At 39.6% G+C, this 72,089-nt stretch overlaps 1 protein-coding gene and 1 long non-coding RNA gene across 2 annotated transcripts; one reads left to right on the top strand and one right to left on the bottom strand.

Annotated features, from left to right (window-relative positions):
• The first annotated feature begins 23,905 nt into the window (after positions 1-23,905).
• LOC128532846 (uncharacterized) lies at positions 23,906-24,934 on the top strand. The gene is made up of 3 exons (XR_008361325.1): positions 23,906-23,970; positions 24,306-24,409; positions 24,832-24,934. It is a non-coding gene; the product is annotated as an uncharacterized LOC128532846 (long non-coding RNA).
• Positions 24,935-46,776: 21,842 nt separating this feature from the next.
• Positions 46,777-70,572, bottom strand: LOC128533044 (rho guanine nucleotide exchange factor TIAM1-like). Its single transcript, XM_053507246.1, has 13 exons — positions 70,487-70,572; positions 62,194-62,361; positions 61,116-61,184; positions 59,991-60,116; positions 58,927-59,035; positions 58,367-58,546; positions 57,465-57,583; positions 57,163-57,271; positions 55,343-55,401; positions 55,041-55,146; positions 54,391-54,478; positions 51,858-52,030; positions 46,777-51,774 (listed from the first exon to the last, which is right to left on the bottom strand). Exons 1-13 carry the CDS (start codon positions 70,553-70,555, stop codon positions 51,287-51,289), a joined length of 1,863 nt encoding a protein of 620 aa, XP_053363221.1. The 5' UTR covers positions 70,556-70,572; the 3' UTR covers positions 46,777-51,286.
• Positions 70,573-72,089: the final 1,517 nt, after the last annotated feature.

Raw genomic sequence — 72,089 nt, 5'->3', positions numbered from 1 at the left:
AGTCACTCTAAGAATCTTAGGCAATCATGTTGAGACTATCTCCTTTCTTATCATGGAGGACTTTCACGCCCCTATCGTCCTTGGCACCCCATGGTTGATCAGACATAACCCCAACATTGACCGTAGGCTTAATGTTATTACCATTAGGAACCGCTATCCCCTTCCCCTCATGTCTACTGCCTTCGAGCTCTTGCAAGGGGCGTGTGTTTTCACTAAGGACGTACATACATTTTTTTCATACATTGGACGTACGAAATGCATATCATCTGGTGAGGATAAGAGAGGGGGACGAATGGAAGACCGCCTTTAATACGCCAACGGGCCACTACGAGTACCTGGTAGTTCTTTTCTGGCTGACCAACGCCACTGCCGTTTTCCAGGCCCTAGTCAACGATGTCCTAAGAGGCTTTTTTAAATATCGTTTTTTATTTACCTAAATGACATCTTAATCTTCTCTCGTTCCTTGGAAGAGCACAAGCTACACGTCCAACAGGTCCTGCAAATAAAACTCAATTTGAAAATAAACTCTATGTAAGGGCGGGGAAGTGTAAATTTCACCGCAGCCTACAGATGGAGTCATCCAAGTTAACGGCCGTCACAGACTGTCCGACTCCCGACTCAAGATGAGACCTCCAAAGATTCCTGGGGTTTGCCAATTTCTACAGGCACTTTATCAGGAATTATAGTTCAGTGGCAGCTCCCCTCACCACACTAACTTCCACAAGGGTCCCCTTCCCCTGGAACAAACAGGCTGAAGATGCTTTCTTTGACCTTAAGCACCGATTCACTTCTCTGCCCATCCTAACCATCCCAGACCCTTCCCTTCAGTTTGTGGTGGAGGTGAACGCCTCCGATTCTGGAGTCAGAGCTATCCTGTCTCAATGATCATCCAAGGATGATTACTTCTCCTGCTGTCTCACCACTGCAGAGAGAAATTATGACACAGGAGATCGGGAGCTGTTGGTGGTAAAGCTTGCTCTAGAGGAATGGAGACACTGGTTGGAGGGAACTGCTTCCCCATTTTTATTCTGGATCGACCTCAAAAACTTAGAGTACCTCAAATCAGCCAAGGGCTCAACGCCCGTCAGGCAAGGTGGAGTCCATTCTTATCACGTTTTAACCTTACGCTCTCGTATCTCCCTGGCTCCAGACATGCCAAAACCTGACACCCTGTCTCGACAGTTCTCCTCACCTCAACAACCGACGATGATTGTGTCAATCCTGCCTTCTTGCTGCCTTGTAGCAGCTGTACTCCTTGATGTCAAGAGACAGGTTAAGAGGGCACTCAGTCAGAAACCAGGCCCTAGCGACGTTCTCCCGATCGTCTCTTCATCCCGGCCTCTGTGCGACCTGAAGTGTTGGAATGGGGACAAAGCTCTCGGGTTGCCTGCCATGCGGGAGGAGCCCGCACCCTATACCTACTCCAGCAACGATTCTGGTGGCCCTCTATGAAAGTTGATATCCTGTGGTTTGTGGCAGCCTGTGACACCTGTGCTAGGAGTAAGTCAAGTCATAAACCCCCTACCGGCCTCCTGAGATTCCTCCGTTCCCCGTCAGCCTTGGTCACATATTGCCCTGAATTTTGTTACTGGCCTTCCCAACTCTGAAGGCAACACTTGCATTCTGACCAAGGTAAATTGCCTCTCCAAGTCTGCCTATTTCACCCCATGGCCTAAGCTTCCATCAGCCAAAGAAATAGCTGAATTGATTATCCTCCACATTTTCCGCCTGCATGGCACTCTGACATTGTCTCTGGCCGTGGGCCCTAATTCTCAGCTGAGTTCTGGAAGGCTTTCTGCAAACTGATTTGAGCAACACCAGTCTATCTTCTGGCTATCACCCTCAGTCAAACAGAGGCGCTTCCCTGGATAGAGTATGCACACAACTCATTACCAGCCTCTTCCACAGGTTTTTCTCCCTTCCAGTGCAGCTTGGGCTATCAGCCACCACTGTTCCCAGCCCAAGAAAAGAAAGTAATGGTATCTTCAGCCATTTCTTTTGTACGCCGTGTAGGAGACGGCCAGGACTCGTCTCCTACACACCGTCAGCACCTTCAAACGGCAAGCTGACCGAGGCCTGCACAACAGCCCCCATGTACCGGGGATGTCAGAGAGTAAGGGGTAGGGGTAGCTCAGTGGTTAAGGCATTGGACCACGGTTCGGAAGATCCCAGGTTCAAACCCCACAACCACCAAGTTGCCACTGTTGGGCCCTTGAGCAAGGCCCTTAACCCTCAACTGCTCAGATGTATAATGAGATAAAAAATGTAAGTCGCTCTGGATAAGAGCGTCTGCTAAATGCCTAAATGTAATGTAATGTAATGTAATGCTATCCACCCGAGACATCGCCATTTAAACAACCTCCATCAAATTATTACCCAGATTCATCGGACCATTCACAATCACCAAGATAATCAATCCTGTCTCCATCAGGCTTTCCCTACCACTCACTATGCGCTGCATCAACCTGACCTTTCATGTCTTGCTGCCCATCCCTAACTGCATCTTGATTAAACTATATATTTTGCACATTTCGCACATTAAAATGATGTTGGCTAGATATTCATGTTCCATCTGGGAAATATTCAAAGCAAATTATCTCACCTACTAATTAGATGGTTTTAATTTTAAAAAGATACCCAAATCCCCTGAAAGTGTCTTGACGCATATCAAAAGTGCTAGTTAAGTCAGTTAGTGAATTAGACACCAGTCAGCCATACCATTAAAACCACAAGCGTTATTATTGCGTAGATCCCACTTCTGCCATCAAAACAGTTCCGACCTGTAGAGGCATGGACCCCTCGAGACCTTTGAAGGTGTGCTGTGGTATCTGGCACCAAGCCATTCACAGCAGATCCTTTAAATTCTGCAAGTTGCAAGGTGGGGGCTCAAGAGATCGTATTTGTTTGTCCATGACATCCCACAGCCGCTCCACCGAATCTGACTCTGTAGAAGTTGGCAGCAAAGTCAAAACTTCCTTCCCAACTCTTTGCCATGTTCTTCAAACCAATCTTGAACAATGATTGCAGTGTCTCAGGGTGCATTATCCTGTTTAAAGGCACAAATTATAAAAATGAAAAAGAAAAAAGAAAGCAAAAGAAAGAAAGAGAAAATGACCACCAAAAAAAACATCAACACTCAACTGATTTATTAATTTCATAGATGTTTTTTTTTTCAGGATGTAAATGATGAATTTGTTTGTTTAAATTTGTAGAGATTACATTAAAATGTTTACAAACATGCGTGCTTTAGTTTTCTAAACTGGATTCTTCTCCACCGGTAAGGTATGTTTTTTTCATTTTTGTACTGTTTTTGAAACACGATTGGTTCTTACTGTATACTGTACCTAGTTTTTGCTGTTTGGTAGTGTTGATTGCAGTGTGATTGAAGTAGGTCTAAAGCAATTTGATCTCAGGTAATTAATCAAGAGTAGTTTCAGGCTTCCTTAAGGTGTGAATTGTGGGCAGGGCTTAGCTACATATATTGAAGGTGTAAATAAGCATATCCTGCAACAAACTGAGACCTGGATATCTCCCCATCATTCCTCCCAGACCCAGACTCCTTCTCCTCTCTACCACTAGAGACTGCGACTAAAACTTTCCTCTCCTCTCTTTCCTCATCCATAGATCTTCTTAGCCCGCTGTCATCTAAACCAAGGAAGACGTCTTGTCTCGCTCCCAACCAAACTCCTACGGCAGAACCTCAGGCCCTTCCCTTCCCTCCCTTAGCAGAATTCTCCAACCTGTCATTTAATGAGATGCAGCAGATTATCTCATCATCTAACCCCATCACCTGTTCATTAGACCCAATCCCTTCCACAATGCTCCAGGCCATTTAACGAGACCTCCTTCCTTTCACCACAACCATCATCAACCATTCCATATCATCTGGTCATGTTCCTGCTGCTTTTAAGAAGGCAAGAATTATTCCCATCCTCAAAGAAAACCCTGCCTGGACCCATCAAAATTTAACAGTTATCGCCCGGTATCACTTTTCTCTTTTATTTCCAAAATTCTTGAAAGAACTGTTTATAACAAAATGTCTTTTTATCTCTCACAGAACAACCTTGATGATCCCAACCAATTTGGATTCAAAGTGGCACATTCTACAGAAACTGCCCTTCTGTCAGTCACTGAGAAGCTCCATGCTGCTAGATCTGCTAAACTGTCATCTGTCCTCATCCTTTTGGACCTGTCAGCTGCATTTGACATGGTGAACCACAAGATTCTATTATCTATTCTTACAAGCCTTGGAATTTGTGGAACACCGTGGCAATGGTTTGCTTCTTGCCTAAAAGATAGGTCATATGAGGTAACATGGAGGGGATCTACATCTGCCCCACATAGACTCTCTACTGGTGTCCCGCAGGGCTCAGTACTTGGTCCTCTTCTGTTCTCCCTTTATACCCGGTCTAACGACCCGGTAAGGTCATATCATCGCATGGATTTTCATACCATTGTTATGCAAATGACACCCAACTTACTCTCTTCTTTCCTTCCTCTGACACTCAGGTTTCCACTCGGATCTCAGCATGTCTGGCAGACATCTCATCCTGGATGGCTGCTCAGCAGCTGAAGCTCAATCTCAGTAAAACCGAACTGTTGTTTATCCCTTGTGACTCATCCCCATGTCAAGACGTTGTGATATCCCTAGACAACAACCAAATTACTCTTTCAACCACCGCCTGCAATCTTGGGGTAACCGTGGACAATCATCTCTCATTTTCCCCACACATCACTAACCTTACTCGCTCTTGTAGATTTCTTCTTTACAATATCAGAAGAATTCACCCATTTCTTTCTTCACAGGCTACTCAGGTGCTTGTTCAGTCCCTTGTTATTTCAAGACTGGACTACTGCAACTCACTCCTGGCAGGCCTGCCTCTGTCCACGATTCGTCCTCTGCAACTGATCCAGAATGCAGCAGCACGTCTCGTTTTTAACCTTTCCAAGTTCTCCCACACCACTCCTCCGCTCCCTGCACTGGCTTTCTGTAGCTGCCTGCATCAAATTAAAAACGCTGATGCTTGCCTACAAAGTTAAAAATGGCCCAGCACCCACTTACCTCTCTGCTATAATTACACCACGCACTGCACCACGTTCCCGCCGATTCTCCAGCACTGCTCGCCTCATCCCACCATCTCTCAGGGATCGAGGCGGCATTCATCCAATGGCACTTAACCTAGTTAACCCAGTGTAAGTATGTATCCAATGATGTAAACTTTAAAGCACATTTTGTAAGTCGCTCTGAATGCCTAAATGTAAATGTACAAATGAATCCACTGATACTAAACTCGTCTATCTTTTATCTATATCATGTTTACTTTAATTGCCCTCAGATTTATTACATTTAGTCTTAATTTCAGTTCCAGGTTATATGTGTGTAAATTTACACATAATTAAAACTGCATGAGTAAGCAACATCAAGTGTTTTCTAGAAGAGGAGGTGGAGTTAGGATCAGTATAAAGCTGCTCGTATATTCTTTCTGAGCCGTAGGTTCAATTAAGAGAGGCTCAAGTGCACACCCTTACTACTTCTATTTTTAACAGAAGAAGAGATGGTAAGTTACAGTGTGTGTTTGTGTGTGTGTGTGTGTGTGTGTGTGTGAGAGAGAGAGAGAGAAAGAGAGAGAGAGAGAGTGATACATACAGGATGCTGCAGGGGGCTGGTTTTAGACCAGAGATTATCCTTTGATGGGTTTTTGTTTTTTAATTTGTGTGAACATTTAAGATTTTCGCTAACTGTTCACTTAATACTGAAGGACACTCCAGCCTTATTTTATGTGGCTTGGTATTTCTATTTTATTACAGTGTAATGTGCATTTCTGTCAGGTCAAGGAATCTCTTAAGGAATATTTGGTGATGTTTGGGATTTGTTTTCTTTAGGTGTGTTCCAGAGCGTTGGGATTCGTCCTGCTCTTTCTGCTCCCTCTGGCTTTGGGAATTGACGACAACATTCTCAAGGAAATAATTAACAAACTTAATAGCACGTAAGATCTGCGCGTACACACATGCACAAAGAGCTAATTGTTAGTAACTAAGGTTAATGCAACCTTAAATTACAATCTAAAATCATTCCATAATACTTATTTAGGAGAAATTTTTATGTCTAATATTTTTCATTTCTTCTTTTTGTCACAAAAATATTGTAAATACAAACTGATACTCATATTCTGATACCTACTGCTGGACTGTCTGAAGCTTCACTATATGTAAGAGCATATAGGAATATTCTTATGGTCATTATACTTCAGGTTTTCATGAAGCTAAAAACCCTTAATTATCCAATCAGAAGTCTTGGAGAACCTTTTTTTTTTTTAGTAAAATATATGATACTTATAAAACTTTTTTCTCTCTTTCTCTTTTTAGCTATGGAAGTAGTGATAGTCAGTACGCTCTGGCCATTAATGTTCCTGCTAAATATTGTAAACAAAGGACCGAACTCGACGACAACTTCCTCTCTCCGGATAGTGAACAGAATGTGAAAAACGGCATGAATGGTCCAAATCGAATTTACACTGGTAATCAGCTGATTGCTGCCAAACCGAAAAAAATTGAGGGAACAGACAACAACTGCCACTCTGAGTACCTGCTGTTGGAAAACTCACACATGGAAAACCTCCTGAATAAAGATAAACAAGGCTGCACAGTTTTCTTCACCATGAACTCACCATGTGTGAAAACCTGCTCAACACCTAACACACGCTACAGCATAATACCAAAGCTCGATATATTCAAGAACCACAAAGGCCCCAAAGCTTTTGTTTTCAGACAGGTTTGGCATTTAGATACAACATGTCTTAATAATGAGAAATTGAAACAAAATATAAAGACCATAGACAAAAATCTTAATGTTTACAAATGCTCTGAAAATCAATGTGTCAGATGCGTTGAGAATAACAGTGTGAATAAAGAATGCACAGCCTAGTCCGACCAAAACAGGTCACCATTTATCAATAAAGATTGAAGCATTTAATTAGTTGTTTTTCTCTTTTTTTTAAAAACTGTAAACACTCTCTAACCAATGAGTCTTCACTTTACCTCGAAATATCTTGATTATTTTAAGTTTCAACTGTCTGTACAACTGAGGTTGATGTTTTTCTGAATAATTCTTAGGAAGGCCTGCTTCCATACTAATATATATATATAATGAAAACCATGAAATTCCAAAAGGTTCACACAAACACACACACACACACACACACTATGCTGTAAAAACGTATTATTGTCACATTTAAATAATTCAGATTAACAAACAAATTTTAATATAATAAAAGATAAACCAAGTACATACAAAATGCAATTTTAAAATGATTTCATTTTTTAAAAGAAAAAAAAATTGTCCACACCTACCTGGCCCGAAATTGATCTTTCCAAAACCTAATAACTGGTTGTATCACCCTTGGCAGCAACACCGGCAATCGAGTGTTTGTGATAATTGATGAGTCATTCACATTACTATGAAGGAATTTTAGTGCACTCTTCGCAGACTTGTTTTAATTCATTGGAGGGTTTTTTAAGCATGAGCATCCTGTTTAAGAATCTCAATGACTAGGCCAAAGACTAGATCTGTGTCCAGCTCCATAACCCAAATGTGCTTGAGCTTGAGGTCACAAGCTAATGGCTAATGGCATTCAGTTGCTGAAGGTACAAAGCAGCCCTAGACCATCACACTACCACCACCATGTCCGACTGTTTTTACAGTATGATGTTCCTTAAAAAAACAAAAAACTTTTACACCAGATGTAACTGTACATACATTTTCGAAAAATATAAGCTTTTGTCTCATCAGTTCAAAGAATATTTGTCCAGAAGTCGTGGGGTAATCAACGAGCATTAGTGCTCTTTTCAGTTAGCAGTGACTTTTGCCTTGGTACTCTGCCATGGATGCCATTTTTGCCCCCAGTCTCTTTCCTATTGTTGAATCATAAACACTGACCTTAACTGAGGTGAGTGAGCCCAGCAGGTCTTTAGATGTTGCTCGGGTTCTATGAGCTCCTGGATGAGTTGTTGTTGTGCTCATGGAGTAATAAGGTAGGCCGGCCACAGATGAGAAGCAAGGTTAATTACTTGTTTTTAAATTTCTTTAGATTGTGTTGCTTTTTAAAATCTTTTAGTGTGCTTTACTTTTACAGACAGGTTCGATTTAAGTAATTTTTTGACTCAAGACGTCTGACAGTAATCAGGCCTGGGGAATTTAACCTTGTGTAATATTACAATTTGTTTGATGATTTCAATCATTCAAGTGTGACAGATATGCAAAAATAAAAAAAAATCAGTGGGTGGGCAAATACATTTTTACAGCACTTATGCTGTATACCAGCTCACAAAGTCCTTAACCAGACCCGTCCCCCGTCCATTATTAATACACCCCACAATGGCAGTGTCATCTGTCATGTGGCATGACACTGAGTTGTATGTAAAGTCCGAGATGTATAGAGTGAAGAGGAAGGAGCCGAGAACACTCCCCTAAGGGGATTCCTGTGCTGCTGACTATAGTTTCTGAGATCCCTCGTCCCGACATACTATGGCCTTTTGGTCAGGTACAGTAGTCTATGATCCAGATCACCAGGTTTGAAACCACCTGCTCAAGTCAATCAGCTTGTTTTTTCAATAAGGGGGGGGCTGGTTGGAATCGCTAGAGATGTCAAAGAACATCTTCCTCACAACTGTAAAATAATTTATTTTATGCTTCAATTAAATATCATATGTATCTTAATCATTCACCATACAATCAGTGAAAAACTGGAAGTTGGGTGCAGAAGCATATGATTTAACCTGATAATTTTAACAAAGTGGTGGAGTGTCCAGTTGCACCAGTCTCACAGAGACCCAGGAGCTTATAAACAATTTGACAGCAAAATGAGACATTTTAACAGTATTGTGATTTATTTATTTATTTATTTCAAAAGATGCAAGACAATACTGCCAAAATGTATCATTGAGAAAACTAATGAATAGAAAATATTCTTTGCATTGTCTCTTGAGTCACAAGGGTGTTAAAATCATTCATCATTTAAAGTTATTCATATCAGTGTAAAGTTAGTATAATGTTGAAAGTGCTATAACTTCACCTGGCACAGTTTCATCTAGGGCTGGACAATGATTTGATATCAATATATATTGTGATAGAATTTTTTTAAATAACGGTGACATAATTTTTAAACACATTTCTGTACCAGGTTTTTTTCTGGTGGGCCAGCCCAGTCAGTATGCAAATATATAAAAAAATGACGAAAACCATAATATTGCATCCATTTCCTAATCATATGGATGAACGCGTCGATCGCACGGACGTCGTCGACAAAGAGCGTGTTGTTGCGGGAGAGGGAGGTTAATTTACGACAGCTGTTCACGGAAGTGTAGTCCAGTGTGGGAGATGCATTGTGGGTAATGCGGTCTGGAATGTTTCTTTTCAGTACTTTTTAATTGGATTTAAGTGCAGGATTTACCCGAAAGGTTGTACTATAACCTGACAATGCAGCAAATAAAAGAACGGGGGCATCGAGCAGTTTGTCCTTCTCATCAGTACACAAGCATGACTTGTTACGCTGCTGCGAGCAACATTAAAAAAAATACACTTTTGCCCATTCCTAGAAACCTCTAGAGCCTGTCATAGGGTATCATCAACACTCAATCTTCCGGCCAGAGCAATGTGTTTTTGTTGTCGCTCACTCTTTATTTATTTTATTATTTTTGTTTCCTCATCCTGGCTGAAGCAGTTTGTTTGTTGTTTCAATTTATATAAATAATTAGCCTGTTCGAGTTTAAATGGAAATATATTATATTGTATATTAAAAAAAAAAAAAAAAAATATATATATATATATATATATATATATATATATCATTTTAATAGGAGGAGGCTGGAGGTATTCTAGACTTTGCAAATTCAGTTTGCAGACATCCATTGTGTGTGTCCTCGGCAGTTTTTTCCTGAGGCTTTTTAATATTGATATCGGAATTATATCGTATCGACCAAAATTAAGAAATATATTGTGATATAAATTTTTGCCATATCGTCCAGCCCTAGTTTCATCCCAGGGGAACAATCTGACTGCAGTGGGAGCCACCTCAAACAGCCACCTGGAGCATGACAGGTCCATGACAGGACCATGCTCGATCCGTGCACGGAATGTGATCCACCGCGATGACGCAGTTAACAATGCTCCTCCCCCATGCGCTTCCTAAAAAGATGGTTGCAATGCTGTATAATCCCGCCACATGGAGCATTGACTGCTTTAGTTAACTGCAGTGTCCAAGCAGCCGGTTACCATAATAGATAACTTACGTCAACATAGTTTCATAAATAGATGTGGTAAAAAAGAGGTAAAAAACGATTAATAAAACAGATTTAAATCACTCAATACACAACCCATGATGCTTATGCTATTTTTAATTATTGCAATATTTTTCACGACATCCTTAATAATCCTTAAAGACACGGTAACATTTGTAATTTATCTATACTGGTCGTTGTAGGCACGGAATACAAATGCGGGCTACAGTATGTACAGTATTTTACATTACGGTGTATTTTTAAATTACATTACAGTATTTTACATTATGGTGTTTATCTATTTCCGTTTAATACACTGGTAGATAATATTTTTGCTGCAAAGTAAAGCTTAAAATGTATCTTCTGCTTGGGTTTGTTTTCGTTATATTTTTGATGTTTTCGCTGATGGTCAAAAATTGGCATAACAAATCGATTAATGGCACATAATATCTGGAACAAATATCTGTCCAGATTATACTATTTTGCCATAGTTTTATTTGGTTTTACGCAATTTCATGTGTTATTTGTGTGTGTGCGAGAGAGAGAGAGCGCGTGCACGAGAGAGGGCTTATATTGTGATTTATCCAAGGTTACTAAAGGCTGGCTTACTACTACTAATAAAATTTATTTCAATGTAACCCATGGGTCTCAATCACAAAATCAGCCAACGCTGTAAATAGATGACACGACAAATTATATACTCGAAACGTTCATTTAAACATTTAAAAACATATATAAAAAAACAAATATAAAAACAATCGACTATTATTGTCAGGGTCAAGTTTACGGGGCTTCCCAGTCTTTCGTTAATTTTGCTTCTAACTCTAAACCAATGTGGCTTATTAAAGATGCACTGTTTTATTGGACATGGCTGTTTTGTAATGTTCTGCAAAATGCTGTCTACGATTCGAATATACTGTGAACACCTCAAAGTCACGTCTCTTCAGATCCTTCTGCACTAATGTTATCGTGTAAATTATTAACGTATTGATGTATTTCACTTGAGGACAAAATAGACCACATCTAGTAACGAAAGTAATGAATTTGTCACTACTCTTCTCTTATGATGGGCGGCTAAAAAGATAATAAAAATTACACCAATCCTGCCATGATGCTCCCCTGCCCCTAACCAACACTGGCTGGGAAGATTAACTTAGACTTTCCAAAACTTACTATTATTTCTTCAGATGGAATTAATCTAGGATGAAGAGAACAGAAATGAACTCCTCTTTGTGCAATATCTAAGTAGAGTGTAACCTGTCTAAATCTGATTAGGAAAAGCTCACAGACACCATACCTGCAGCACTTAGGTGTCATTTTTATTATCTTTTTAGCCGTGTTGCATAAGAGAAGAGTAGTGACAAATTCGTTACTTTAAATAATGTGGCGGGACACCTAGGGTTTAAAGAAGTGCTACCTAACGATTACACCACCCTGGAATTTCACCAGGGAATATTAGAGAATATTTGTTCTTAGAAACACCACAGGTTTGTTCTCAGTGAGGCGGCAGGAGACAGATATAAAAAAAATGAAATTTTATTACAAGACATAAAACTTTACCATAGAACATGCAAGCACATCATAAACATCATACAGGAAAGACAGAGATATCCCAAAATGAAACTGAGCTCAGAATACAACAGCTGAGGCGTGACAGCAGGCGACAAGGGGCACAACTAGGCCTCTACAGCACCTCACCAATTCTTACACCTGTGTAGAGACACTCACATGCACACACACACGTGAAACGGAGACCTCCACCAGGACTACACACCGCCTCAGGCACTTCTGTAACCACAAGAGTATGTTATACAGTTCTTTCAGTGTTAGCACAGACACCCTGACATCAGTTTAACACTTCACACGTAAACAAGGAGAAAGCTCAACTAATAAAGGGAGGGGGAAAAAAAAAAAAAAAAAAAAACACAAGAAAACAACCCAAGACACTTAAAACAAACTATGAGAAAACGAAGAAAACAATTTACAAAACCCAATGTTGTAGTCAAACAATAAACAACAAAAAGAAAAGAAATCAAAATCACAACTAACAGGTACACACGTACACCACAAAACAGGAGTTCAACACAAATGCACAACTAAAATATATGTTTTAAAGGAGAAAAGCAAAAAGAATGTTTATAAAACCAAAGCGGTTATCTCCTTTTTAATAGTAGCAGTTAGCTTCCAAGCAAAGCAGCTAGCTCACAGGCAAAGCAGCAGTTAGCTCCCAGGCAAAGCAGCTAGGTCCCGGCTAACAGCAGTTAACTCCCAGGCAAAGCAACTCCCTCTGCACAAAAAATAGTTACACATAGAATATGGCTGACCGGTCTGTGACCAAATTACAATCTAGGCCGCTCAGCCTACACTTCATGCTTACCAAACAAAATAAAATACATGCCATGCGAGTAGAATCTCTTAGAACCCAATCAAGCAAGCCAACAACTTGCCAGAGAACAGAACTTACTATCTGGGAAACAACTGCACTACCAAGAGGACTCTGAACCTGAATAAACAGAAAAACACAGCTAAACATTTGAGCAAATATAAGAACTACGGTATGTACAACAAACTCTTACCTGTAGAGGAATAACCTCGGACCACTGCCAGCAATGGCACTTCATTGAATGTCACACTAATGGAGAAACACCCTACCATGAGCTACAGTCTACCACAAGCAACCCAACCAGCTTTACTCCACCTACCTGAGTGATGCAGGGATGACACAAAGGCAGGAACGGGACCTATAACCAAGGCAACCCTGCCACCAAACCAATATATCTTTCCCCTGCCCCCCCATTGGACAACTAACAACTAAGTAGCCAATTAAGTGCCAGTAGGTGGAAACTCAACCTGCCACAATCACATGATGTTTGATTGGATGTTATATCATTTCCAAGTTTGATAGTGTCGATTTTAGAGTAATGCAACCACGGGGGGGCGCAATCCAGTGCCTTCTTGTGCCAGTCCCAAGTCTGGATAAATGCAGAGGGTTGTGTCAGGAAGGGCATCCGACGTAAAACATTTGCCAAATCAACGATGCGAATCAAGAATATAATTCCCATACCGGATCGGTCGTGGCCCGGGTTAACAACGACCGCCACTGGTGCCGTTGACCTACAGGGTGCTGGTGGAAATTGGGCTACTGTTGGTCGAAGAAGGAGAGGAGGAAGGCGTGTTCGTAAGCAGAGAGAGAAGAGGAAAGGCAGGAGTTTAGGAGTGATGGTAGGGACTTTGAATGTTGGGACCATGACAGGGAAGGGAAGAGAGTTAGTTGATATGATGCAGAGAAGGAAGGTGGATATACTGTGTGTCCAGGAGACCAGGTGGAAAGGTAGCAAGGCTAGAAGCTTAGGATCAGGGTTCAAATTGTTTTACCATGGTGTGGATAGGAAAAGAAATGGAGTAGGAGTTATCCTAAAAGAGGAGTTTGTAAGGCATGTTCTAGAGGTGAAGAGAGTATCAGATAGGGTGATGAGTCTGAAGCTGGAAATTGAAGGGATAATGTTCAATGTTGTTAGTGGTTATGCCCCACAGGTAGGATGTGAGTTAAAAGAGAAGGAGAAATTCTGGATTGAGTTAGATGAAGTAATGCAGAGCATCCCCAGAGGTGAGAGAGTGGTGATTGGTGCAGACTTCAATGGACATGTTGGGGAAGGGAACAGAGGTGATGAAAATGTGATGGGCAGGTTTGGTCTTCAGGACAGGAATGTAGAAGGACAGATGGTGGTGGACTTTGCAAAGAGGATGGAAATGGCAGTAGTAAATACTTTCTTCCAGAAGAGGCAGGAACATAGGGTGACATATAAGAGTGGAGGCAGAAGCACTCAGGTCGACTACATCTTGTGTCGACGTTGTAACCTGAAAGAGATCAGTGACTGCAAAGTGTTGGTAGGGGAGAGCGTAGCCAGACAACACAGAATGGTGTTGTGTAAAATAACCCTGGTGGTGAGGAAGGCGAAGAGGACAAAGGCAGAGCAGAGGACAAAGTGGTGGAAGCTGAGAAAGGAAGAATATTGTGAAGTCTTTAGGGAGGAGTTGAGACAGGCTATGGGTGGTCAGGAGGTGCTTTCAGTTGACTGGACAACTACAGCCAATGTGATCAGGGAGACAGGTAGGAGGGTACTTGGTGTATCATCAGGTAAGGGGAAAGTGGACAAGGAGACTTGGTGGTGGAATGAGGAAGTCCAGGAGTGTATACAGGGAAAGAGGCTAGCTAAGAAGAAGTGGGACACTGAGAGGACTGAAGAGAGTAGACAGAAGTACAGGGAGATGCAGAGTAAGGTGAAGGTAGAGGTGGCAAAGGCCAAACAAAGAGCATACGAGGACTTGTATGCTAGGCTTGACAGTAAGGAGGGAGAGGTGGATCTGTACAGGTTGGCAAGGCAGAGAGATAGAGATGGGAAGGATGTGCAGCAGGTTAGAGTGATTAAAGATAGAGATGGAAATGTACTGACAGATGCCAGGAGGGTGATGGGAAGATGGAAGGAGTACTTTAAGGAGTTGATGAATGAGGAAAACGAAAGAGAACAAAGAGTAGAAGAGGTGACTGTTGTGGAACAGGAAGTAGCAAATATTGGTAGAAGTGAGGTGAGAAGGGCGTTGAAGAGGATGAAGAGTGGAAAGGTTGTTGGTCCTGATGACATACCTGTGGAGGTATGGAAGTGCTTAGGAGAGGTGGCAGTAGAGTTTTTGACAAGTTTGTTTAACAAGATCTTGGAGAGTGAGAGGATTCCAGAGGAATGGAGGAGAAGTGTATTGGTGCCAATTTTTAAGAACAAGGGAGATGTGCAAAGCTGTGGCAATTATAGAGGTATAAAGCTAATGAGCCAGACAATGAAGCTGTGGGAAAGAGTAGTGGAAGCTAGGTTAAGGGCAGAGGTGAGCATTTGTGAGCAGCAATATGGTTTTATGCCTAGAAAGAGTACATCAGATGCAGTATTTGCTTTGAGGATACTGGCGGAGAAGTACAGAGAAGGTAACAGGGAGTTGCATTGTGTCTTTTTAGATTTAGAGAAAGCGTATGACAGGGTGCCAAGAGAGGAGCTGTGGTATTGTATGAGGAAGTCTGGAGTGGCAGAGAAGTATGTTAGAGTGGTGCAGGACATGTATGAGAGCTGTAAGACAGTGGTAAGATGTGCTGTAGGTGTGACAGAAGAGTTTAAGGTGGAGGTGGGTCTGCATCAAGGATCGGCTCTAAGCCCCTTTTTGTTTGCTCTGGTGATGGACAGGATGACAGATGAGGTAAGACAGGAGTCCCCATGGACTATGATGTTTGCAGATGACATTGTGCTCTGTAGCGAGAGCAGGGAACAGGTGGAGGAAAATTTGGAGAGGTGGAGGTATGCTCTGGAAAGCAGAGGAATGAAGGTTAGCCGCAGCAAGACGGAATACATGTGTGTAAATGAGAGGGACCCAGGAGGATCGGTGAGGCTACAGGGAGCAGAGGTAAAGAAGGTGCAGGATTTTAAGTACTTAGGGTCAACGGTCCAGAGCAACGGAGAGTGTGAAAAGGAGGTGAAGAGGCGGGTACAGGCAGGTTGGAATGGGTGGAGAAAAGTGTCAGGTGTGTTGTGCGATAAAAGAATATCAGCGAGAATGAAAGGAAAGGTGTACAGGACAGTGGTGAGACCAGCGATGCTCTACGGCTTAGAGACAGTGGCGCTGAAGAAAAGACAGGAGGCAGAGTTGGAGGTAGCAGAGCTAAAGATGTTGAGGTTCTCTTTGGGAGTGACAAGGATGGATAGGATTAAAAATGAGTTTATCAGAGGGACAACCAACGTTAGATGTTTTGGAGATAAAGTCAGAGAGGCCAGATTGAGCTGGTTTGGGCATGTTCAGAGGAGAGAGTGTGAATATATTGGTAGAAGGATGCTGAGGTTGGAACTGCCAGGCAGGAGGTCTAGAGGAAGACCAAAGAGGAGATTTATGGATGCAGTGAGAGAGGACATGAAGTTAGTTGGTGTGAGAGAAGAGGATGCAGAGGATAGGGTTAGATGGAGGCAGATGATTCGCTGTGGCGACCCCTGAAAGGGAACAGCCGAAAGACAAAGAAGAAGATTTTAGAGTGCATTATACGAGCGATGCGGAATAGAAGTAAATAAACACGTAGCAATGCAAAGAGGACAGAGCTGCGAAATATTTAAGCAATATAAAATCAACAAAGTGTGATCATAATGGTTCTTATTGCTGCTGTTTAGGTAAATGGTTTCATCGTGTTACTGAACGCAACTGTGTTCACAAAACTGAGCGTAGGGAAAGAAAAACACTCGCTAACGCGTTTGAATGAAAAGGGGCAGCGGCTTCTCTTTGAAGATAGCGATTGCGTAATGGGGGGGCAATCCGTGGCAGGGGGGCGGCTTGTGCAAGCGTGAATATTGTTGATGCCGCAAAAAAAAATTTTGCGTATGGCTCATCCACACCACTTCCACTGAAAGGAAGATTTCAAGCCAAATTCAGCTCTAACAACCAAGACACAATTACCACATTCTACATAATCAATGGTCATTCCGGTTCTCTGCTGAGCTACAACACCGCTACAGAACTCTGTAAATAGTCAGCGCAACATTCAACCAACCAGCTGAAATTCCCACTGTCAACCAACTCCTAGAAGAGTACAAAGATCTTTTTCAAGGCATTGGAAAGCTAAAAGATCTTCAAGTGATCTACATATACTGTAGATGAGTCTGTAAAACCAGTCACGCAACTACACAGACGAATTCCATTCCATATCAGAAAGAAAGTGGAACAGGAGCTTGAGAAACTTGAAAAACAAGGCATCATTGAAAAAGTCAGTGCTCCGACACCCTGGGTTTCACCCGTAGTTGTGACCCCGAAACCCAAAAATCCTGACAGTGTGCATATATGCATGAGAATATAAAGAGAATGTTATATTACTCTTGACATGTATCAGATCATTAATTGACAGTGGATGATCTGATACATGATTTAAATGGATCTGTATGTTTTACAAAACTGGATCTGAATGCTGGATATCATCAGCTTGAACTACATCCAGACTCCAGGTATATAACGACATTTACAACTCATGCAGAGTTCTGGAGGTACACTCATTTGAATTTTGGAATTAGCTCAGCTGCAGAGGTTTTCCAAAATACGATTCAGCAAGTCCTTCATGGCATCCCAAATGTCAGTAACATGAGTGATGATATCATAGTCTATGGGAAAACACGAGAAGAACACAACACCACTCTGCAAGCTGTATTCAAAAGACTCAGAGAGAAAAACCTCACCCTCAACGAAGATATGTGTGAGTACAGCAAGAAGAAACTAGACTTCTTTGGATATGTGTTTTTAGACAAAGGAACTTCTGCCGATCCGAAAAAGATCATAGCCATCAAGAACCTTTCAGCCCCACAGAATGTGTCCGAAGTACGCAGTGAAGACTAAACAGTTGATAAGAGAAAAGGTATAGTTCCCCGGTATAGATGCAGAAGTGAAAAAAGCTGTGCAAGGATGTATTCCATGTCAAGCAGCCACAGTCCAACATCATACAGAGCCCCTTAAGATGTCCGATCATCCAGCAGAGCCATGGGTGGAAGTCTCAGTGGATTTTACTGGTCCCTTTCCATCTGCAGACTACCTGCTGGTAGTAGTTGATGATTATTCCAGGTATCCAGAAGTGGAGATAGTCAAGTCCACAGCAGCCAGTGCTGTGGTTCCCTAGCTGGATAAAATATTCTCATCCTTTGGCATACCTGCAATAGTCAAAACTGACAATGGCCCACCCTTCAACAGTTACTGCTTTGCGGATTTCAGTGCATATCTTGGCTTCAAACACAGAAAAGTAACGCCATATTGGCCCAAAGCGAACAGAGAAGTTGAACGATTCATGCGAACACTCAAGACAATCATGACCACGAATGTGGAAGGCAAACCATATAAGCAGTGTCTGTGTAGTTTCTTAAGAAACTACAGAGCAACGCCACATGGAACCACACAAAAGTCACCAGCAGAATTAATATTCGGGAGAAAGCTCAGTACCACACTACCATTAAATCCACAGGACAGGAGGAAAACTGACCTCAGTGATACAGACCAAATTGCAAAACAACGAATGAAGAGATACGCAGATCTTCGAAATAGAGCGAAAGAATATAGGTTCAAAGCAGGTGACGCTGCTAGTTTAGACAATATAACATGAGAAATGTCTAAGCAGAAATTCACAAAATATGTTTGAAAATTGTTTAAACATGATTTAAGTAGATATAAGCAACCATATTGTTCTTCAGACATACTTCCACAAAGGAAAGCATACTTGACATGTAATGTTAACACTGTTTCATTCTCCTTACAATTGCTTTTTCTCCCCAATTAATTAATTTTGTTGTTCCATTTAAAATTTTGCAAAAGAAGAAATGAGCGAAAATAGAAAGTTACTGTTTTTTTTTTTTTGTTTAGTTTTTTTTAACCTGATCAATACTAAGTTATTTTCTGGTTTTAATGTTAGGCCTTGTTCAACGGGCGTTAAGATTTTGGATGAATGAACGTGCTTTGAACGTCCTAGACGTTTACGTTGCGTTTTGTAGTGGCGCTTAATTGACTTCTACACTGGCGTTCGTTTGTCTCTGTCTAACGTCAGACTGCAGCCCCAACTGTAGTTTGTGTGTTAACCTGTGGGGGCAGTGTCGGGAACTGGATATGAAAGCCCGCCGCTACTGGGTTCACTCTCTGACTGCACAACATCGGATTAAAGGAAGGTTTTTTTGTGATTTAAAAAACATGCGAAAATTTCTGCGTAAGTTTTTTAACAATTATTTTATTTTATTTTGCCCTTTTCCGCATTTCCCTATGTATAGCATGTAGGATCATGGGATATATCCGGTCCTCCGAAGCGTAAAATGAACGCGCAGAAAACGAACTAGAAGCAGTTTCCTTGCGTTCGTTGGGTTTTGAACGCCAAGAAAAAGCTGCATGCAACGTTTTTTTAATGCCGTATAAACGTGCAGCCGGACAAACGCACGTCACCAAAGTCCGTGTGAACACTCTCATTGACTCCTATGTGTAGAAAACACTCTGCGCTTGATCCACTCTCACCGGACGCTACGAACGGGAAAAAAAACGCTCGATTTTAACGCCCGTGTGAACAAGGCCTTACTCACAAAGTTCACACAAGTCATGAAAATTTGTTAAATGTCTTGCATGAGGGCAACAGACTGGCACTTCAGCATCAACACCTCACAGGTCCAGAATGTCCAGTACTTGAGAGTAAGCTTGGCTTACTATCTGTGTGATAATTTACCTGTACTCCCCTATAGTAACTCTCAACATGATGCTACCACCACAATGCTTCATTCTGAAAAAGGTGGGCTTTTTTTCGTACTGTAAGGAACATTGAGTTACCCCCAGGCAACATGATGTGTTGCATGATGACCTGTGATTCACTGGTGTACCAAGCAGGGTGTATTCCTACTTCATACCTTGTGTGTCAGCGCTGCACCACCAAGACCCTGACCATTTTTATAGTTTCCATAGTACACATGAATAGAGATATACAATTTTAGAGCTTTCTGCAGGAGTTCTTGGTTCTATACTTGTTTTCAGGGCTTGTTTTCCCCTCCTTTAAGCATTTTAGGTCAGATTGACAGTGCCTTTCAAAAGTATTCACACCCTTTGAACTTTTGCACATTTTGTCATGTTACAGTACAACCACAAACTTAAATGTATTTTTTGGGGAGTTTATGTGATGTGAAGTGGACGGAAAATGATTAAGGGTTGTCACAAAAAGACACAGGTGGACTCGATTTACTAATAAGGTAACTTTTGAAGGCATTTGGTTCTAATGTACAGTGGTGTGAAAAACTATTTGCCCCCTTCCTGATTTCTTATTCTTTTGCATGTTTGTCACACAAAATGTTTATGATCATCAAACACATTTAACTATTAGTCAAAGATAACACAAGTAAACACAAAATGCAGTTTTTAAATGATGGTTTTTATTATTTAGGGAGAAAAAAAATCCAAACTTACATGGCCCTGTGTGAAAAAGTAATTGCCCCCTGAACCTAATAACTGGTTGTGCCACCCTTAGCAGCAATAACTGCAATCAAGTGTTTGCGATAACTTGCAACGAGTCTTTTACAGAGCTCTGGAGGAATTTTGGCCCACTTATCTTTGCAGAATTGTTGTAATTCAGCTTTATTTGAGAGTTTTCTAGCATGAACCGCCTTTTTAAGGTCATGCCACAACATCTCAATAGGATTCAGGTCAGGACTTTGACTGGGCCACTCCAAAGTCTTCATTTTGTTTTTCTTCAGCCATTCAGAGGTGGATTTGCTGGTGTGTTTTGGGTCATTGTCCTGCTGCAGCACCCAAGATCGCTTCAGCTTGAGTTGACGAACAGATGGCCGGACATTCTCCTTCAGGATTTTTTGGTAGACAGTAGAATTCATGGTTCCATCTATCACAGCAAGCCATCCAGGTCCTGAAGCAGCAAAACAACCCCAGACCATCACACTACCACCCCCATATTTTACTGTTGGTATGGTGTTCTTTTTCTGAAATGCTGTGTTACTTTTACGCCAGATGTAACGGGACACGCACCTTCCAAAAAGTTCAACTTTTGTCTCGTCGGTCCACAAGGTATTTTCCCAAAAGTCTTGGCAATTATTGAGATGTTTTTTAGCAAAATTGAGACGAGCCTTGATGTTCTTTTTGCTTAAGTGGTTTGCGCCTTGGAAATCTGCCATGCAGGCCGTTTTTGCCCAGTCTCTTTCTTTTGGTGGAGTCATGAACACTGACCTTAATTGAGGCAAGTGAGGCCTGCAGTTCTTTAGTTGTTGTCCTGGGGTCTTTTGTGGCCTCTCGGATGAGTTGTCTCTGCGCTCTTGGGGTAATTTTGGTCGGCCGGCCACTCCTGGGAAGGTTCACCACTGTTCCATGTTTTTGCCATTTGTGGATGATGGCTCTCACTGTGGTTCGCTGGAGTCCCAAGGCTTTGGAAATGGCTTTATAACCTTTACCAGCCTGATAGATCTCAATTACTTTTGTTCTCATTTTTTTCTGAATTTCTTTGGAACTTGGCATAATGTCTAGCTTTTGAGGTGCTTTTGGTCTACTTCTCTGTGTCAGGTAGCTCCTATTTAAGTGATTTTTTGATTGAAACAGGTGTGGCAGTAATCAGGCCTGGGGGTGACTACAGAAATTGAACTTTTAACTGTGATAAACCACAGTTAAGTTATTTTTTAACAAGGGGGGGCAATTACTTTTTCACACAGGGCCATGTAGATTTGGAGTTTTTTTTCTCCCTTAATAACATAATCTTCATTTAAAAACTGCATTTTGTGTTCAATTATGTTATCTTTGACTAATAGTTAACGGTTTTTGATGAGCAGAAACATTTAAGTGTGACAAACATGCAAAAGAATAAGAAATCAGGAAGGGGGCAAATAGTTTTTCACACCACTGTATTTTAGTTAGGGGTATCAGAGTAGGAGGCTGAATACAAATGCACGCCCCACACTTTTCAGATTTTTATTTGTAAAAAAAACCTTAAAAAAACATTCATAATTTTCCTTTCACTTTACAATTATGTGGAATTAAATATTCTACATTTGTAGAATGTTTGTTTTATTGTGGATTGGTGAACACCAGGGGGTTTCTTAAAAGTTTTCATTTCAGTAAGCCTGATTAATGTTTGTCTTTTCTCAGCAAAACCTGCTTGCTTGTTTGGAAAAAGGAAGCTAATCTTGAAATGAGAATATGCTTAACGCAATGCAGTTTTAACAGCAACGTCTACTTTTAATGCTTTAAGTGAAAAGGATCAATGGATTAAAATGGCATAAGAAATCTAACACCAACTTTTAGTCTTTTTTTCTTTGCAAATCTTTTAAAAATCGTTCTTGCTCTTCAACTCACCATGTGACCCTAAGGGGCCTGATATGGATAATAAAACAAGTGCTTTATCTTACAGCTCAAATTTCTGTTTCCAACTTCCTGTTACATCCTTCATCCCTTTACCATCTGGAATATTGTCTGATGCAGATTCTCCTGTCTTTATTGTCCTCAGGTCGCTGCTTGTTGGGTCTTTCTGCCCTCAGTTTTGTCTTCAGTAAGTGAAAAGCTGCTCAGTGTGGTGAGGTCAGGTGCCTGACTTGGACCTTTAAGAACATTTGTGAATAAATATTAAGAACTTGGAAAAAGATTGGGGTTATGTATTATGTAAACACAGTGTGTGTGTGTGTGTGTGTGTGTGTGTGTGTGTGTGTGTGTGTGTGTGTAAATAAACAAATTCACTGGAACTCTATCCAGGAACTGAAATGACCTTTATTGGGATTATATAACATGAATCTACAAACAATGGCCCATAATACAGAAGTCAGACCCGGATATTTGCTGAGTCTCCAATACACCTTCTGGCCTTTTCCAAATAGGTTTGCTACTGATTAATAAAGCCTTGTTTTGTGGATTATTCAGGATAGAGCTGCCGGTGAACAGTTGCTTCCAGCACATTTAATGGTTCTTTATTATATTATTCTATATACTATATTATTATATATAAACCTTAAATAATATATTCCCAGATCCATGTCTTAGTCATTAGGGTCCTGTTGGTTTCGGTATCTTTTCTAACATAAAGAACCAGGTGTATTTATACAAGGGGTGTTCAAGTCAGACCGTAACTTTTGATTGTGTACAATAACATAACACAATTCTAAAAGTAAAAACTACCTTTCTTTCTCTATATAATAACATGCAACACTTATGCACTCATCCAAGTGGACCCATGATTGGACTGCCTGTCTGATTCACGTCTTTTACAGGTCATTTAATGGAAATTAGTGCCTGTTTAATTTGAACGCTCCTCGTATTTTATATTGGGAAAACTCAACTGCATTTGATCTCGGTAGCAATTATAAGTAATGCAATGAAAAATATAACATTTTAAGTTCCTGAACAGGAACTTTGCAAAAACCACAAAAAGACACAAAAATTATGAAAATTACGGAGAAAAAAGAAATCAAAGAAAGAAAGATAAAATTATCACAAAGTCATCAATAATCACTGATTTAATAATTTCATAGTGTTTTTTTTTATAGTTCACTGTTTAAGTGTGTTCTTTATATAGTTGAGCTGATTGAGACATGTCACATTGATAACACCAGTTAATCTGAAAGAATTTGTTCCATAATGACAAACTTATTTAGGTCTAGACTTTTTTGTGTTTATTCAAGTCTCTTTCCAGGTACAAGTGTAACTCTTTTTGCACCTATCTTTAAAGTTTTAATAAAGATTGTAGAAAACTTATACTCTCTCATAAGGTCACATCCATAACGCTGATAAAAATCTAGATATTTTCAGGATGTAAATGATTATATGAATTTTAAGGATTTGTTTGTTTTTAGTTGTAGAGATTACATTAAAATATTTACAAATTAATTCACTGACACTAAACTCGTCCATTATCTTTTATCTATATCATGTTTACTTTAATCATCCATAGGTTTATTACATTTAGTTTTAATTTCAGTTCCAGGTTATACAGTATGTATGTAAATTTACACATAATTAAAACTGCATGAGTACGCAACATCGCATGTTTTTTTTTAAAAGAGGAGGCGGAGTCAGGATCAGTATAAAGCTGCTCGTATATTCTTTCTGAGCCGTAGGTTCGGTTAAGAGAGACTCAAGTGCACATCTTTACTCTTACTTCTTCTATTCTGAACAGGAGACGAGATGGTGAGTTACAGTATGTAAGTTGTGTGTGTGTGTGTGTGTGTGTGTGTGTGTGTGTCTGTGTCTGTGTGTCTGTGTGTGTGTTACATACAGGATGCTGCAGGGGGCTGGTTTTGGACCAGAGTAATTATCCTCCAAAGGGTTTTTGTTTTACATTTTGTAACTGTTCACTTAACACTGAAGTACACTGCAGTCCCTGGACTTATTCCTCTTCCATATCGTATTTAAATTTTGTGTGGTTTGTTATTTAAATTTTATTACAGTATAATGTATATTTCTGTCAGGTCCAGGAGTTTACCAAAGAATATTTGGTGATGTTTGGGGTGTGTTTTTTTTAGGTGTGTACTAGAGCGCTGGGATTCGTCCTGCTCTTTCTGCTCCCTCTGGCTTTGGGAAATGACATTGGAAATCTCAAGGAAATAATTAACAAACTTCATGAAATGTAAGAATGAAGAGATTAAAGAGTTTATTTAATAAAATTGAGGTTAATGCAACCTTAAATGGCAAACCAAAATTAATCCACAATTCTTAAGTAAGGAAAGTCTAATGTCTATTTTTACATTCATTATATAAAATATTGTTAAAAAAATACTGTAAAATTGTTTATAAACCAAAATGCTAATAATATTCTGACACCTACTGCTACACTGTCAAATGCTTTAATATATGTAAGGAGTATTGTTATAGTTATTATAAGTGTTATTGATTAGGAAAGTGTTGCTAAATCATTTTTTTTTTTTTAAGTTTTATCTTATAAAAACCTTATTTATCCATTCACCCATTATAGAAACGTTGGAGAACCTTTTTTTAGCGATACATAACATACTTATGAGGAATTTATTGTTTCTCTTTTTCTCTTTTTAGCTCTGGAATTGAAAATAATCAGTACGCTATGGCAATTAATGTCCCAGCTGAATACTGTAAAGGAGGTGACAAACTCGACCAGAACTTCCTGTCTCAGGATAGTAAACAGAACGTGAAAAATTCCCTAAATGATGAAAATAAAATTTACATTGGTACTCAGCTGATTGCTGCCAAACCGAAAGAAATAGGTAAAACTGAAAATTATGCAATTGTCCACCACTCTGAGTACAGGTTGCTGATGAACCCTGATGCCACCAAGCCATCACACATGGCAGACCTCCTGAATAAAGATAAAGATGGCTGCACAGTTTTCTTCACCTTGAACTCACCCTGTGGGAAGTTTTGTTTAAATCCTGACTTTGACAGAAAAATCATCCCAGGCTTTGACCAATTCAAGAACCACAACGGCCCCAAAGCTTTTGTTTTCAGACAGGTTTGGCGTGAGGATAAGAAAGGTAAAAATAAGGAGGAATTGGAAAAACATATTAAAAATATAGACAAGATAATTCATGTCTACAAATGCTCTGAAAATCAATGTGTCAGATGTGTGAAAAATGACAATAATGTGAATGAAGAATGCACAACTTAGTCTGACCAAAACAGGTCCCCATAATGGCAAATTAATTATTTTTTAAATTATGTTTAAATTTAAAAGATCAATTACTTTGGAAAATAATGAATGGGACTATTGATCTACTTCTTTGATTCGGAACATTTTTCCTGCATTTATCAATAAAGATTGAAACATTAAATCAGTTGTTGCTGTCTTTGATTGTAAACACTCTGTAAGCATTGAACCTTCACTTTTCCTTGAAATATCTTAATATTCAATATTATTACAGAACATTACAGTGCATAAAATTAAGAAATAAATAATATAAACTTAAATGTATTTAGGAAAGTATGTATACTGTACACGGCTCTATTTTAAAAATAAAGAATTGTTTTATAGTATCTAAACATGGAAAAAGCATTTGGAAATGGAAAGTAGGTTTAGTCATTACATTCCAGCCCCCTCCCCAAAAAGCAAGAGTTTAATAAGTGCTAAACACACACCTAAGTAAGCGCTTGTTTATGGAGTGTGGTTGATATAAAATATAAGTGTTAACTGGTAATAATTGTGTGTGTTACAGTTTTATATATATACTGTTTATATATATATATATATATATATATATATATATATATATATATATATATATGAAAGTTTTTGTAATTATAGATAAATAAGGAACTTGCAAAAACATTTAATTTAACAAAACGTTATTTCCTGATTTCAGGGTTTCTCACACAGGTTATGTGTTGTAAAATTACTCACCCAACCTTTTAATACAGTGTGTGTAAATAAATGAATACACTGGAACCCTAACCAGGATCTAAAATAATGTGATGAGAACTCACAGGATTGGAACTAAACAACTTTGTTTGCATAAGAAAACCACTTATTAGTAAGACTCATCAGAAAAAGGTCATGTGACCTGATGAGTCCAGATTGATCCTATTCCAGAGTGATGGGCGTGTCAGGGTGGGAAGGGAAGCACATGAAGCGATGCTCCCATCATGCATAGTGTTCACTGTACAAGCCTCTGGAGACAGTGTTATGATCTGGGGTTGCTTCAGTCGCTCAGGTCTGACGTTATGTGGCAATAAAATTAAGTCAGCTGACGACTGAATCACTAGGTTATCACATCTATTCAGGAAGCACAACGGCCCCAAAGCTTTTGTTTTCAGTGGGTGGTATAAGTGGGTTTGGCGTGACGATAAGACAGGTGAAAATAAGGAGGAATTGGAAAAACATATTAAAAATATAGACAAGATAATTCATGTCTACAAATGCTCTGAAAATCAATGTGGAAAATGTGTGGAAAATTAGAATAATGTGAATGAAGAATGCACAACTTAGTCTGACCAATTATGAAATATACTGTAATCGAGTTTAAGAATTTTATTTTATTTGATATCAGAACTAATAGAGCGACTTTTAATTAGCCTCGTTCATAATGAGATTAATGCTTTAAAATTGCCAATCACTTTTAATATTCCACAGGTGGCAAACAATTTGGCTCTAAGTCTAAGAACGCATAAAGAAGTAATCATGGTGGCGTCCAGGAAGCAACAGATATGGCAGCGATACAGCGTGTTCTTGTGCTAAACCAAAGACGGCGCTGTCTGCGGAGCCGTGTGGTGCATGTAAATTATTCATATTTTGATTCTAGAAGATTCTAGGACTTCTTGACCTGCTCGGACCTGCGCTTGCCAAGCCAACGCGTCGCTCTTACGCTTTATTTCCAGCTGCTTGCAGCGCTAAGATTTTATGCTACCGGGAGCTTCACACTTAAGCGGGACACTCGTTAACACTCGTGGGAGAAGGCTATGGCCTCAGCAAACCCTCCGTGTGGAGGTGCGTCCTTGCTGTTACTAACGGCCTTCTGCGCCATGCTGGGGATTGAATCCAACTGCGAGCAACACGCCAGGAGGTCTGGGAGGTGCACCATGGCTACCATGCCTTTGCTGGCATTCCTAGAGTCCTAGGTTTAGTGGATGAAACACTAATCCCAATCTCCACTCCATCAGTGCTTGATCAGCATACATGTCGCGAAAGGGCAATAAACGTCCAGGTAGTGGTGGACCACAGGGGTCTAATCAATGACCTGGTGCCGAAGTGGCCTGGCATGACAGTTTTGTCTGGGCCAATTTTGCTGTGGGTGAGCAAGCAGAAAGAGGTGAATTTGGTCAGAGCGTGTTCCTCGGGGACAGTGGATACCCTCTAAGAACGTAATGAACTTCAATGTTGCACACATTCACACTCGCAACATCGTCGAGCGTGCGATTGGACTCTGGAAGCTGCGCTTTCGGTGTGTGCACAAGTCTGCAGGAGGATTGCGCATGAAGCCTCACAGGTGTTGCGCAGTTACGGTGGCAACAGCCATGCTCCATAACATGGCTCTGCGTGGAAACGCACCTTTACTAGAGGGGGAGGAGGAGGAGGAGGAGGAGGAGGCCAATGAGGAGGAAGATGCAGAGGTGGACGTTGAGGTCTTTAATCCTCCACAGAGGGCTGCACTGCATGCTGACGGGGTTGAGGCAAGGCAGCAGTTGATTGAAAATATTTTTGTTTAAAATATGTTTTATTTCTTATTAGCAATTATCCATGACTGGATGGATTTTTTTGACACATTTTATTTTATGATGAAATTTGATTTAGTTAAATAAGAAAATAAACTTGAAAGTTGCCAACCACGGATCCATTCATTTTTCGGTGTGATTGAAATGCTTAGAATCTCTACTGTCATCTCATTGTATTCATTACATATGAGCGCTATACAACCCCAACGACTGACATGCTTTTCCTAAAGTTGTATACCCCTAAACATTAGAATATCTCTGTCAAAAGTTAAAATGTCAAATACATGATTAATCTTGATTTATTTAATGGGTAGTGTACTCGGGTCGCAAGATTGGAAGACAGCTTCTCTCGCTGCTCAGGCACAGCAAACCCTTTTCAAACACTCATCATCTCCATTTCAGACTATTGTCGGTACTCTGCTACTACAAAATAAACGTCCACCTAAAACATGCTTTAATTTCCTTGTGGATAAATAGAGCAACATTTTACACGTACTGTAGGTTTCATTGCAATAGGGAATCAGTTTTTCTCCAGACACATGAAGGCTGACAAATAATGTCTTGTCTTTGTGCCACATGATTACTTAGTCTTAAAGAAGACACACACTTGAGAATGGAGAGCTTTGATCATCCTCGACATTTTATTAACAGCAACATATAAAAAAAATTTTAAGAAATAGGTGCATACACTACAAATGACATACAAAAACTATTTACACAGACCACACACACACACGGTCACTGGTGTGACTGTTGCTCAGCATCTATAAAAGAAACAAAAACAGACTTCAGTTTAGCAACTGTGAGCAACGATGGCTTACCTTCAGATGGCAGCAAGATTGGTACTGAGATTAAAGGCCTATTGAACTGCGCCTCTGCCAGGGCATGCTGTTGTTTGGCCAGCTTCAGCTTGGCCCTCTTAAGCTCCAATGAATGGTGTGCGAGGTCGTTTCCTTCCGTCAGCCGACGCTCAATGTTATCCAACTTTTGCTCAATGTTATGCAACACCACCAACCTTTCGCGTTAGAGATATACGAGTTTCTCACTACAACGGCATAGTGACAGTTTGTGTGCTGTGCTGTAGCGACGTCATCCTGGCAAGGACACGCATTCCGGAGGCGGTGGAGTAGTGCCCTCTTCAGGCTCGCTGCTACCAGGTGAGGAGGGTGCTGCAGGTTTCTGAGTAACCGGGGAGCATGGTGTACTGTTCAATTTAATTCAATTTAATTTTATTTGTATAGCGCTTTTAGCAATTTTCATTGCCGCAAAGCAGCTTTACACAATCAAAAGAATTATTTAAGTTTGTATGAAATGTGAATTTGTATGAATCAAAATGGTCAGTTTGTCCCTGGTGAGCAAGCCGAGGTCGACAGTGGCAAGGAAAAAACTCCCTAAGATGGTAATAGGAAGAAACCTTGAGAGGAACCAGACTCAACAGGGAACCCATTCTCATTTGGGTGAAACAGTAAATGATCTGCATTTATACAGTGTGTAGGGTGGGAGGCAGTTCAGCTATAATAGCTGATGTTAATTGATGTTAATATGGAGTCCAGGTAGTTATTGAAGACCCAGGTAGACTTGTAAGAAGTTCCAGTCCTGAACTATCGAACTGTCAAGTCCCCAGAGAAACAGTTGCCAACACCAGTCAAGGCCAGAACCATTTTCTAGGTAGAGAGAATCATCCCCAGACACCAGACGCATCCCAGAGAGACACACGGGGCATCCATGTGACGAGATCTTCAGCCAGAAGCGGGGCACCAGGATGGGTCAGACAGGTCCGGAGGGCAGAGGGAGTCTGGATCACTGGCAGCTCAGGAACGACATGTGTAGCTCGACAGAGAGAGAGAGAAAGAGTGAAAGGGGGGGACAGGAGGAGAGAGGAAAAAGAAAGAGGGGGGGGGGGGAAGAGAAGAAGAGGAGAGATGGCAGTTAGGTATGGTCACAGTCACACAATGTATAATGTGAATGTATATTAACTGTAGAGTGCAAGCAGAGACTCCGGCAGGACTAACTATGACAGCATAACTAAAAGGGAGAGCCAGAAGGAAACACAAACATGAGGGCTTCCTGACATGTAAAGCAAACAATCACCTCACCGTCAGCAAACCTGAGTGATCAATGAGAGTGAGGAAGACAGCATCCAAACATACCAGTTCACCATAATACTCTACGTCCATGAGTCCCCCAGATCTGCTCCTTTACCTATGGCAAATCTATTTATAAAAATGCTTGGCTAAATAAATAGGTTTTTAGCCTGGACTTAAACACTGAGACTGTGTCTGAGTCCCGAATACTATTTGGAAGACTATTCCATAACTTTGGGGCTTTGTAAGAAAAAGCTCTGCCCCCAGCTGTATTTTTCATAATACGCGGTACTGACAAGCAGCCTGCATTCTTTGATCAAAGTAGGCGTGGCGGATCGTAAGACACTAGCAGTTCGCTCAGGTACTGCGGCGCGAGACCATTTAATGCTTTATATGTCAAGAGTAGTATTTTAAAATCAATGCGAAATTTCACAGGGAGCCAATGGAGTGAAGATAAGATAGGGGTGATGTGCTCATATCTTCTGGTTCTGGTGAGGACTCTCGCTGCTGCATTCTGGACTAGCTGAAGCTTATTTATGCATCTAGCTGAACAACCAGACAGTAAGGCATTACAATAGTCCAACCTAGAGGTGATAAAAGCATGAACTAGTTTTTCTGCGTCGTTTAGCGACAATAAATTTCTTATTCTGGCAATATTTCTGAGGTGAAAGAATGCTATCCTGGTAATATTATCTACATGTGCTTCAAATGAAAGGCTGGAATCAATAATCACACCAAGGTCTTTCACTGTTGCATTTGATGGAACAGAAAGGCCATCTAAAGTTACGGTGTGATCTAAAATTTTTCTCCTAGCTGTATGCGGTCCTATGACTAGAACTTCTGTCTTATCCGGATTTAGCAGAAGGAAGTTAATTAGCATCCAATTTCTTATGTCCTGCACACATTGCTCAATTTTAGTAAGCTGTTTTTTCTCATCAGGTTTTGCTGAGACATATAACTGTGTATCGTCAGCATAACAATGAAAACTAATACCATGCTTACGGATTATGTTGCCCAGAGGAAGCATGTAAAGGGAAAAAAGCAGTGGACCCTAAACTGAACCCTGCGGAACACCAAACTCCACTAGAGAACATGCAGAATAATCACTATTTAAGTCTACATACTGATAACGATGGGTCAGATAGGATCCGAGCCAGGAAAGGGCTGTATCCTTAATTCCTACTACATTTTCCTATCTGTGAAGAAGAATAGCGTGATCAACGGTGTCAAAAGCTGCACTGAGGTCGAGTAATACAAGCATAGTTACACAACCCTGATCAGAGGCCAATAGGATGTCATTTACTACTTTAACGAGTGCTGTCTCTGTACTGTGATGAGGCCTAAATCCTGACTGAGTTCATGTATGCCATTTCTTTGTAGATATGAGCATAGCTGCTCCGCTACTATCTTTTCCAGAATCTTAGAGATAAAGGGGAGGTTTGATATTGGCCTGTAACTGGACAGCTGACAGGGGTCGAGGTCAGGTTTCTTAATTTCTTTATTGGGAGGTGGCGATGGTCTGGCCTGTGAGCATGAGGCATGCTCGGCATCACCCCTACTTACATTAATCCCCCCAGGGATTCCATAAGAGGCTGATTCTCCCAATACTGTCAGTGCCTTCTCCTCTACTGGTGTTAGTGGCGACACTGAACTGGACCCAACACCTGTTCTTGCCCGGTCTCTTCGGACTGCAGCACCTCTCACCTTGGCAATGCTTAAAAAATCGTGCCATTTTTTCCTGACATCCTGCCAGTCTCTAGGTGCACCTGAACTGGAGGCAGCCACCTTACTCGCAATCTCACTCCAGACTTCTTTTTTTGTGCTGTTGCACACGTTGTTTCTAAAGCTGGCGTAGAGTGTTGCCTTGTGGGTGAACACCTCGTCCAGCAAAATTTCTAGCTCATCTGATTTGAAACTTGGTGCCCTTTGCTTTCGTTGCCTCTTCTCTGCCATCTTATCCCTCTCTCTGTTTAGTGTAGGTAGATTGCTTTTATTGAAGGTTTCAACCAATGTCAATTAAGAGTGCGTTGCACATAAGTGACCGCAGCTGTTTGTGAATCAACTATGATTCGGGTATATAATCTTAGTTAATTGAAGAACAGCTGCAACACAGTGTTCGTTTTACCGTCACTACAGGTTACATGTAAATATTAACGAGAGTTTGGTGATTTAATTTATATATTTGTCTATTATGGCATGCTATTGATAAGTTGACCCATGTCGAAATAAACGCTATTAAAAGAATTTAGTGCAATGTTTAATTTGCATAGAAAGTGCCATCTTTCTTAACGCTGTCATGCTCATTTCTGAGCAACCGACGTCAGCTAATTCAGGACCTTCACTGTAGACAGCGCCTTGTAACATCAGACGTACAGTAGGAGGCAGCGACTTAAGAAGACTCCTAAGGGACAGTTAAAAAAATACTCTTAGAAAAGTTATCACTTTACGTAAGATATATCTTAAAGGGGTCATACAGGCCTACATGCTTTTTTTTTTAAAGCTGTTTGGACTGAACTGTTAGTGTTAGGAGTGTGCGTACACAACCACTCTACGATGATAAAGAGCCGCCCAGTGGTTTTCTTTTCATTTATTACAATAACATCCCCCTTCTAAAATCAGGCCAATCGCAAATGCCTGTCACTGTGATGCCACACCACAAGAGGCCGCTCCTACACTAGTTGATTGACACTGGTGTTTTAGCAAAGACCCGCCCCGAGTGAGAAGAAGCTGTCGGCCATTGTTTTTCGCCGCTGGAGCAAAATGGCGCTTAAGCGAGTGTGGTGTACAGTTGTTGGGTGTAATAGCGAACACAGCAGTCGTCATTCACTACCGACATCTGAGCTGCTGAGGACGCAGTGGCTGAATTTAGTTTTTAAAGCTAACGTCCCCGCCGATTTACCTAAATGCGTTCATGTTTGCGATAATTATTTTTTACCAGACTGCTTTATAAACGCGGGTCAATATAAAGCAGGTTTTACTAGGAAGCTGCTCCTAAAAAAATGGATCTGTACTAACTTCGTGTTCCTGCTTCATCTTCACCAGGCTCAGTGAGTAATTTATTTTTCTATGACTCTTTGTAGATCGCCTTTTCTAATAATCACGATGAATGCGGAGTGTAAGTTAACTTACACTCTCATAGAACATGGTTATGGCTTCTTCTCTATGTACAGCCATCTCTATATAATCCCTAATCGCCTGTTTATAATAAACAATGCATTAAGGTGATTGTCTAGTTGCAAACTGTGTACGTAGTCGGAAAACTATATTATGCTTACCTTTATAACGTTAGATGGTTTATAACGATGTCTGTCGAAGATTAAGAAGTCATGTAAACACATCAGTAAACATATCGCGTTCGTATCTCTCTCAGTAAGCTTCTCCGCTTTATGTTGTTGCTCGCGGCAGCGTAACAGCCCGTTAATTCATGCCCATGCAGTGATGAGAAAGACAAATCGAGTCGATGCATGTCCATTCTTTTAATTTCTGCGTTGTCAGGCGATATTACAAACTTCCGCGTAGGTTCCATACTTAAATCAAACCAAAAACTACTTAAGAAAACAGGCTCAGGCTCTATATTCCAGCGTTTTCCAGTTTGGACTGCATTATCCACAAAGCACTGCGTTGTGGGCAATGCTTTGTGGGTAATGCAGTCCAAAGCATTGCCCGCACTGGACTACACTCCCGTGGCTATACCCCACGTGTGTTGTAAAGACACGCCCCACAAAACTGGGGGGGCGGGCTCAGCAGAGATCATAAGCATTTAAAGGAACATGCACTGAAATAGGTTGCTGAGAACAGAGCTAGTTTTTACCAGGTAAAAGTAGTGTTTTTTTTACACAACCATTGAGAATTTTTAATTAAATATATTACAAACTTTTCATTAGGACCCTAAAGATCATATTAACATTTACTGAAACATGTTTCTGGATGATCCCTTTAAGAGTCTTCTTAACGCGCAAATAGTTTGCGTTATCGAGAAACCGGGCCCTGTTCCTTTCTTTCCCCATACGTTTCTTTTTCCATCATCCCATCATAATTTTGCTTTGCTAATTTTTACAAAGTTTTTTGTTTAATCTCGCATTTCTGCACTTGAGTGTCACCAGTGATTTGCACCTTGTTGTAAAGCTTCTATATTTACTTCATAAAGCCAGGCCTTGACTGTAGACTTTGACAATAACACGCCGACTTGGCTAGATTTTGTCAAAGGGAAAGAAATCACATTCTATAAGGTTGAGTATCTTATGCCTTGTTTACACTAAGTTGACCTACTTTGGTGGTCAGACAAATACACTCCCTGTTCGGTAATCGGAGAGTGAACCACAGATGAGAAATGGAAAAAGTAGATGGGATAAAGATGAAGTTTTGTCTTAAAACCACTCCAGCGTGTTAAAATTCACTTATACCACTTCAGCGCTGTTATTTCAGCCAAAGTGAAAATATGAACTAATCTCAGTAAAAATATTCACTTTATCTTTTCTAATTAATATCTATTGGTGCAGGTGTTTGTTTACATTGAGCAAGTAGATTATTAGTAGATTATTTTAAAGTAGATTATTTAATCTGGCGCATAACTGTTTATAACATCGCTTTACCTCAACATTTTGACTTTACTTATGGTGCAGGTTAAACTTAAGGCAAAGATCTAAGTGCTGCACAAGTTTTAATAAATTCTGTTTAGCCAGTTTTGGTAAAACAACTATGTTGTAATATATATTTTTATAGTGATTATGTCAAATCAAATCAAATATGTAGGGGGACAATCCATACACTGCGCTCTCATTTCTAGTATTTTACAAACCTTCACCTCAGACTGGCGTGGATATGTTTGCCCTAACGACCTGTGATTTGTCTCATAGTGGTGCCGTTTCAGAAAATATGAGACAGATTTTAAACTTCCCGAAGGAAGAATAAAAATACATTGATCTGCCCAAGATTCAGTTTTCATAGTGTACTTTCCTTTTCTTAGAGTAGGCCATGCGGTGTCATGCCTTCAATTCTGTTTTATGAGGATTTTGTAATTTCTGTGTCTTCCGCATACTCTGTCTATACATGGTAAATTATCCTGCTGATTGGCTCTGTTAAGTAACGCCTGTAGTTACAGCCACCTTGAGAGGAAAAGTGCAAAATTAGAAAAAGAAAAGCGGACTACTCTTACTTTTGTGAAGACAAAAGAGTGAGTGACCATTTGCCATATATTTTCTGCTATATTCTATCTTTCTTCTTTGTCTTTCGGCTGTTTCCTTTCAGGGGTCGCCACAGCGAATCATTTGCCTCCATCTAACCCTATCCTCTGCATCCTCTTCTCTCACACCAACTAACTTCATGTCCTCTCTCACTGCATCCATAAATCTCCTCTTTGGTCTTCCTCTAGACCTCCTGCCTGGCAGTTCCAACCTCAGCATTCTTATACCGATATATTCACAATCTCTCCTCTGAACATGTCCAAACCACCTCAATCTGGCCTCTCTGACTTTATCTCCAAAACATCTAACGTAGGTTGTCCCTCTGATGAACTCATTCTTAATCCTATCCATCCTTGTCACTCCCAAAGAGAACCTCAACATCTTCAGCTCTGCTACCTCCAACTCTGCCTTCTGTCTTTTCTTCAGCGCCACTGTCTCTAAGCCGTAGAGCATCGCTGGTCTCACCACTGTCCTGTACACCTTTCCTTTCATTCTCGCTGATACTCTTTTATCGCACAACACACCTGAAACTTTTCTCCACCCATTCCAACCTGCCTGTACCCGCCTCATAACCTCCTTTGAACACTCTCCGTTGCTCTGGACCGTTGACCTTAAGTACCTGAAGTCCTGCACCTTCTTTACCTCTGCTTCCTGTATCCTCACCGCTCCTCTTGGGTTCCTCTCATTCATACACATGTATTCCATCTTACTGCGGCTAACCTTCATTCCTCTGCTTTCCAGAGCGTACCTCACCTCTCCAAATTTTCCTCCACCTGCTACAAAGCACAATGTCATCTGCAAACATCATAGTCCATGGAGACTCCTGTCTAATTCTATATTTAATAAAACTGTATTAAAACAATATTGTGTATTTTTTCTTATTTAATATTTAATAATGCTTCCGGAACATTGTTGTCCATACATTTTATGTATATGGAAAACAGTGAAACCTAAACACAAACAGAAAGGACGAATTAAGGTATGTACAAAACATTAACACCTTTACCGTGTTTAAATGAATGAGTTACTGCAATATGTTTCACGATATCCTTAATTTACATTTTCTTCTAATTATATGTCCACAAATACTTTGACAACATACACTTATCAACTTATCAACGTACACTTGTCAACAATTATCAAGAATTGCATTTCATACTGTATGAATGTCACATATGAGACGCGCGCACAAACACATACTTATATAATATATTTACATACAAACACATATACACATATAAACACATTATATATTCAGGAAATTTGTGAATTACACTCAAAGTAATTGTGAAGTCTGATTTAATTGGTACCATTAAATATTTTATTTCTATATATTCTATAGCTGGCGAAATACATTTTAGGCAGAGACGTCTGCTCGGTCTTGTTAATTCATTTTAAACCCCTCAATTCTGCCAATTCCCCCATCCGTGAAACCAGTTTGATAACTTCACACCTACATCAAAGGTGAGAAGAGAGGGATTACAGTAACTGAGCGAGCTGTCGCATTGTATATACTGTACAACACGCGTTTATCATCCTTTTGATCAAAACGCTGCCTTTTGAAAGTGAAAGTACGAGCCGCGGGCGACAAACAGCTTTATTTCAGTCATAAATTCACAATAACATTCCAGCTATTATTTCCAGCCGTGGTAAAATAATGGATGAAATAATTATTCAATGCTGGAAACAAACAGCAAAAAACATGATGATTATTATTATAAAAACCCAGAAGCACTTCATAAAAGAATATTTATTATAATATCGTTCATAAAAGAATATTTACTTACTATGATAAAATTATACATACATACATACATGAACTATATATATATATATATATATATTAGTGCTGTCAATCGATTAAAAAAAATTAACTAATTAATCGCGATTAATCACAATTAAAAGACTGAAACTTTTTGGATATGTAAATGTAAATAATTAATGTAAACTCAAGACAATGAAACTATTTAAATTCAAATATGATTGTTTATTGGAATTTTTGTTTAACTTGTAACACAGATTTTCTCATGTAAACAACATACCTGCAATAAACCATCAATATTCTCCAAATTAACTGTTGGCTTGAAAGCCATATTCATTACAGAAATAAAAACACAGGTATGTGCCATTTGTGTCATTTGAATTTCAAAACAATCAATGCAATTTACATTGGCGAGGCCCTGTAAAGATTGTTTCTGTGGGGTGTTTTGCTTTTAAGTGATATGTCAAAGACGAATTACTTCTCTGGTATTTAAATTCGGCTTTGCAAAATGTACAGATTACTTTTGTTTTATCCACAGAACCATCCGGCAGAGTTTTATACTGAAACTTTCCGTCTAAAAGTCCTTCCTTGGTCTTATCCATACTTCTTTGCACGTTGAACACACGTCGGCCACAACAGGAAATAAAAAAAACTGCAACCGCGTTAATTGCGTAATTTCTTTTTTAAATGCGTTAAATATTTCAAATTAATCGCATGCGTTAACGCACTAATTTTGACAGCACTAATATATATATATATATATATATATATATATATATATATATATATATATATATATATATATAACTAATATATATATATATATATATATATATATATATATATATATATATATATATAGTTCATTCATTCATGTCTTCTGATGATGTCGACACATTTTTTCTACATTTTTTAAATAAGATATATTGGCATATTCATGAATCAGGACGTTCGCATAATTAACACTATCACATAGCCTACTATCAGGAAATTTAATTAATTTTAATACCATTTAAACCGGGGCATTGCCATGTCTTTCATTGTTTTGTCCCTAACATTACAAAAACTATATAAGAAACGTGAATAAATTTCAAAGCATTGAGACAAATGAAACCAAAATGAAAATAATATGAAGCACATACAGTATACATAAAGTCCTTCCATGCGCCATCTAGCGGATATTCAGTGAAGCACAACACATTTATTTAAATTCCCGAATGTTGCCTGTGGCAAGTCGCCGCATTTTTAATGGCCACATCTGTAGGCCCACATGTATAGAGTAAATCAAACCATCACTTTTAGTTCTGCAGTAGTAGTAGTAGTTACTAGAAAAGACCTTATTCATATTTAAAAATTCTTTTAACTCTTTAGCCACTACACAAATTAGCCATAACTTTATGACCACCGCCTAATATTTAGTAGGCTCCTCTTTTGCCTCCAGAACATGCCCAATCTGTCGAAGGAAGGACTCTACTAGACCTCTTTTTTTTTGCTGTTTTTTGCTGTAGAAGTTTTGCTGGGGATCTGGCACCAATCCATCATTAGCAGATTCTACTCAATGTCAGTGGTTTTAAGAGATGTCAATTGTGAGGTGGGGCAAACATGGATCAGATTGTTTGTCCAGCACTTCCTACAAATGCTGGATTGAGATCTGAAGAATTTGGAGGCAAAGTCATCACCACAAACTCCTTGTTGGACCATTTTTGCAGTGTGTCATGAAGCATTATCCTGATAAACGAGGCCTCTGCCATCAGTTTCCATGACAAATTTTAATTGGTCATCAACAATTTCTAGGGGGGTGGTACTGTATGTGTCAAAGTAACATCCACATAAACGGCAGGACCCAAAGTTTCTCAGCAGAACATTACCCAAAGCATCACCCTGTCTCCACCCTCTCACCTTCTTCTCACAGTGCATCCTGGTGCCATCTCTTCCAAAGGAGAAATCAGGTCAGCATGGGCAGCCTGACTGGTCTACAGCTACGCAGCCTCATAAACAACAAACCGTGATGTGCTGTGTGACTCCTTTCCACTGGAACCAGCATTAACCTTTTAAGCAATTTGAGAAACAGTAGCTCTTCTACTGGATCAGACTACATGGGCCAGCCTTCACTCCCCATGTGCATCCAGTGAGTCTTGGCCGCTCCTGACCCTGTCATTGGTTCACTAGTTGTCCTTCCTTGGACCACTTTTTGTGGGTCACCCTGGAACAGCCCACAAGAGCTACAGTTTTTAAATTTGCTCTGACTCTAGTCATGTAGCCATTACAATTTGTCAACTTGGCCCTTGTCAAAGTCACTTAAATCCTTAAGCTTGTCCATTTTCTATGCTTCTAACACATCAACTTCAGTAGTAGTAGTAGTAGTAACTAGAAAAGACAAGTGGCTAAGTTAAAATTCTACTACACAAATCACTCTTAACCTTATGACCACTTGCTGCCTAATACAGTACCGGTCAAAAGTTTGGACACAAGTTTGGATTTATTTTCTAGATTCCAGAACAATACTGGAGAATTCAAAACTTTTCTTACACAACTTCTTAGAGGAACCCATGGTTGTTGAGTGTCCGCAAGTGTGTGCACAAGGTTTGAAGAGTCAAAGTATTTGCAAAGCTTTGGAATTGGCATTTACTAATGACAGCTGTTGCCATGAATCAGATCTAACGAGCTTATTAGGGTCTAAAAACCTTGTAAAAAGTATCTGAGACTCTGAAACTCTTAGGGTGCCCTGACACAGTGCCATAATATATATTTTTTTATTTATGGCATAAGAAGTAACTATGCATCAATGTTTGCTGAAAATATTGTACATTTTTTCACATATATATATACAGTATATATATATATTTTTTTTTTTTAATTATTATTATTATTTTGTATGTGAGCAAAAATGTGATTATCTGAAGCTCGAAACACAAACAAGGATCTTTACCTTGACAGGTAGGAACAAGATGAGAGACAAAGTAAATTACTTTGTTTCTCATCTGGTCTTGACTTTCTTTAGATTGTGTTGCTTTTTTAAAAAAAAAAAAAGCTTTACTTTTTCAGACAGGTTATAATTAAGTTATTTTTTTGACTCAAGATATCTGACAGTAATCAGGCCTGGGGAATTTAACCTTGCATAATATTAAAATTTGTTTGATAATCTCAATCATTTAAGTGTGACAAATGCAAAAATAAAAATACTTTTTCACAGCACTTATGCTGTATACCAGCTCACAGAGTCCTTAACAAGACTTTTGCACTCGCCCCCCGTCCATCCTTAATACACCCCACAATGGCAGTGTCATGTGGCATGACGCCGAGTTGTATGTAAAGTTCCAGATGTATGCAGTGAAGAGGAAGGGGGCGAGGACACACCCTTGAGGTGCTCCTGTGCTGCTGACTATAGTTTCTGAGATCCCTCGTCCCGACGTACTGTGGCCTTCTGGTGACGTAGTCTATAATCCAGATCACCAGGTTTGAAACCACCAGCTTGAGCGGGCTGGACTTTATTGAGATTGCTGGAACAGTCCAAGAACATGTTCCTCTCAGAAAATTATATTATGCTTCAATTATATATCATATGTGTTTTAATCATTTGACATACAATAAGTGAAAAACTGGAAGTTGGGTGCAGAAGCATGTAGAAGGATATGATTTAACCTGATAATCTTAACATACACTAAAACTAGTTATTTACTACCTTAATTAATAACATTAAGTAATTACTTACAGTGTACCATTATATGATGGTATTAGCTGATAAGTAAATATAGTGTAATATTGTAAATTTAAGTAAGAAAAAACAAACACACATTTGAGACATTGTTCTGACAGAAAGAGGACGTGAATTTAGGCAGTGAGCATAAGAGGAAAGAATGACTCTATATAAAAACACATTTTGGCAACCAAAGCAAATTCTCCCTAACTTCAGACTAAAACATCTTCTCAGAACTGCTGAACCTTGCACAAAACAGGAAAAGGTTCACAGATGGATAAACTTCCTCCTTTTTAGAAAGTGCCTGTGGTGCTGTAACCACAGCAAACAAATTATTATTCAATCAATCATCAGTAATGTGTATGTTATTATAATCACAGGTGTGGTGGGATTAAAGCCGATGGGGCTCATCAGGATCAGTAAAATAAGTAGGGCTGGTAAGACCGTCCACATGAGCTGTAGATGTAGAAGAGTCCTCATCGAAAAGAGTCAGTTTGAGCACCAAAAGAGACATGAGCAAAGGAAAGACAAGATAAGCTGCTTAATAGACTTATAGTTACACTACAGTAATCCATAGAGCATAAAAGGCCAATAAGAGGGAAAACAGAGTACGGCACTGGAGTACTTATACATTGCTGTAGAAGATTAAAAGAAAGATTGGAGTGACGTGAAGTGCTCTAGTACACTCAAAAAAATAACTCGTTAAATGAACAATTAAATTATGGAAAGAATTTCCACCTGATTTAATGGCTTTCTTTCAGCATTAAGCAATTTTGTTGGCCCAACTTAATGTTCTTAGGTTCAGTCAAATTAATTTTATTAGGTTCATTTAACTTATTTACCACAGCTGCGTCCAACATAATTGAATACTGTTAACATAAATGAATAGCGTTGGTACAACAAATTTTTAAGTTGTAAATTAAGTTGATCCAACTCAAGTAAACCTAAATTTCAAGCCCTGGTCAACAGAATTCTGTGAAGGAAAGAAGCATAAGACAAACAGGATAAAACAGAGATTTTTATTTTATATTTAATAAAAACTCTGTTTTACACCAGCAGCAACTTACAAATGAGGTCTCAATTTGAAAAGATGTACAAAACATAAAACACCACAAATAAGTATTAATCATAGAAGAAAAAAATAAACACCAACAGAAATGTTTTGTACTTTTACATTGTGACTTTTAAATATGACCGTCAGTGTTGCCAACTTAGCGATATATTTAGCGACTTTTCAAATCCCTCTAGCGACAATTTTTTTAAAAAGCGACTAGCGACAAATTTGGCGACTTTTTCTTGTGTTACTGGAGACTTTTGGAGACTCTGATGTGTCTGTACTGACTCTTCTCAACTTGCCACAGCAGCTGCCGCCGCCCGCCCCTCTCCCGTCCCAAAGCACTCACAGACAGGCCTGTCCTCTCGCAGGAGTCTCCCAAACCCCCCCAGTGTTAACTAGTGTTAATGTTGAGGGGGGTCTGGAAAAAACAAAAACAAAAAAATTTGGACTACTCTGTTAAACTGTTAATGTAGATGGTATTTAAAAAATGTTACAATGTTATGGTTAGACTGTTCATGTTTTAAGGTTCTAAGTGGATTATAAGATTATAAAGATAAAAAAAAACAAGCAAAAAAAAAAAAAAAAACAGAAAAAAAAAAACTCCGCCAAAGTGTCTCATTTGGGTCACTTTTGCCGGTCCCAAGCCCGGGTAAAGGAGGAGGGTAAGAATTGTAACATTAAAAAAACTAAACTAATGTTAACCAGTAACACTAGCTTTCCTGTTCTTTTTGTTTACTATATTTTTTATTTTATTTAGGCTATTATATATATATTAAAAAAATAAAAACAGAGGCCTACCATAAGCATGTATTATTCTTTTCCTATTCTATCATCAGCATTTGCTACAGTAAATGCACTGTGTATAAGCTAACTGAGACATGGCATAGCATTTGCATGTCTTTGCTCTTTTGTTGATTTTAATTTCTTTAAATGTCCTCATTTATAAGTCCCTTTGGATAAAAACATCTGCTAAATATGAAAAAAATGGTGATATATATAGTAATATATATTTATATATCTATGTATAAAAACTACGACGGTACGATGGAGCTTTAGTGCCACGTTAAAAATAAAAAAATATGTAAATCTACAAGAATAAACTCAATGTTATGAGATAAAAGTCGAAATGTTACAAATGGGTTTGTCAGATACAAATACACATTCTTACCATATTTCAAGCTTCAAATAAGTGTCACGTAACTTTATGAAAGCCATATGACAGAATTGTCTCTTACTTTCGGTTTCTGAATTTGCAAATCACTTGCATGTGCAGCGTGCATTATGCAAATTACGTGATGACGTCATCTAGCGACTTCTAGTGACTTCTACGACACCCAATAGCAACTTTCCTTACTGACGAGTTGGCAACACTGATGACCGTTGGAGACGGTTGGTCAGGTAACTCCTGAAGTCAGATGCAGACAGGACACTTTTCACTCACAAACTCTTGTGAAAAAATACAGAGATAGATATTCAATCAAAATTCATGATACTTAAATTAGCAAATGAACAATATTTTCCTCTCGCTTCACAACTCATGAGAACAGACCGAAACCAGAACCGAACCGCAGATTAAGCAGTCGCATATAACCGTCGGTATTTTAAGTGTGATTAAAAATACAAGAAATAGCTTAAACCAAAATAACGTGACTAAACATCGCTAAACAGTACAGTAGGTGACATTTATTTTCAGTATTTTGTTTCTATTTATAAAGATGGGAATTAATTCCTGCTGACCTTTTCCACACGCCCGCCAAACGTTTGTCTTCTCAACACACTGTGTTCTCTTCTCGCGACGTCTTCTCGCGATGTTTGCTTGGATATTTCCGGTTTTCATAGTGACAAAATCTCTTTGGTTTATCTCAACATGATTGAATCTAATACATGTTAAGTTGTTGAATTTCATGCGAATACAACATAATTTATTCATGTTCATCTTGGAAACATGAAATTATTATGTACAAAACACATATTACATTTTAGTACATGTAACAGGTAGCCATGTTCATTTTTTTGAGTGTAGAATGCCACAGAGAATATGATTAAAAAGAGGAACTTGCCACATCACCCATCAAAAACAATAAATTAAAAAACATGGCTTAACACGAGAAGACAAGCCACAAGTCAATACAGTGAATACGAACGCATACGATATAACACGCATATTTTTAACATAGACATAACTCCATGGGTACCAAGAATGTTAGCAAGGACGGAGCAAGAAGAAAAGGGAGCCACATTCAGTTTGGAGGAGTGGGAAAAAAAGTAGTCTGGACATGATGTAATAATTAGGGAGCAAAAGTAATTAATAGAAAGTGGATCAGGCAAAGGAGAACAGGAGGAGCAACACAGTTGATTTCCAGTATATAAACCCATGCTCAAAAAGGGAAGTTGGGGCACTTTTTGGGGGCATCGACACGTGTTGATAACTACTTTTTTCTAACTTTTTGGGGTTTTGCATTTTTGATTTTGTCTTGTGGGTTATATGAGGTTGTTGCTACAATAAATTGTAATTTTGCCATTTTCGCAATCATCACATGTCCACATACTTTTGTTTATATATTGCTAAAATCAGAAAAAAAAAAATCTGCGGTACAGTGTGGTATTAAAAAGCATCATCTGCAGTAAACAAAAAGTAGATCTTTTTCTGAAGCCCCAAATGTTGTGGATGTTTTTAAGAACATCTCTAAAATATTTGTGTTTCTATTCTGGGTCCAAAGACATTGTCGTCTTGTGTAAATGTGTGTTCATGTGACTGGGTGTTTTGAGTTGCACTTTTTGTAATACTGCTTATGGTGCATATGTATGGGTGTGAGTGAGTTCATCCATAAGAAAATGGAGAAATTCAGTGTTTTTCACACTTTGTTTGAGGGTTATAGAGGGTTTGTGTTTAACTTTATTATATTTTTTACTTCAACTGGAAAAAAGCAAATGGATAAAATTACTTTTAAAAAGTACTAGCGACAAATGTGTGATTCTTGCTTTTTTTACGAAAAAATGTTCTCGTTGGTTTAATTCCACTTTTGGGCACTTATCTATAAAGTTAAAAGCATAAAATCAGCTGCATTTCTTTTACCCAGCTATCAGAAATCCATTATTATTTCTCCATGGCTGATTTCATGGTGGTGTCTTTGCCAAGTCTGTACCACTGATAATTATTAACTATTAACACATATGGGTGTTCAGTAAACCAGGGCTCCACATCTAACATTAAAGTCATTATAGTACTTTAAATATTATCGATTGCATTTGCTACAGTCACCACCTGGAAAATGGAAAAAAAAATTGAACAACGCTTGTGGATATTTATGAAACAATTTTATTTGATATAATATCAACACACGTCTCTAATTACAAAATAAAATGACCTCTGTAGCACAATGTGTATATTTTATATTTAATATTTCCACAATACATCCATCTAAAATATTTTCCACTTTACATTTTGCTTGAATTTGATTGCATTCGGCACATCTGGAATTTCTTAACATAAAGAAAAACAATGTAGAATAAAAAAACAGATGAGCGCAATGAATATGTTGAGTGTGAAGTTTTATTTAAAAAAAAATGAACAATTAACTTCAATTATTTAACCTCTTGCTTCCTCAGCATTCTGGGATCAACATCATATGAAGGAATTCGATATTGTTGTACGTATACGTCAGAAGCCTAAATTACCCAGCAGGCCTTGCTTTTTGATAATGTTTCTCTTTTAAAATGATTTAAATCATAAATATTTAAAAACATAGATATAGTTTTATCTGATTGTCTGTCTTTTTATTATTTTAACTTTATCCATACATGAGTGCTGATTTGTCTATTGTAGCTTGTTAGCAAAGATAGATTTTTAGCATGCTAGCTAGTTAGGAAGCCATGCTAACTAGCCAGCTAATATGCTGAAGTTTTTTTTCCAGCAGTGCATTCGAGATTTTTAAATTTCCGAGCAAGAAAGAATGAAAGTCAGCTTTATGCTGTGATTTATTTCATCCTGGTTTTTGTAGTCGCACATAAAGAAAATGAGGCGCTAAAAGATTTCCTGGTCCGCGAGTTCAGACTGACGTGATCGATGATGTCGATTGATGTCATCGATTAATTGATGATCTTTATCATATAGCCAGTGAACACATGGACTCTTAATCTGTTATAGAATTCTATCAAAGTTATTATGGGATCATTTTGTACCTTGTTCCAGCCGACTAGAAGCCGTTCTACCTGTTTAATCTAATTATCTTGATTTTATTAAGAGGATCCTGCAGTCACATGGGAGGAGATTTGCTTTAAGCTTTACCTGAAACATTTTGTCATAAAGTAAAAAAAAAAAAAATGCTTTTGCTGACAACAAACAATTCAAGTACAACAGGAATTACAGTGTTAAACACATTATTCATGATCAAAACAACACACCTGTAAATCTCCTGATAAATAATAAGAGAATAATGATACAGGTCAAAATGAAAATGTTAAACATTAATATTTAAAAGCTTTTTCCAAAATCATAGAATATAAACAGGTGACTTAACTTTGCTGTAACGGGTGATGACAATATGTGAACCCAGTTAAAATGCATGAAACATTATCAACCAAGTCTTCAAAGTAGACATAAAGGAAATGATCCTATAACACACGCTGTGTGTGGCAAATGCATGTGCACCTCTACATGACACGTGAAGTCTGATCTTTACAACATGATTTTGAGGATCTGAGGACCTCTGAACAAAAGTTTGGAAAAGGTTACAAAAACACCAACAATCCGATTTGAAGTGTTTTGACTGAACCAATTAACACTTAGACTGATTGTGTAAAAATGTCCAAATGGGTCGATGCGGTTCTGTTGAAAGGAACGGGCTAAAATTTCAAGCTGATGCGCAGAACCGAACTTTTACCTTGAAATGTTTAGAAACGGGTTCCACCAGATACCGACAGCGAAGGTTCACCCGCTTTTGCCACACAGAAATGTTTGACTGGATTATGTTCATATTCATATTTAAGTGTAATATTTTAACTCATATATTACATACATATTTATGTTTAATCAGTTCTCTTTATCTACTTTTCCAACTTAAGTAAAAATCCGATGATGGTTTACGTCACATTTTTGCAAAATCTTTCAATCACCTTTATAAACCAAATATACTGACCTTTATACCATATATGGTCAAACTTAAGCAAAAAACTTAGAGTCATAGAATGTAAAAGAATGCCTACTATACCTAGTAAATAGGCTTAAACAGACTGATCGTAATGCGAACCTCAGTGTATGTGACATTTTGCAGGTGTCAGTCTTTCGTATGTTAGTTAGAAACAGCTGTTCTAAATTCAGCAACTGTGAAACAGAGGTTGACTGCTTTCCGCTATACAGTAGTAACCCAAAGTCTTAGAAAACAGAAATGTTATAAGCATGAACAAACCACAGGCAGCACAATTATACAGCTGTCTGTCTTCCAGTTTGACAGGTTGCGATTTCATTCAGGTTTCAGACAGATCAGAGACATTTTAACTGGTGTAACTGATTATGCTTTCTAAAACCAAGCCCAGGTGTTAACAGTTATTAAATCTAATACAAAATTATGAGTAATGACCACGAAATTGTTTTGAATGTGCAACTGCTGTAGACGAATGAATAAAATTTGGTATCCTAGTGATATTTTATTTATGTTTTTAGTGCTATAGTACACCTACAGTTAAAAAAAAAAGAAGATTGGATTGGATTTCCAAAATGATTTCTAGCTAGCAGAATTATAACTGAAGTGAAAAATACGACTCTTCTGCTGAATATGACTGTTATTTGATGCATTACAGTACTGTACATCAGATGTTTATCATAACATAAAATTATCCAGTCTTGATTCAGGACGTTCAGTCGATAAATTACAAAAAAAAGAAAAAGAAAAAATAAATTAAACTGCTACACAATCAGAGTCCCTATACCTTTTTCCTTACATGTATATATGTAATTATACTGGATATGTACACATGTACAAAATGTCATCAATGCAAATATGTACAACTTAAAAAAAATGCTGATCTTACTAAAACTTAGCATCTGTACATGTTATTTGAATTATTAGAATATTTAGAAGACTAACAAAAACTCTACTGTAGATTGACACAATAAATAAAAAACAACAATAGGCGCTTAAAACCGAATGAACGAACTGAATAAAATACAAAAGTTGAGAAACTGGGACTTTGGCAGTCTGTCTAGCTAGCCCCAGCATTGTGCAAAATTAATAACTAAACAAATACACTGAATAAAGCATACTGAGTGTATGAAAGACCACCGCGTACACGCGCGCACACACACACACACACACATCCAGGAGCATGTAGTAGAAAAAGCACTGATGTATGTGTGTGTGTTCATACAGCATCCTATGCCTGTGTGATTGTAGCATTTCTATAAACCAATGATCACTAAATTATGAATTATGATATTTTTTAAACAGATCGATGCTTTGCTGAAACTGTACGTAACCATACATGTTGAAAAAGTATCTCAGAGTTCATATATCTCAGACTTTTACAAGTAATAACCATATTTCTGACGATTCCTTTAAAAAAAAAAAAAAGTAAACATCTCTTTCTGATAATATGTGTCTTTGTTCACTATTAAGGAAGACATCACAAGAACACTGTAATTTTTAAAACCATCCCATTCCTCCAGGCAACCACGCATAAGTGAACAGTGTACTCGACCCCTAATAGTGCGCTTTAGTGGAGCCACCCACCATCCTGATTAATCTGTTACAACAGCCAACAGAAATAATGGTTAAAAACAAACGGCAAGAAAATCCAGATCGCTCTGGATTCATTATCAGTTTCCTTCCAAGCTCGCAGAGTTTTATCTTTTGATCATTTCTTTCACAAGTACTAATAGCAACGTCATCGACTCTGACCGTGACCTCACCTATAAATTTTCTTCTTATCTTGTCAAAAAGTTCATAGAAGTGATTTTTAAAATTGGTACTAGAGGACAATAGATCGGAAATGTGTAAGGAAACGTGAAGGTTTTAAAACTGAAGGACTATCAGAGAAGTTACCACTGAAACATGTAGCGTATTCCAATTTGTCCAGAACCAAGAGCTAAGTTAAGACATTGTCACCATGACAAAAAATCAAGTCTACAGTCTAAAAAAAGAACACTATTAAATCTGTTAAAGCTCACCTCTCTGCATTCTCACCTTGTGAAAATAAACTAGGTGGGCATGGAGAAGAAGGTGGACATGGAGAAGAAGGTGGACATGGCTTGTGCACATTCTGAATAGAGGACGAGATAATGACAGTAGGGTCACACTTGGGCACCAGAAGGGAATAGATTCAGAGAATCAAACCTATTATTATAGGAGAAAAACCAACAGACAGTGAGAGGAACCAACAGGGATGGAATAGGTGGGACACGGCAACCAGACAGAAGGGGTTGGTTAACTGGCATATGAATATAAATTAAGATTAAGAAGATTCAAGATGCTTTTAAATGAACTATTTTAAGGTTAGTTTTGAAGAAAGCCTAAACAGTTGTTTCTGGAGCACAAGGCAACCTGGGTTAACTGTATTTAAGAAAATACATTTTATACTTGGCACCCGAGGACATGGTCACAAGGGAATGACTTTGCTATTGGGACTTGGTAGGAAGCAAGCAAGTAGGAATTCTCTGTTAGTTCTGAAAAAAAAAAAAACATAGTAGTCTTTCATTCCATCCATCCATCAAACCATGGTTAGACAGGTACTGTATCTGTATCAATGTACTGTAAATATCTACTTTATGTACTTTATTAATATTAATGAATTGTCTGATTGAGAGCGGACATTACACAATAACCTTGTGTGTTAGAAAGGTGCTATATAAACTAAATGCAACGTTGTTAATATGATCATTTCCCATCTCCTGGTCAGGTTTGCAGGGCCTTAAACACGAGTGAGGACAGGGGAAGTGGTATCCCACTCACACCTACAATCAGTAATCAATACACTTGGGTATGTTTTTAAAACAAAAACCACACGTGTACTTAATTTGCCAACGTAACGCAGCGTCAGCAGTGCTTATGGTTGCGTGCTTCATTATTGCACATTTCACACATCAAAATGATGTTGGCTAGATATTCATGATCCATCTGGGAAATATTCAAAGCAAATAATCTCACCTACTTCTTAGATGGTTTTCATTTAAAGAAGATACCCAAATCCACCGAAAGTGTCTTGACGCATGTCAAAAGTGCTAGTTGAGACAGTTAATAAATTAGACACCAATCAGCCATACCATTAAAACCACAAGCCTTATTATTGTGTAGATCCCACTTCTGCCACCAAAACAGCTCTGATCTGTAGAGGCATGGACCCCTCAAGACCTCTGAAGGTGTGCTGTGGTATCTGGCACCAAGCCATTCACAGCAGGCCCTTTAAATCCTGCAAGCTGCAAGGTGGGGGCTCAACAGATCGTATTTGTTTGTCCAGGACATCCCACAGATGCTCCACCGAATCGGACTCTGAAGAACTCGGCAGCAAAGTCAATACTTCATTCCAAACTCTTTGCCATGTTCCTCAAACCATTCTTGAAAAATGATTTCAGTGTCTCAGGGCGCATTATCCTGCCTAAGAGGCCACTGCCATTAGGGAATACCTTTGGTATGAAGCAGTGTACTTGGTCAGCAACAATGTAAAGGTAGGTGGTACAAGTCAAAGTAACATCCACGTGAATGTCAGGACCAAGGCTTCCAAGGCTTCAGGACCCAGCAGAACATTGCCCAATGCATCACACTGTCTCTGTCGGCTTGCCATCTGACCAGGCCACCATCGTCCATTGTTCGATGGTCTGGTTCTGATGCTCAACCACTCATTGTAGATTAAAGGCAATGCACAGGGGTCAGCATGGGCACCTGACTGGTCTGCAGCTACTTAGTAAGCTCTGATGCACTGTGTGGTCTAACATCTTTCTATCATTCCTCATGTTCATGTTCACCGGTTTTCCTTCCTCTGGCCACCTTAGGTAGGTACTAACCACTGCACACTGGAAACACCTCACCCTTTTGGTGATGGTCCACTAGACATCCCAATTTGAACCTTGTCAAAGTCCCTCATATCCTTATACCTGGCCACTTTTTCTGCTTCCAACACACCAACAGTCACATTAACTGACTGTTCACTTGCTGCCTAATACCTCCCACCCCTTGACCTGTGCCACTGTTTGTTCACTTCACCTATCTGTGTTGTTAATGTTATGGCTGATCGGCGTGTATTTGTGGTGCTGGACAGAACCTCTGCAGTGCTTTTGCACTCTGGGCCTTGTTGACAATCCTCAATCCTTCAGAAAGAGTAAGGTAAGTGTGTACTTGTAGTACATGAGTAAGACTGTGCTGCTCAACAGGGATTAGCACTTGCCCAGTGTATTTAGTGTTGTATTTCTTTTAAAGAGATGTCTGGTCATTACAATTCTTTCTCTTTTTTTTTCTGTCCAAATTCCACCAATCAATCCCTACATGAGCTCTGTGTTACTGTTTGGTGTTAGAGCTTAACTCTATTGTTACGCAATTCTGTAATGTCAGCTAGTCTTCAGCTCTGTGACTCATTCTGTGTATCGCTCTCAGTACTGCTCATTTCTCGTCGCACCCACACATCCTCGCCGGCAATAACCGACTGCTCGTCCACGCTGGCTACAGACATGGCGCACTGCTTCCCCACGTGAGACAGCTTCAAAGCATGGTGGGATTTGCAGTCTTTCCCTTCAGCTTTAGTTTCCTCCTCCTCGTCCTCCAGCGACATGGCCGACACGGGTCCTTCTAGCTCCTGGCTGATGTCTTCATCGTCACCATTGCCGTCCTCGTCGCTCAGTAAATCCGTCTCTTTTGTTTGCTCATGCTCCTCGTATCGCTGCAAATCGAACTGCTCCTCCACCCAGCGGTCTGTGTCACCCGGCTGCAAGGAGGTCTGGGAGTCTGGTGAGTCAGCGTCGGCATCGGTGTCGAACACGATGTCAGTGTCGATGGTGAAACGGTTTCGCACTAGCTTGCGCCGACCCAAAGTACGAGTTGGAGCAGAGGCTGTGTGCAAACGGAAACAATATTAGTAGGTCATTTTAATCAGGTGAATCTACAAGTGAAATTAGCAACGTGAGCGCGTGTACCTGCTCGATTCATAGTGGGTCTAGCTCCCTTCAGAGCGCTCAGACGCTTCCCTCCGAAAGGCACGTACTGCTGGCTGGGAGGCAGACTTTCTGTCTTCATCAGTTGCCGTCTCTGTTTGTCTCGTAAAATGGAGTGCACTGTCTTCAGGAAATCCTTTTTGCTTTCAGGAGAACTAAAGGGATGGTATAAAAGGAAAGCAGGAAGACTCAGACTTCAACTCACTTAAAATTGATCATGCTGGAGTTCTGGAGTAAAATCAGTTTGTAATTTGCATTAATAATTTTTAATGTTTTGCTCAGAGTTTCTGTTCTGTGAGACTGGATAGCAGTGGATTATTAGGTTAAGTTTCGAACACATAGAAACAGTTGATATCCAATATCCAAATCCTTTTTTTTTTATTACAGCAAATTTTATTTCCTGTTATATAAAACCATAAGCTACTTAAATCCAAATGATCTGCTACCAAAGGCCTACTTTATTCTAGTTTTGTCCCTTCCCTCAACAAATCAGACTTTGTAGTGACACAGATGGCATCCAAATATAGACAGATGAAGAGGCAAACCAACCAGGACTACAGCCAAAATCTGGCCATCTGAGAACATTAACATGCTGCAAAACTGGTTGAGCATCACAGAAATGGGAATCATTTCAAGCTGCTTGTGACTATGTGGAGTAATCCACTCACTGGCTCACTCAATATGTGTTGAGGATCAACAGCAGACAAAAAAAAAAAACAAAGATGAGGTGGATATGAAACAGAACCTAACAACAAGGTCAGTTTAGCAAAAAGTCAGGTGTAAGAACAGACTAGCTTATTAGCCAAAACTGTTCGGTTGTGGAGTTTTAAAATCATTGGTTTAAAAGAGTTTTAAAACAGTTGGTTCAACAATTTCAATCAACAAATGTAGAAAAATAAAACTCGAATTTGTAACTATGTGTTGCACAGACTACACTATAATCTATCTTATTGGCACCATCCTAATTTAGGAATAAGATAATCTCAGGCTAGTTAAACTAAGGACCGAACTTATTGCAAAAAAAAAAAAAAAAAGCTTTTTCAAGATTTTCAGCTTTGCAAAGTACCTGTATGTTTGAACCTTCATGGTTCTCCATCATCCTGTTCCTTGAGATTACCAGTGCAGGGTTAGTACTGTATACCTCAGTATGGGACTAGGGTCTTAATGCTCCCTGTAGGGCCAAAGTCAGAAAAAAGCAATCCTGCAACCTGGGATATACGGGATATAAGAGACCCACACCTGGAGCAAGGTCTGCAGGTGACTGTGAGCACCTGGTGACCACCTAACTTCTTTAGGTCTACCCTTGGTCAAAGAATCTAAGGGAAGAAGTCAGAAAAGGAGTAGACCTAAAGACCACAATGAAAGTTAAAAAAAAAACTCTAAGCTTAACCTGACTGGATTAGAGATACCAGGACCCACCCCTGATGCCAGGCTTGTGGCTTGTGTGTGCAGGTGAGGGCCTGTTGACTTGGTAATGCATGACCCTGATAAGATTCATCCTGAAATCGTGACATAGAGCCATATTGTGGACTCGCCACCTGCAAGCTGAAAACTGGGGGTCTGGTGTGATGCCTGTTGCGTGTTAGCCATGTGATTGGCAACTCTGAAGCTGCCACTTCCACCCTTCACCTTTCTGTCATGGGGTCAGGTGTAGCTTAGTGGTTAAGGCATTGGACTAAGGTTCGGAAGGTCCTGGGTTCAAACCCCACGACCATCAAGTTGCTGGTTGTTGGGCCCCTTGTGCAAGGCCCTCAACTGCTTAGATGTAGAATGCCATAAAAAGGTAGGTCTCACTGAATAGGAGCGTTTGCCAAATGCCTAAATGTTTGGTCTATCATTTGGTATAACATCTCTTCTAACATCTGTCCATTATCTAAACCATTACACACTAACCCTCTACTGTATAAGCAACAGTAAGTAACGCTGTGTGTAGGGGTGTTCTTCTTAATTCCTGGAAAGTATTGCATTTACATTTGTGCTTGGAGGCATTTAACATACCTACAGTATTTCAACCCCAGACACCCAGTTTGATAATAGAATGAATCGATCATTAAAGGATGCAATCAGCCTGAATATTAAATATTGGAATTGTTAAAGATTTGAACATGTGATGCTCCTTTGTTTGGTTCCTGTTTGTGGACTTGTGGCTCTGCAATAAAGATTTGTGAACAGTTTGTTTAGAAAATATGTCTGGACATCCATACTGTAGCTCCAGAGATCCAATTAGAGCTTATCTATAATACCTAAAGAAACAGCAGATTTGTCAAGGCAGGAAAAAATTAAAGTAAAAAAGAAAATATATATTAAATGATATTCCAAAGAAACAGGACGTCCTTCAACAGCTGTGCCTGAGATGCAAATCCGAGCCAGGGGTTGATCAACTAGAAAACAGTGAGACTCATCTCACCACCTAAAATACTTTAATGTATGTGGATGTGTTTTTGTTTGTTGAAGTGTGTGGATTAATGATTTCAGTTTGTGTGTGTGTGTCTGTGCCCATCACCAGTGGTCTGACCTGCAGCAGAGGTGAAAAACTCTCTCTGGCCTTCCTTCCGACTCAGATTTCACATGGATGATCTCACACACTGCAGCACTGTCACCGTCTGTAAAGAAAACACACATTATGCTGCATACACTCATTGTACATTTTAATAGGAGACTTGAGGAACAAGGCAGGGTAGACCCTGTCCATCACAGGACACACACTCATTTACACACTACGGGCGATTTAAGAACGCCAATTAGCCTAATCTGCGTGTCTTGTCTTTAGACTGTGAAAGGAAACCGGAGTACCCAGAGAAAACCCACCAGGAACCTGACCAGGAATCGAACCCGGACCCAGGAGGTGCAAGGAGACAGTGCTGACCACGACACCACCGCGCCACACGTCTAGAAAGTACTGGGTGTGAAAATTCCAGCAGGTTCTCAAATATTCAAACCAGCCAATTCAGCCCAAACAACCATGCCACTTTTAGTTTTTTTCTTTGGCTTATTACAGAAACAAAGGCACAGGCAGGTGTTCCTAATTAAGTGGCCATGGAATGTACACATACTGTACTATAGTAATTTGTAGTGGAGGTTGTGCACATTGCTTACTGTTGTAGTTGTAGTGTGTGTGTGTGTGTAAGAGAGAGAGAACACTGTATGCTCAGTATACTACAGTACCTGCTCCAGTCAGGGTTCGAACTTGAAGAGCGTCAGTGGAGATCATGTGACGGAAACGGAAGGGGTCTCTGTCTTCATTAGACACAGAGCCACGTTGTGATCCACCCTTGATAGATAGATAGATAGATAGATAGATAGATAGATAGATGGATAGATAGATGGATAGACAAATTACATTGTACATGAGACAACCATCATAATTAGTATTTCTATTATTATTAGTATGTGTCAGGCTAAAGGAGCGGTATTAAAATTAGACAAAAGGGCAGAGAGAAAGAGACGACAGGGAGAGAAAGACTCACCATTTTTTTCTTTTGTTTAGTGCCGTCTTTGCAGACAAAAACAACGGCTGTCTTAAACACTGAAAGCAAGAAGACAATGAAACATCGTCACTCGTGAAATGTTACAGGAAGTAGTACAGTAGATATACCAAAAAAATATTATTTTTTTCTAGTGGTGCTTGTTGAAGGCACGTTGTTATAGGAAAAGAATCAAACATGGATCAGAGTGACACAAGCCTAAGTGTCCTTAGTACAGCGTATTTGATTGTTTTCCAATAAGAGCACTTTGCAGTGTTTTAAAGTGTTTAAAGTATTTTATTACAACAAAGCAAAAGCATTGCAAATTGTAATCCAGGGTAACAAGAAATCATGTTTTTCAAAGGTTCCACAACATTCATTGTAACTACTGTACGCTGCGAGGCCAAAAGTGTGATCTGAGATCACTTAAACGCTTGGTGAAGTTACATCATAAATAAACAGACAGTAGAAATCAGAGCTATGTTTAATGGTGAAAGTAAGAGCATTGGACTTCGGGGCAATAGAAAAAAGGTCATGTGGTCCAGATTAGTCCAGATTGACCCTATTGCAGAGTGATGGGGGCATCAGGGTAAGAGACGTCTTCTAACTTCAAGATCGATAAAAAATTTTTTTTACATTTATTTATACACTATATTGACAAAAGTATCCACTCGCCTGTCTTGCATAAGCATATAAACCTGAGTACCATCGTTTAATACGATGTTGGCCCCGCCCCCTTTGCAGCTACAACAGCTTCAACTCTTCTGTGAAGGCTTTCCACAAGGTTTAGGGGTGTGTTCATGGGAATTTTTGACCATTCTTCCAGAAGCACATTTGTGAGATCATCTGCTTTAAAAACTCACTCATTCATGTCTTTCTGGACGTTGCTTTGTGCACTGGTGCGCAGTCATGTTGGAACAGGAAGAGGCCGTACCCAAACAGTTCCCACAAAGTTGGGAGCAAGAAATTGTCCAAAATGTCTTGGTATGCTGAAGCCTTATGAGTTAATTTCCCTGGAAGTGAGGGGGCCGAACCCGGATTCCTGAAAAACAACCCCAAACCACCAACCACCATGACTACACACCAGTGCTCAAAGCGCTATTCATAAAGACATGGATAAGCGAGTTTGGTGTGGAAGAACTTGACTGGCCTGCACAGAGACCTGACCTCAACCTGATAGAACACCTTTGGGATGAATTAGAGGCGAGACTGTGAGCCAGGCCTCATCATCCAACATCAGTGCCTGACCTCACAAATGCGCTTCTGGAGGAATGATCAAAAATGTCCTTAAACAAACTCTTAAATCTTGTGGATATCCTTTCCAGAAGGGTTGAAGCTGTTATAACTGCAAAAGTAATAGCTGCGAAGGTAAAACATTATATTAAACCCTATGAAATATGAGAATTAAGGGTACTCAGGTTGTGCATGTGAAGGCAGGCGAGTGAATACTCTTGGCAATATAGTGTATTGGTTAGCAATTGAGTTGGTAAAATGTTGCAGTTCCTCCTACAGGTGGTGTGCTCTAAACTATTCACACATTAGTGTATTATTTGCTAACTTTTTTTAGAATTGTAACAAAATCTACAAAATTCAAAAAACAAATCGAATCACCACCCAGGTATCGTGATAATATCGTATCGGCTGGTCCCTGGTCACTTCCGTCCAGTGCAATACAAGGTGCCACTATGAGAGTGCACGTTAATCAAAGCTAAAGTCTGTCCAACAAAATATTAGTGTGTAGCTTTCTTTTGGCCAGGCAGCGTATGTACGGATAATAAGTATCTAACCCTAACCCATGATCAGAGCAGGGGTGTGTGATGTACCGAAGGTGGCGAGCTGAGGCTCCTTCTTCCATTTTCCCAGAGACGAGGCTGGATTGAGCCAAATCAGAGTGGTGTGTAGGAGCAGATCTCCCATGGAAAGATCGGCTACCTGCAAGCACAGGCGAGTTACTCATCTTGCTTCAGTAACACTATATGAGTGTGATTTCCTGTGAGTTGTTTTTCTCTCTCTCTCACACAAACACACACACACACACACATTATATATATATATATATATATATATATATATATATATATATATACACACTATTAGCACAAACACACACAGCACAAACACTCACCTGTTTCTTGCTGCCGGTCTGTTCTGCGATGAGCTGGTCGAACACGGCGCCAAATTCCTCATGGAGCTTCTGCATCTCATTAATGTGGCTGGCTACTTTATTCATGGCCTTCACCGCCACTGCACACACACACACACACACACACACACACACACACACACACAAAGTGTTCGATTTAAGCTCTTGTTGGGGACTGAATATACACAATAACTATGACCTCTCTCTGTCTCTCTTTTACAAGCACACACACACACACACACACACACACACACACACACACACAAAATGCACGCCTTTTAAGTTTAAGTACTTGTGGGGACCAAATATGCACAATAATATCTCACAATAGGTTTCCCACACCGTTTCTCTCTCTCTCTCTCTCTCTCTCTCTCTCTCTCTCTCACACACACACACACACACACACACACACACACACACAATTTCACATTTAGGCACTTGTGGGGACCATGCATGCATACAAAAACAATTGTATCTCAATCCATCTCTCCGTCTTCATCTCTTACAACCATGCATGCCCACACACACACACAAAAGTGAAAGCACTTGTGGGGACCAAATATAAGTAATAACATCTCACACATTTAAGCACTTGTGGAACCTGTAAAAAAGTATACTTACAATACAATTAGTTTCTCACAGTACATCTCTCTCCCTTTTTTTCTACACACACACGTTTTAACATTTAAGCAATTTTGGGGACCAAAAATTGGATCTATTTCTCACAACATGACTTTCTACTGTACAACCTCCATTACCCTCTTCCGCTCTCTTTTCTTTTTGTTTCTTATGCAAACACACATAAAGAAGCTTTTCAGCACTTGAGGGGACCATATATCACAGACAAACAAACACACAACACACACACACACACAAAAAGGTACCATCCAGGTGGTAGTGCTCCTCGCTCTCGGGGTCGGTCAGTGTGTAAAGTTCACGCAGCAGCAGCGGGTACTTCAGCACTCTCTGGATGGGTTTAATCAGATACGACTCGAGTGTGGACGAGTGCTGCTGCTTCGGGTTCCTCTCGTCTAGGAACGCCTTAAAATCTGGGTCAGACTTTGCTGGACACACACACACACACACACACACACACACACACAAGACTATAAGTTTGAGATGACACACACTGGGCTTCATTTAGTAACCTCTGATGCAGAGAAATAATTTGCAGGACACAAAAAAGGGTTCAAAACAAGGGGAGAGATCTAATGCAAAGCCAAAAAAAAAATAAACAAGTCTAGACTTTGAAGTATGACGAAAATAATGGCAGCTTAGAAAGCGGAAGTGTTTTTTTTAAACTATTCTCACAACATACGTAAAAAAGTGGTATTTTATCATCCTCAGGGTTTATTTTCTATACAGACTGCATTCTATACAGTATGTTCTAGCCATTTTACTAAACATGTAGAATTAGATGCAGAGAAAGACTGAGAGATATTACCTTTTACCAGGACTTTAGGGACTTTAGTGTGACTTGCACAGAATGCACTGTAGATCTTAAAGCGGTCGGCATAATAAAGGAACGACCCCCCGAGAGAGAAGAGTACTTTCTGGAAGAATGAGAGACGGAGTGACAGAGAGAGAAAAGAAGTTATACAGTTTAATGTACACCCACGGGTCATACTATGATCTGCTAAACTATATTTTCTTTGCCGGTGCTGGCCAGAAATACGAGGCAGTTACAGGCAGTTCTGTTGTGATGTGATGTGCTTTTAAGAGAAAGCACAAATTACCTACTGTAGCTATCGAGCTTGTTTCCTGCTGGGTTAACATTCACTTAGCACAAGACAGATGATGTGATGGTACGAAACTGAAATCTATTTACGGTCCCTAATGTTTTTTCCAGTTAACACGAACTGCACTTTATTTTACAGTACAGTAAGAGTGTAGCATTTCACATCTAGTGTAAGTAGAGTATGTGGCCCGTCCAAAAAGATATTGGTGCAAAAGGATTTTACGTGATACTATCCATGATACCATACTTATTCAAAATTTAATTAAGCAATATCACACAAGAGGGAGCGCATACTGTAGCTGTGAGGCAACCGTCAGCACAAGAATGCTGATATTCAATATAACAGCATGACCTGGAGCGTAATATTGCTTTTATACAACAGCTTCAGAAACACTATCCAATGCCTGGTGGAACACCGCGACTGGTGGAACTGGCGACTGACAGTTAGCGACCGACAGTTGTGATGAATGAACCGGGGTGAAAGTAGTTACATTTTTTTACCAATACTATGTAGCCAAAAGATGGAAGAATAAACCATGAAGGTGGTGGACAGTCCTGTAAGTCTCGTAAGTTTCTGTTTAAATTTATACATTCATTTACCATTTTTAGAATATCAGCTCTGCTAACTTTCAGGTTCCGGGGTTGAATCCCAGTAGTACCAACTATGTATGTACATCTTCAACACAGGAGCTTGCACCAAATATTAGGTGTAAGAGCAAAATATTGCTAACTGAGTAGAATACACAATCTAAATTAAATTCCTTTCTCACCTTGAACTGATCGACTCGCTCCAGCTTCTCGAGATCAGGGACGAGTCGAGTTCCGTCCTCCAGCGTGCGCAAAAACTCCACCTGAAACTCCAACATCTCCGGGAGGTTCCCAAACAACACATCCAGCTTAAACACACACACACACACACACACACTAGTCAAGCATTCAACACAATGATCTGTTGTATCTTTTAAAAATCTTGTAACTTCACTTTAACAATGCTAACATGCTAAAAACAAACATGTTTTGCTTCAACAATAAGCCTCAGGGTCTGACGAGAAAGTGAAGGTACATGATACTGTACCACAACAATTAAAGAAAAATAACTGTATAAATAAAAAGTATAAATAAAATCTCTAAATAAAAATAAGACCGCTAATCTGTTTAACTAGCAACAGGTCCTGGTTCTACAACATGTACAAACCTGAACAAATGTACCATCTGTAAGAGTAATATATTGCGAAATCTAATCTTATTAACACAGTTCAGTTCAAAAGAACTCATTACTTGCTTTTGCTAATCTGTCACTTATGCTAACGCGTCTGTCTGAATTTCTTTTAAACACTTCACTTATTTTTAAAATAAAGTTTATAATAAGTGAAAACATTACTAGCAAAATTATGTAAAATATGTATCTTATTAGATAACTGAGCTAAGCTAACTCTCCAGCTAACATTCCTTAATTCAGCAAACAGATTAGCAAAACAGCTAATTCATGAGGATTATTTTATCCATATTAGGGGTGAAGGTTATTCTCACTAATTTGTCACCTTTGTGAGTAATCTGTGCTTTACTGATAAAGTCAATAGCAAAAATATACCAAAAATAATAACAAATAAATAAAACTATGCTACAGTAGTTAGCAGAGTTAATGATAGCTAAACCCTTGTTATTTCTACATCCATAAATCATAATATTAACAACATGAGATGAAATGATTAATGATTTCTTGGGGAGAGAAAACCAGATCCTGAGAACCTGTGTGTGTGTGTGTGTGTGTGTGTGTGTGTGTGTGTGTGTGTGTGCGCGCAAAAAGACACAACTGTATTTTACTGGCAGTGCTCAACATAGCACTTCACTTGCCCCCACACACACACACACACACACACACACTGTAGTTTTACCTCATCCTGGGTGAGGAAGCTTTCCTTCTGTAGTGGAGTCAAATATCTCCCAATAAGATAATTCAAATCCTGAAAACACACACACACACACACACATGCCATTAGATTTTCTTATCGCATGTATTTAATTACTTAAGAAAATTAAATAATAATAAATAGTTTTAATAATACGTTTTTTTAATCAGGAACTTTTTTAACAGTTTTACATAACAGTTCCCAATCTTCTCAGAAATATACAGCACGTCCTCTTTTGCATGCATAAGTAAGCTCAGATGCTTATGATTGACTAGTGTGATTGTGATTGACAGGGGGGAGACAGTATGCCCCTTTCACCCCAAAAGCATTTCTATTTTTGCAATCTTGACTTACAGTGCCAAGTTCATACTGTAGCAATCTCTCAAGAATAACATGAATGCTTTTCTGAACAAACACTGCCAGGGCAAAAAAAAAAAAAAAAAGAAACAGACTCTGATATTTCATTTCCTCGGCTCTGATTACAGCGCACAATGTCAGCTGATTTCATTTTTTGCCACATGACGTTGCTGAGCCCAGACCTGAGCAACTGATCAGAACACTGCCTCTGTACAGTGGACACTTTGCATGATGGGTAAATCGCATCGATCTGGAGTACAGTCAATCTGGACTCATTAGGTCACATGACCTTTTTCTATCACTCCAAAGTCCAATTTTTATGTTCCCTAACAAACTAAAGACTTTTTTTCTGACGGGCTTCACTTACACAAGTGGTTTTCTTATGGACACACAGCTGTTTAGTCCCAATCCTTTGAGTTCTCATTACATTGTGATCATACGGAAATGGTCTTACTTTCACTATTAAACATAGCTCTGATTTCTACTGTCCAAATATTTTTACAATGCAACTTCTAGCGTTTAAAATTGAGGATTTTTTTTTTTCTGACCACAAGTTAGCAATGTTTTGGAAAGATCTTAAACCAATTCTTGTCATTTAAAATCTCCTTAGTTGTTGTCATTGCTTGGTGCAGGTAAATAAATTGACCCTTCTGAAATTATTACTATGAAATTATCTACGGCTACTGATAACAAAAAACACACAGACCTTAACGTAGGTGCGCTCGGTCTCCACTAGCTCACAGATGACCTTTCGCAGTTTATCGGCATCCGAGAGCTGTCGAGGAAGTGAGGAAGAGGACGGAGAAGAAGCAGCTTCCGATGAAGGGTTCATCTCATGAAGGCTCCGGCAAAAGGCAGCGACCTGCTCTGTGCTCTGGAGAGAGAGAGAGAGAGAGAGAGAGAGAGAAAGAGAGAGAGATAAAGAGACAGATAGATAGAGTGGGAGAGAGAGAGACATTGATTAGGAGTGGGATTCACTGCAGGTTCCATGTCTCTCTTTCTATTTAAGGTCTAATTACCATGCAAAAGCTAGAGAGAGAGAGGAAGAGAGAGAAAAAGAGAGAGAGTGAGAGGGAGAGGGAGAGGTGGGAATAGGAGCTAAAAAATCGTTTGAACTGATTTGAGCTATTTTGAGGCAAAGGCTTTCTCAGAGTCCTTCTTCTCGCCTTCCTTTTTTCTTCATTAACTTCAGTACTGTCTCTCCATCTCAATTTATATATCAGGACCTAATGTTCAGTATAAATCTTTTTGTGCCTGTTTTCAAAACCAATTAGGCTGCGCTGCTGAATGTTCTTGCCTGCTGTTTATGAAACTAGACCTTGAGACTAAATGGACATTTGTTTTGTTTATTGCGCCATGCAAGACATGCTTTCCTCTCCACTGAACACCTGCATCCGTGAGAAATCATTACTGGATATTTCAGTGGGTCTCCAGTACAAACCAAAACGTGGAAAGAAAACATTCTCAGACTTTTCCTTTCTCGCCATCTTTTCTTTTTCGTACTGGTTAGGGTTCAAAAAACCAAAAGTAGATTTCCCCTCATATTATGATTAAGCACAAGGAAATAATTTTTCCAACATATCCCAGTTAAGAATCTGAAGTCAGAGTGCAGGGTCGGCCAGGATACAGATACAGTTAAAAGCCTTGATTAAGGGCTCATCAGTGGCAGCTCGGAAGTGCTGGGACTTGAACCCCTGACCTCCTGATCAGTAACTCAGAGCCTTATCCGTTTGAGCCCTCATTGCCCCGAGTGGTGATACAGAATAATCCCCGTTCCTGCTGACTGCCGATTTCTCGGCTCTCCTGGAGGGACGTGGCCCTGGAGCAGCTCATTGGTGTTTGGAGAAGAAGTGAAACAAAGAGATCTGAAAATGTAATTATCTGAAGGTTATTTCAGCTGGAGCATTAACCCCCTCACACACACACACACCTTGGGGGAACTCTAAGACCGGTAGTGAAGAACTTGTTAAAGAAATAGTAAATGTAGGACCTTTAATGTGAAAGACTTTAACGAAAAGAGGAACTGATGCAGGAACGGTTAAAACTGCTACCTCTCATATCTCGTTTCACCAGCATTTCACACAAAGGACACTACCATGTTAATCTCTCTCTTATTGACCTAGCATGTCCTCTTTGGTCCTGAGCTTTCTGACCACCACTTCACACTAGCAGAGACTCATTACTAGTGTCCCAGGTGTTTAAATGTTCGAACGCAACCATAATAAAATCAATGTTGACGTCAGATGCATTGTGAGCGCATTTTGGCAATACGATTGTCCTCTTCTCTCTCTCTCTCTCTCTCTCTCTCTATCCATCTGTCCATCTTTATTTCTGTTTTCTCTCCTACTGACAGTTTTACTTTACTCCAAACTAAAACACGAGCATGAGCACCTGTCCTTCGGAGTGGTTGCCATGGGGACAAATTTACGCCGACGGACTGATGAAGAGCAGAACTGTATGCACGTACACGCACTCTCTCTTTCTTACACACACACACACACACACACACACATACACACACACACGCTGTGATTGCCAGTTACTGGGGACTGAATGTTCTGAGCACAAGTGACAGCAAATGTCAACTTCACACCAAACTTCTCTCTACTTCCCTCTTCTCTTTCCTCTCTTTCTTATTTTATCCCCTATGCATTCTCTATATTTATTTCTTTTCTGTCTCTCTGGCTACCTTTTTTCCTTAGAAAATGGCAGCTACAAATAATTTGTAAAACCGTCTGTGTAAAAGTTCCACAGCTTCTGTAGAAAGCAGAAGCAAATGAAATACAAACACAAAGTAATATGGGACAATCTTAACTAACTACAGTACACTGCAATTTTGCCATTTACGCCACTCAAGCATTTTAAATGTAAATTTTTGCCGTATGTGATTTTTTTACCATTTTGACCTTCTTTCACTTATTCTCCCAGATCGTTCGACAAGCCCTCATGAACTACAGGTCAAACAGACAATAGGGCCATTTTTCAGCTATTCATTTAGGTACTGAGACCAAACTGAACTGGAGTGATATCTCATCATCTTGCCTACAAATTTATTATAAACTCTTGGGAGATCAAGCATCGGTCGTCCCAATGGCTTCTATTCTTCCTCAGGCTGAAAGGAGTTGGGTCACAAAGTGCTCAGTAATTTAAGGGCTGCATGTAGCTTTCATTATTATTATTATCATTATTATTATTAAAGAGGTCCTATTATGCTTTTTCAAATATTTTCTTTCATGCAGTGTGTCATGTAGCTGTATGTGAACATAAACTATCTGCACTATCTGTGACGCCGACAGTGCACGATAAATAGAGTTTTTGTCTATTAAAAAAAAGAATCGGCTCACATTCGCCTAAACGAGTCGTTAGCAAATCTATTTTTACTTTGTTACGGATCGACGTCACTCCGTAACATATTTGCATAATGTCCGCCTACGTTCTACATTGCGAACAACTTGCCCGCCATCTTACAATTAACATTACCACACTCTTGTTAATGTGACCGAGCATTTATGCCAGGTTCGCTTAAACACTTTATAATATAAAAAAGCAATAAAAACGAGAGCACACAAAATCCTTTTTAACTGTTTATTCTCCATCATTCACCAAAACTGAGCTCTAACACTCGCACTTTGCATACACGCAAAGAGTAAGGAAACAGAGCATGCGCACTTCGCACATCACACACACACACGCGCGCGCGAAGAGTATGATACTGTACCATAACAACTTTTTGCTCGCGTGCGCACTTCGCATACACGCGAAGAGTAAGGGAACGGAGCATGCGCACTTTGCGCATCAGACACACACACACACACACACACACACAAAATGCATGAGTAGTAATGGTAAACTAGCGCTGGCGTTTGGACGAGAGAAGGAGAGATTGTTGTTGATCATTTTCTTTCGACGATTTTTTACCCGGATTATCTTTGACTGGACATATTCCCCCATCATCGGCCTCTCGGACTTTTTTAACCCTGGTAAGACCGAACTATACTCCTCTAACACACATACAATAAACACGGACTTTGAACATTTTCCACTCACGTTCACATACACATACCGTTTATTATATACTGTATAGTTTGTAAATATTGTTTATATCTTTGTTTGGTTGTGGTGCACCTTTTTCGTTTACTTTATTTAGTTTTGTATTAAACACGTTTGCTTTCTCTACTTGTTTTTGTTTGTCCTTTTTGCTCACCGGTCTTTTAACGCAACACCGACACAAAGATAAAAGACCTCTAGATTTTTGTAGCCACAGTTAATATTAGCTGGTCGTTTCACTGTAAAACCAACGCCATCTTTTCTATGTATTGACGTGTTTCCAAAGCCGTCGTTCAGTTATGGTTATGGGCGTTTTGTTTTCCGACACACGCTGTAGCGGTAGACCAGTCATAAATCACCGCGCCATCTGACCAATCACAGCAGTGAGGGCTCACGGAAAGGAGGGGTTTAGACAGACTGAATCTTTAAACTGCTTCACACGAGTCGTTCACGAATCATTTAGAAATGGGGTGAAATTGTATCTATTTTTAGAGAAAACTATAGTGTTTTTTGACCTTGCATACATGTAAACCTGTTTTAAGAGACTCATTAAGCAATATTAGCAACCTGTAAAATGGCGTAATTGGACCTCTTTAAGATAATCATCATCAAGTTGAAGAAAGAAGTGTTAATCTAGTATTGTTTTTGGGGTGTTACTATTTTAGTTGGTGCAAGCCTTCCTTTCCTTTTCCCCTTTTTCTGCTAAGCTGTAGGGATGGGAATACAACCCTGTTCCCTTCCCAGTTAAAAAATCTGAATTAATCCTCAAAAGTGGCATCAGCAGTAAAATCATTTTAAGAGCAAGTTAAGGTTTGGATCTTAGACTTAGATTGAGATTTAGACTGAGGTTTAGAGGTAAATTTGAGAGCTTGGATATAGGGGTTCCAATTAAGGGTTTAGAGTTAATGGTTTCAATTAAGGTTGGCATCTGAGGGTCCAGTTAGGTTTGAGATCTAGATTATAGTTAAACGTGGGATCTACAGTAGGGTGACGTTCCCAGTCAGGGTGATGTAACTATTTTGTTTGGACGCAAGCTGTTGTCTCTATTTTTTGGTCATTAAAAAAAATGACAGAAAAAAATTAATCTGTAGCCTGCCAGGGTGAATGCACTGAATAAGTAAAAAGTAGTAGCATTGGTGCATTAGTAGCAAGAGCATTTCACGTTAAGATTTAAGTTTGGAGTGTAAGGTTATGGTTAAGTTTGGGGATTTCAGTTAAGGGTGGTCCAGAATTAAGGGTTCTACTGTAGTTAAGGTTAGGGGCTAGAGTTGAGGATTCAGTTAAGTTTTAAGCTTGGTGTCTAGAGTTAAGTTCTACAGTTTATCTTGGGTTCTGGATTTAACGGCTCCTTTTAAGGTAAGGAGTTTCAAGGGTCTAGGGTTAAGAGTTCCAATTAAGGGTACGGTATGGGGTTAGGCTTTACACATACAGATCGAGTGTACACTCACCATTCACCTTATTACAGTAGGTACACCTTGCTGGTACTGGATTGGAACCCCTTTTGCCTTCAAAGCTGGCTTACTTCTCAGTGGTATAGATGCAACAAAAGTGCTGGAAACATTCCTTATTATTCCTTGTTGGGTTGAGATCTGGTGACTGTGGAGGCCGTTTGAGAACAGCCAACCCATTGTCATGTTCAAGAAACCAGTTTGACATTATTTTAGCTTTGTGACATGAAACGTTATTCTGTGATCATAAAGAGCATCAATACTCAGGTAGGCTTTAAACCATGTTCAATCAGTACTAAGGGGCCCAAAGCGTGCCAAGAAAAACTCCCTCTACGCCATTACACAACCAGCACCATCCTGAACCTTTGATACAAGGAAGGATGGATCCATGCTTTCATGTTGTTTATGCTAAATGCTGACCCGACCATCTGAACGCAGCAGACAACGCGTGGACTCATTAGATCACGCAATGTTTGTCCTTTTCTTAGGTGACAGGAGTGACAACCGGAGCTGTCTTTGCTGCTGTAGGCCAGCCGCTTCAAGGTTTGACGTGTTGTGCATTCAGAGATGCTCTTCAGCTTACCTCGGGTATAACGAGATGTTATTTGAGTTCCTGTTGCCTTTATATCAGCTCGAACAAGTCTGGCCATTCTCCTCTGATCTCTGGCATCAATAAGGCATTTTCACCCAGAGAACTGGGTATTTTCTCTTTTTCAGACCATTCTCTGTAAACTAGAGATAGTTGTGTGTAAAAATCCCAGTGGATTACCAACAACCATGACACGTTTACTTAAATTACCTTTCCAACCCATTCTGATGTTTGGTTTGAACTTGTCTAAAGAAAGCTTTACATAAGCTTGGGTTGTGGTCTTAAGGATCGGGGTTCTAAATAGGTGATTACAACTAAGGTTTGAGGGTTAAATTATTAAATTTAGGGTTAAATTGGAATTAGGGTTTGCAGTTTGCAGTTAAAACTGTCGTCTAGAGTTATGCTGGCTATTTAGGGTCGGCATTAAGATTAGGAGTTACAGGTAGGGTCTGGGTGTAAGGTTAGAATTTGGAGTTGAACCTGTTGTGTGGGTTTGGGTTTAGGTTTAAGGTTGGGATCCAGGGTTTGAGTTTATAGTCCATGCTTTTTATTAGTCTGGATTTTGTATGTGAAGTCAGGGTTTGGGGTTAAGATGTGCAGAATAGGGTGGTACAGTGGCGTAGTGGTTAGCACTGTAGTCTCGCACCTCCAGGGTCGGGGTTCAATTCCCACTGGGTTGTGTGCATGAGTTTGGAGTTTGCATGTTCTCCCAGTGCTTGGTGGGTTTCCTCCCACAGTCCAAAGACATGCAGATTAGTCTCACTGACGTTCCCAAATTGCCCGTAATGCGTGTGTAAATGTTTAGTGGAGGTCCTACCACGGTCGTAAAATGGAAATAGATACAATCGTTTATTCCAGGTATTATTTACAATCTAGAGGTTCCTGAATGTGAGGGTGGCGTTGACACTGGGATCTAAATTTAGTTTGTCATCAATTAGATTCAGTCTGGGGTAAATTGATCCACCTTCTTCGCCTAACACTGTGGAGAGTGGACTCTGTGTTTAACTGTATTTCCCATCGCATACCAGTAGTGATTAAAAAATAAAACTATTTCACACACTCCTGAGCTTGTACATTTGACCCTATACTGAAATGTGTGTGTGTATGTATGTGTGTGTGTGTGTGTGTGTGTGTCAGCCAGTAAAGCAAAAATTTCTTTTATATATTTATACAATATAATTGCATTTCTTTTCGTCTTCTTTTTCTTTTCTTCTCACCATCCATGAGGTACAGGAGCTTAACAGAAGGTGTGAAAAAAAAATCTGTATCTTTGTGTTTCTAAGAGACAGATAGAGAGGACGCATTGTTCTCTGTCCCTGCTGTTTAAAACTGAAGGGAAAAACGTAAGACAAGAGGAGCAGGAAAGGAAAGGAAAGTCTCTCTCTTTCTCTCTCTCTTATACATACATACATACATACACACACACACACACACACACACATACTGTACACACGCACACACACCTTGCACAATGACAGTGTGTTCTGTCCATCTGTGTTTATGTAAACTCTGATCCTGAGACAGTCATGCATGAAATCAATCCAGTACCAGAAACACTCAGAACACATTTATACAATTTACAGGAAAATATTCATGATTTTATGCAATACAGAATTTTGCTTTGTCTTTGATTTTGTCAGAAATTAAAACAAACAAACATATAAACCGAAAAACGTGAAAGCAGAATGCTTATTATATAATTTAATTGTAGTTTCAAACCTAATCCTGGCTTTATGACCTTTTCTAAAGTAGCCACACACACACACACACACATTTGCATCATTTAAATTACACACTTTATACTGACTGTTTGACTCAGTCACTCATCTTCTATACCTCTTTATCCTGTACACAGGGTCACGGGGGGTCTGGAGCCCATCCCAGGAGACTTAGGGCACAAAACGGGGTACACCCTGGACAGGGCGCCAAACCATCACAGAGCACACACACATTGTTTGCACATTTGCACGTGCACTTTATGTTGTCTATTTTGTATAAAAATGTAAATCGTTCTCTGTTTAACTTAAAATGTCAATCTGTCCCGTTCCAGCTAGCCGGCTAATTAGCTCTCCATGTTAGCTAGTTAGTTTTTTGTTAATTTACTGTATGTTGTTAAATTTATGTCGTCATGTCATGTCGTACGGAGCACCTTGGTCCTGGAGGAACGTTGTTTGGTTTCACTGTGTACTGAACTGTATATGGTTGAAGTGAACACACACACACACACACACACACACACACACACTATACTGTAGGCAAGTTGGATCACCGATTAACCTAATCTACATGTCCTTGTAGGAGGAAACCTAAGTACCTGGAGGAAACCCATCATGCACGGGGAGAACATGCACACGCCATGCACACAGACCCCGAGGCGGGAATCGAACCCAGACCCTGGAGGTGCGAGGCGAGAGTGCGTACCGGTAAACCACTGTGTCGCCATCTGAGTGTTTTAATCGATCGAACAAGCTACGAATGCAGGAACTCTTAAAAAATACCTTGTAAATGTGTGTTCACACCAAGCATCGATCTATCTTCCTGTCTGTCTGTCTTGACAGACACAAACATACAGTACACACACACACACACACACACACACACCACTCTAGAGCACGGAAGCAGCTCGGTTGGTGTGAACATACACAGGTGAGTGTAAACACAGACGCGCACTCAGCAACCGACACACATGTCCATATCCTCCTGATGTTAAATCAACAAAGACTAGAACAGAGATATAAAAACCACAAACACACACACACACACACACACACACACACACAGGCACTAAAGCGGAAGGGTAAAACAGAAAACTGTGGTTGTGTGCATGTCTGTGTGTGCGTGTGTGTCTGCGTGTGTGCGTGCGCGTGTGTGTGTGTGTGTGTGTGTGTGTGTGTGTGTGTGATCCTTCGGCTCACCAGGTGCAGCATGTCGTAGATGGACTCAGATGAACGTTTGCTGTGTCGGTTCCGCTTTAACACTGACATGACTGATCCTTATACACTCTCTCTCTCTCTCTCTCTCTCACACCCCCCCCCTCGCTCTTTCTCTCTCTCTCTCACTCACTCACACACACACACACACACACACACACACACACACACACTGCATGCAGAGCCCAGAGCAGATGGGAAACACACTCATACACGCTAACTGTGCTCTGAAGCTGAAGACTGAATACAGAGACTCACAGACCCACCAGACCGGAGCTCTCTCTCTCTCTCTCTCTCTCTCTCTCTAACGATCCGTTGTCCTGTCGCTCTTAAGTGAAATAAAAGACAGAGAAAATAGTCAACAAAGTCATGATCGAATACCGAAGTCTGTCTCTCTCTCGCGCTCTCTCTCAATTACTCTCTCATTTGCCCACCTACGCACTCTACTTCCAAAGCAACAGCTTCGTCCTTCAAATCTTCTCTAACTCTCTCTCTCACACTGTCTTTATCTTTTTGCCTCTCTTTTCCCCTTCTAAACAGACCCAAAGCTGGCTAGAGCACATAGATGGGTAGATAGATAGATAGATAGATAGATAGATAGATAGATAGATAGATAGAAGCATACATATTTTTGTCAACCTAAAATTTCTAAAAAAAAAAGAAAGAAAGAAATGCAATTTTTTAAATACACAATTCAGAAACGGATTCGAATCACCTGCACCAAGACCACCCAGACCTGATTCACCAAAGCATCTGACTGACATGGGCCTGATTCATTATTGCATCACGTCTTTAGAAAGAGATCCGATTCACCAGAGCATTTGATTCACACAGATCTGTTTCAAGAAAGCATCTGATTCACCAAGAGACCTGATTCACCAATTTTAGCTGATTCACAAACACTTGATTCATTAATGCATCTGATTCAGGAAGAGAGCCGATTTCCCCAACGCATCTGACTCTTATACCAAATTCACCAAAGCATCTTATTCCCCTAGAGACCCAATTTACCAATTACTCTGATTCCCAAAGACTTGATTCTTCAATGCATCTGATTCAGAAAGAGATCCGATTCACCAATGGATTTGATTCAGTGGGACCTGATTCATTAATGCATCTGCATCACCAAGAGATTTAATTTACCAAAGCATTAAAACATACATGATTCTATAATGCATTTGATTCAGAAAGAGTTCCGAGTCACCAAAGCATCCGTTTCACACAGATCTGCTTCAAGAAAGCATCTAATTCACCAAGAGACCTGAATCACCAATTAAGCTGATTCACAAAGATTTGTGTTATTAATGCATCTTATTCAGAAAGAGATCCAATTCACCTGTGCATTCAATTCACACAGCTCTGATTTACCAATTAAACTGATTCACAAAGAGGTGATTCATTAATGCATTTGGTTCGCAGGGACGTGATTCCTACATGCATCTGATTCAGGAAGAGAGCCGATTCCCCCAACGCATCTGAGTCTTAGACCCAATTCACCAAAGCATCTGATTCAACAAGAGACCTGATTCACCAATGCATCCAGTTCACACATACGTAATTGATTAACACATTTGATTCATTTGATTCA

This window comes from Clarias gariepinus, chromosome 11 (assembly GCF_024256425.1).
Source record: "Clarias gariepinus isolate MV-2021 ecotype Netherlands chromosome 11, CGAR_prim_01v2, whole genome shotgun sequence".
NCBI classification, from domain to species: Eukaryota; Metazoa; Chordata; class Actinopteri; order Siluriformes; family Clariidae; genus Clarias; species Clarias gariepinus.
The sequence above is the reverse complement of the archived record's forward strand: the minus strand, read 5'-3'. Positions and strand labels throughout refer to the sequence as shown.

Excerpts from the sequence above, each read along its gene's own strand:
- LOC128533044 (XM_053507246.1), bottom strand. The coding sequence starts at position 70,555 with ATGTCAGTGTTAAAGCGGAACCGACACAGCAAACGTTCATCTGAGTCC. Across the intron at positions 60,117-61,115 it reads GCTTCCTCACCCAGGATGAG|CTGGATGTGTTGTTTGGGAA; the intron begins GTAAAACTACAG and ends TGTGTGTTTAAG. Across the intron at positions 55,402-57,162 it reads GCCTCAGCTCGCCACCTTCG|TGTTTAAGACAGCCGTTGTT; the intron begins GTACATCACACA and ends TCTTGCTTTCAG.